The sequence below is a fragment of the Nerophis lumbriciformis genome, linkage group LG23 (assembly GCF_033978685.3).
Source record: "Nerophis lumbriciformis linkage group LG23, RoL_Nlum_v2.1, whole genome shotgun sequence".
Classification (NCBI taxonomy): domain Eukaryota; kingdom Metazoa; phylum Chordata; class Actinopteri; order Syngnathiformes; family Syngnathidae; genus Nerophis; species Nerophis lumbriciformis.
The window spans coordinates 13,034,092-13,105,000 of record NC_084570.2 but is presented as its reverse complement, the minus strand read 5'-3'; the positions used below and the strand labels follow the sequence as shown (position 1 = coordinate 13,105,000).

Below are 70,909 nucleotides of genomic sequence, written 5' to 3'. Positions count from 1 at the left end.
GTGATGGTGGAATGAACCATTTAGACACAAACGGCGCAAGAACATTGGTTTTGTCAATTAGGCTAAGAAAAGTAGGTGATAAAGATAAAGTGAGAAAGGCTTAGTGTGAGTGTTTGCTGGTGCAACTGAATGGCAAAGGAGCTGTTTTATTATGACTCTCCCAACAGTCAGTGACATTTTGAAGAAGGGGCTATTTGTATGACTGTGAGTGCTGTGGGAACACTTGCAAGTTGATTTACCTTGTCAGTCTCATCTGAGGTTAAACAAGAGGCCACGAGAGGTGAAAGCAAAAGCCATTATGATGCGGACAACAATGGCACGTGTTTCATAGTTCTGCACTTAAAAATCTACATCTAAAATTCCGCCCAAAATTTTAGGCTTGTTTTGTACTGAGTTTCCGCACATTTTGAAACTACTTTTAGCTCCAAAATGTGGGCGGGCCTGCATCAGCCTGCTGACGTCACCTACAGAAGACTGTAGGCAATTTCATATTGCATACTGCATAGTATGTGTTTTGGTCGCATCTTCATCTAGAATCATGTTATTTTCATGCAGAATACAAAGAACTAATCAAATATGTCTGCCAGGTGTGTTGTTGCAGGTTGTAGCAATACAACTAAAGCAGAGGTCAGCCTGCATACTAGAGGTGGGGATCTTTGGGCACCTCACGATACGTTCAGGGGCTACGATTTGATGAAACATTTATCATTTACGCATACATGATTATTGTATTGTATATTGTTAATATATCATATATTCTTAATATATATTCTAAACGTACAACCGTATTTTTCGGATGATAAGGCGCACTTAAAATCCTATCATTTTCTCAAAAATCGACAGTGCGCCTTATAACCCGCTGCGCCTAATGTACGGAATAATTCTGGTTGTGCTTACCGACCTCGAAGCAATTTTATTTGATACTTGGTGTAATGATAAGTGTGACCAGTAGGTGATAGCCACACATAAGAGATACGTGTAGACTGCAATATGACGCCAGTAAACAGTACCAAAACTTTAAATGTTCCATTGAAAATAAAGAATATTACACACGGCACTCAAAAATCTGTCAAAATGTTTTAGTATGACTTTGAAGCCGCACCGCTTGACGGATTGTTGGCGCATTACGGCTACCGTAGTCAGTATTCAATCAATCAATCAATGTTTATTTATATAGCCCTAAATCACAAGTGTTTTAAAGGGCTGCACAAGCCACAACGACATCCGCGGTACATAGCCCACATAAGGGCAAGGAAAAACTCACAACCCCAATGGGGTTACTGTGGTGTGTGTATAAGGATCGCAAAATGGCACCCATTAGCAGACATATTGCAGACATATTGCGCTCACAATATTATGCAAAACCAACTTTTCTTACCTTCTGGTACCTGCTGATGTGTATTTGAGATCTGCATAAGTCCTGAAAATTTGCGCACGTCTGCCACTGGAGTGCGTGACGATGCCATAGTCGATAAGCTTCTTCTTTTTCACTATCTTCTTGTCATTGGGCATTCACCCTATGCTGTTGCCATTTCTAATATGAATTAGCGTAAAGTTCTAACTTATACAGTATCTCGCTATGGAAGTGCTAAAAACTACCAGTGTAGTGAGTTTACATAATTCACCCACGGAACTTTAGTTATTAGAGAGTTCCGGTCGGACCGTTTTTCACAGGACACATTTCCGGCGTTGTTGCACTAATGAGCCATGGATGAGATGCTGCTCCATTGTTGATTTAAGTAAAGTTTGAATGTCGTTAAAACAGTTAGCTCAATCTTTTGACACTTCTTCGACTCCCATCCTTTCAAAGATGACGGAGAAAAGACGCTGTCGAAGGTGAGCCACGTAAATAAGACTGCCCACAAAACAGCGCATCCTGAAGCGACTGTCAGAAAGCGACTTGAAGATGGTCTGTAAAACATCATCTATGCAACATTTTGACCAGGGAACCACCATTACATGTTAGGTAGACCACAAGGAAATGTTTTAAATAAAAAATTAAAAAAGTCATAATGTGACCCCTTTAATGCGCCTTATAATCCGGTGCGCCCTTTGTATGAAAAAAGACCTGACGAGACCCGCTCATCGCCAGTGCGCTTTTTAATCCGGTGCGCCCTGTGGTCCACAAAATACGGTACATTTAATTATCAATAATATGTTTGCAAGACTCCTCCTTTGGCTACTGATGTAGTGTATTCATTATTGCGTCATTTCCGTTGTTTAGATTTAAAAAAAAAAAATATATATATATATATATATATATATATATATATATATATATATATATATGTGTGTGTGTATATATATGTATATATATATATATATGTATATATATATATATATATATATATATATATATATGTATGTATGTATATGTGTATATATATGTATGTATGTATATGTGTGTGTGTGTGTATATATATATATATACTGTGTATGTATATATATGTGTGTATGTATATAGGTATATGTATCTATTGTTCTCATTCTATACATTCCTCCATCAATTAATTAATCGCCCACTTCTAATCGTGATGCATTGGAGAATTTAGGACATTTCCCACCTCTACTACATACATTTCCAAACGATGGGAAAATGAAGAGTGTTTGGACCTCTCCAGTCAAATTGACACACGCAAAATGGGACGCACCAAGCATGAGAGGAATGTCGTTTACAGAAATCTTTTTAATACGATTCTGACCTTGACGAAAAAATGTTTTGGTCGGAGTTCAGATGGAAAACAATTTAAAAGACTTAAGCCAAATGCGATTCCGGAAAAACAGGAGCACACTTGAGGGGAGAAAAACGTTGTGGGAAAACAGGGAAAAAAGAGTGTATCCTGCGCTGAAAAACGAGATTAAAAGACAATAAGCCGCTAGTATTCCATTTTGCGTCCTCTTCTACTGATGTTTTCGTCTAGATGCTTGAGAAAATGCTGGAAGAGCATGAGCAAACACAGGCTTGGTGTCTATGAAAGACGAGATAAAAAAGCAGAAAAGTACAGAAATGGCGATTTTTATTTTTTTATTTATTTTTTGTTCTTAATGTTAACCATATCAGTTTTGAAGTAAACATGGACCAGGGCGACCAAAACACGCAATTAAGTGATGAAAATAATAAACTAATGACTATATCATAGACTAATGACGATATAATGACTTGTCCTTTTGTGTGCATAACTTTTTACTCTCATTATGGTGGTAAAATATTTTATAGCCAACTGCAACCACTGCTTTTTTTTGTTTGTTTCCCAAAGGGGCTGAACGCTTCAGTTCAAACATCAAGGACATGACGGGCCACAACCCCTTGTTTGTCTTCAAGCTGTGCTGGAAATACCTGACACCAGCCGTGTGCACTGTAAGTCCTTTGGTATTAATTATACATATACATTAATATATAATTATACATTTAATATAAGTATGTGTGTATTTGTAAAATATGTCTTCCTGTCGCCTGTAGGCTACCTTCCTCTTCTCCCTGGTGTGTTGGTCTCCGTTGAGCCTCGGGAAAGGCCTTGTTGCTCCGGGTTGGGCCACAGGACTCGGCTGGCTCCTCACCTTCTCCTCCGTGTCTCTGCTCCCCATCTGGGCCATCTATGCATTCGCCATGACGCCCGGCACCATCACACAGGTTCTTTATTGGGCTGTTTGATAGCGATGATTACAATTCTTGTCTCATGTATTTAACTATCGTGTTTTTACCACTTTGTAGCGCTTTCACCGCCTGTGCAACCCCACCATAAACTCGCCACAGGCATTCCAACATTTCGCCAACAGCGCAACCGCCTACCAGCCTGCGCTTTACCTTGCAGAGACGCCAAAGGAACCGATCAGCGACATCGTCCAGGATAAAAGAGGGTAGATCCTTCAGCACTGTGTCCAAAGAGCTTGACAATTAGTTTTGGTTGGAATTATTCAATCATTACTGTTTGCATTCCCGTTGTTACTAATTAGGGTACCAAAATAACCAGTACTTGAGGGTATGCTCTTGTTAATGTGCAAGACACACTGCTGTCTGTTAATTTAACCACAGACAATCATTACTTCTGTGGGAAACAACAACAAAAAATTTACCTTTTAACAAATATCATGGATAAGATAAGAGCAGGGGTCCCCAAACTACAGCCCGTATCCGACCCACCAGCGTCCACAATCTGGCCCATTTGATGTCCCTAATTAAAAAAATGAAAAAAAAAAGTATATACATATATGTACTTATATATATACATATATATATATATATATATATATATATATATATATAAATATATATATATATATATATATATATATATATATATATATATATATATATATATATATATATATATATATATATATATATATATATACATATATACATATATATATATATATCTGTTCATTTAGATGCCCAAGTATGCTGTACAGATTTACTTTAGACAAGTGTGGGATACTTCTCTTGTTGCCTTAATTGTATTTGACTTTAAAGAATGTTAAAACTATTTAGTGTTTAATGTAGCGGGACCAGAGCAGGATGGGATAGAAAGAAGAAAAAATAAGACAGAGGTGGAAATTGTCGGGAACAAAAAGTGTGTCTGTGTGTGTGTGTGTGTGTGTGTGTGTGTCTTTTCCGGACTATATAGCGCACTGGATATTACCCGCACCCCGAAATTTTAGAAGAAAAACATACATTAGATATATAAGTTGTGAAATTAGGTATTTACACAGAAATATTTTTTTAATGTTTATTTACATACCTTAATTGTATCCAAACAGTGCCTGTTAAACGGCTGATCAAACACAACAGAAGTTATTGTCATGGACCATCTCCAATCAGCTAAACAGATTTAATAACTCTACGGTGACGTCTTGGTGAATTTCCTGAGGAGTTTGTGAAATTGAAACAATACAAAAAGAAGGCCGTTGTAAGTTAATAATACTAACACAGACGTGTTAGCATATTAGCTAATGCTAACTACGCTAGCTGCATTACATTATGATAGGGAAAACACTCCTACAGACATCACACATGGGATGTTTTAGTAAGGATGATTTGTTTTAGTTAAATTGTGAAACTTTGCAAACGTTGCTTCGAATGATAAATTAAGAATCGTTTTTAAGAATCATTTTGAGCAGAAACGCTATTGACGGTTTTACTTTCGGTTCAAGGCAAACCAGTAAGTGCATTTTCAGAACGCAGCACATGCAGTGAGCGAACTCGTCCAAAAGATGGCAAAAATACAAAATACAAACACACCATTTCAGTCCTCTGCTTGGGTTTAATGAAAACCATTGAACACAAAACATTATGACAATTAGCGAAATAAAATTCCATAAATTAGCCGCACCGTTTTATTAGCCGCAGGGTTCAAAGTGTTAGAAAAAAGAAGCGGCTTACAGTCCGGAATTTATAGTGTATACACACATATAGATAGACCAGCAAATTATTTTAACCATTGTGGCACCTGAGTCAAAAGGTTTGAGGATCCCTGAGATAGCAAGAGAGCACTCAGTTTTTCTTTTGTGGGGATAATAGGCGCATGCATATCGTCGTCTTCTTCTACATGCGGGTTGGTCAACGGAACTGTAGCGCGTGAAGGCTTGACTAAAGACTTGCCGCAAACACCTGTCATTTTTAAGGGTGTAAGACACACTTAGTGCCTTTATATGATAAAAACAACAAAACAGGCCATTAGAATATGAGGATTTAATTAACGAAAATGTGAAGACATGCGTCGGTTTATTAGTTATGTGTGAAAGACGTCATTACACTGCCAACAAATGAATGTGCCGCTACTACGTCCTTCTATGAGGTCTCTGCATTATCCTGAAGGACAGAAGGGAACGCCTTGATTTGGGACTCCTTAAAGGGGAACTGCACTTTTATTGGAATTTTGTCTATCATTCACAATCTTTATGTGAGACGAGAACACATATGTCTTTCTTTTTTTTAACTCGTAAATAAAAATTGCTCTCTTGTGCCTATAAAAAACATCCACACACCTCTATCAAGGTTTAATCTACAGACTGTAATATATGTGTAATTTAACAACAGGCACATTCATAATAATATGTAATATTTACGTATATTGCTCATTTCAAACATACGGTGGCGCTTTAATTGCACAGACGTTTGCTTTTTCCTACAACAACTACCGTATTTTTCGGAGTATAAGTCGCACCGGCCGAAAATGCACAATAAAGAAGGAAAAAAACATATATAAGTCGCACTGGAGTATAAGTCGCATTTTTTGGGGAAATTTATTTGATAAAACCCAACACCAAAAATAGACATTTGAAAGGCAATTTAAAATAAATAAAGAATAGTGAACAACAGGCTGAATAAGTGTACGTTATATGAGGCATAAATAACCAACTGAGAACGTGCCTGGTATGTTAACGTAACATATTATGGTAAGAGTCATTCAAATAACTATAACATATAGAACATACTATACGTTTACCAAACAATCTGTCACTCCTAATCGCCAAATCCCATGAAATTTTGTACATCTAGTTTCTTATGTGAATGAGCTAAATAATATTATTTGATATTTTACAATAATGCGTTAATAATTTCACACATAAGTCGCTCCTGAGTATAAGTCGCACCCCCGGCCAAACTATGAAAAAAACTGCGACTTATAGTCCGAAAAATACGGTATTAATAATCACGCAGACTTCATGAGAGACTACAAACATAAAAATTAAAAAAATCACTTACTGTACAATGTCTGCTCTCACTGGGATGCCGACTGATGGGATGTTTATATCTTCCCGTTTAGATGAAGAATGAATCATAATCCCCACAAAGGGTTAAAACCAGCGTCTTTTCGTATCTTTTTCGCCATCTCCGGTTCTAAGTTAAATGTCACAGGTGACCAAGTTCTCGGTTTATGGCCGCATCCTTCTACTATCCAGGTGAGAGGCATGATTCATCATGTCGAATAAACTTTCACCAACTCAGAAGGGACCATGATGCAGCAGCTCAGTACGTCAGCGCTCTGTGATCACGGTGCGGCTAAAAATATTTTGTCTGCCTAAATGCTTATATTAACAATAACGCTAATACTTGTCTAATATTCAGGTCATGTAAATGCAGTATTATTTCCGTTTTTTTGGATGTTTTTAGATTGATTTAGAGGCAAAATGGATTACTTTTATTAGCATCAATGCGAGCCACGTGGAACGTGTCGATTATTATAAAAAAGAATGGAGAAAGAAAATGCATATTTGTTCTTATCTCTCACAAAGATTGTGAATGACAGGCAAAATCCCCCCCCCCCAAAAAAGTGCAGTTCCCCTTTAAAGTACCCACCCCCCATGTGAGCAGCTAACACTCCTTTTCCATGCATTGCCACAAACTGCTCTTTTTAGCTCAGTACTGCGGTTAGCATTTTTATCTCTATGAGAAATCTGGCTTGCGTTGCTCAGCTCTTTTGGTCCTTTTTGACACAGCTTGTTTTATTAGATTTATTTCAGGGGTTGGGCTCAAGTTTTACATTAAGAACAGTCAATTAATGAATGGCAAGGCGCTTCAAATGAATTTTTTTTCCGCAAACGTACTCAACTATCTTTGAAACAACGTTGCAAAATAGTTGTATTTGTAAATTGGGCCAACGTTGATGTCTAACGTTGGATCCACACGTTGGTTGGGAAATGACCAAATTTCAATGTCACAAACCGACATTGAATAAACGTCGTCAATAAGCATGTTGTTTCAACGTTATATTTGTGTTGGAAAATATTGGTTGGAAAATGACCAAAATTCAATGGTCAAATCAACGTCAGAACCATGTTGTTTCAACGTTATGTTTGAGTTGCTCAACGTCAGGACCTAATTCAACAAGTTCTCAGCGTTGTTTTAAAGGGGAACATTATCACAATTTCAGAAGGGTTAAAACCATTAAAAATCAGTTCCCAGTGGCTTATTTTATTTTTCGAAGTTTTTTTTCAAAATTTTACCCATCACGCAATATCCCTAAAAAAAGCTTCAAAGTGCCTGATTTTAACCATCGTTATAAACACCCGTCCATTTTCCTGTGACGTCACACAGTGATGCCAACACAAACAAACATGGCGCATAGAACAGCAAGCTATAGCGACATTAGCTCGGATTCAGACTCGGATTTCAGCGGCTTAAGCGATTCAACAGATTACGCATGTATTGAAACGGATGGTTGTAGTGTGGAGGCAGGTAGCGAAAACGAAATTGAAGAAGAAACTGAAGCTATTGAGCCATATCGGTTTGAACCGTATGCAAGCGAAACCGACGAAAACGACACGACAGCCAGCGACACGGGAGAAAGCGAGGACGAATTCGGCGATCGCCTTCTAACCAACGATTGGTATGTGTTTGTTTGGCATTAAAGGAAACTAATAACTATGAACTAGGTTTACAGCATATGAAATACATTTGGCAATAACATGCACATTGAGAGTGCAGACAGCCCATTTCAGGCGCGCTAAGAACATATATTTTTCCATGATTTCAGCACTCAGGTTAACCATACCTAAATAGACACAAAATACTGCATTACACAAGACTACCCGAATGTACTCGAATGATTGAAAAAAATAAATGTTTTTAAGCTAAATTATTGGTAAACACAGTTTATGTATAATAATTTACGTAAAACCGCGAGTAATGAATAAAGTTTTCATCAATTAATATATTCTGTAGACATACCCTCATCCACTCTCTTTTCCTGAAAGCTGATCTGTCCAGTTTTGGAGTTGATGTCAGCATCTGCTTTGAGTGTCGCAGGATATCCACACATTCTTGCCATCTCTGTCGTAGCATAGCTTTCGTCGGTAAAGTGTGCGGAACAAACGACTGACCATTTCGTCGGCTTTCCCCACAGCCTCGTATTTTGAACAAATTTCGTCCAATTTCTTGCCACTTTCACATCTTTGGGCCACTGGTGCAACTTGAATCCGTCCCTATTCGTGTTGTTACACCCTCCGACAACACACCGACGAAAGTGAGAAAATGGCGGATTGCTTCCCGATGTCGAGAGCGAATAATAGAAAGGCGTTTAATTCGCCAAAATTCACCCATTTAGAGTTTGGAAATCGGTTAAAAAAATATATGGTCTTTTTTCTGTAACATCAAGGTATATATTGATGCTTACATAGGTCTGGTGATAATGTTCCCCTTTAATGTCTTGTGCCTGCTGGGTTCCTGCTCTTGTTAGTGATAAGAACGTCATGGAAAATGTCCCCCACGTGTTGACATTGTCGCCGGTGGCTCACAGCGTCAGTGCTGGGCTGGCAGCGGGTCGGTAATATGATTTCATTTATATTTACATAATGTGTCAGGAAGGTATGTTAACTTATGTTTAAAAATGTCGTAGTTTGCACTAAAAAAAAAAGATTTTGCAGCAATTCATTTCAATTCATAAATTCATGTTTGATTAAAAAAGTATAAAAGTGTTTAATTTAAATAAAATAAAAAAAGTTTGAAAAATGTTTGTAATGGGGGTCCCTACTAGTTTAGGACCCCAATTTAGCCCTGGTGCTTTACTTGCCTTAAACGGTAAAAAAGATAATATTTTTAAAATCCAAATTTCTGTTACAGACTCCACACATAAAGATAAAACATGTTTATGTAATCAAGGCTGTCAAATTATTACATTATTTAATCAGATCAATCATGACTAATCACAGGTTATTACTCACTTGCATAATTTATGCAAGGTTATTTGGATGCAAATTGATTTTTTTTTTTGTCAATTGTCATTCAGGAACCTTTTTGAAATGTTTTGCATGAATGTACGTCATTTATTTGCTCACAACTTGCTTACAGGTTCACCCAAAGTGCCGTCTGATTTATATTTTGAAGCGAAATTTGCCAGCGAGTATACACCAGACACCAGTCCGAATGAATGTATTTACAGTAGGGTAGGGATTCATATGGCCCCATTCCTGCGTGGATCTCGCGTGAGAGGACGATGGGGGGGGTTTAATAATTTGAAATGCAGTCTGCTGAAAATGATGGAAAGCGCCACTCTACATAGCAACTGACGCTGCGGTCAACGTTGGAATTGCCACAAAACACATTTTAAGATATTCAACACTCTACTGCCATCTGGGGGCTAAAGTGGATAGTACACCCTTCTAACCCGTCACGTTTCATATGTCGGGTAAACCGCGACGAATGGGGCCGTATTAAATCCCCTTCCTACTACAATTACAGCCGTTGTTATATGCTTTAATTGTCGTTGAAACATGTTTGTGCGTCTACGAGGCAAAAGAAAACCTTTTACACTGGAAAGAAAATGTATATCATCTTTTTAACTCATCCTCAACAGATCTCTGTATTTCTGTTCTGTATTTGGCAAGAAGGTTCTCAATCATCCGAGTTATATATTACTGTTTTCCGATAGTTTACATGATGGTGCTGCAAAATGTGACTTAGAATCTCAAAATGTGAATCTTTGTAAGCGGGCAATATTTCATCAATCATTGTGATTTAAGACTACTGCACCCAAATTTTACAACCCAAATCAGGGTTTATTTTTTGTAAAGTCCATCAAAATAATGTGTTCTTCTGGTGTGTTATAACATGCTTATTCATACCTCAAATTACATCCGTCAAAAATTGCTGTCTGTGTTTTATTTTTGTCATGAGCCTTTTTTTCTAGCGTTTGTCTACTTTTTTGAATAAATGTACACAATGTGGACAAGAGAGTATTTGCTGTGTTCCATATTTGAGGATATTGGTCACCCAGCAGGCACAAAACATTGATACAACGTGTCAATGTCTTGATTATACATACATGTATAGTTGATTACACATACATGTCCTTTAAAACTGACTTTGAAACAACGTTGCAAAATAGTTGTGTTTGTAAATTGAGACAACGTTGGTGTCTAACGTTGGATCCACGTTTGTTGACCAAATTTCAATGGTCAAATCAACGTCACAACCTGACATTGATTAAACATTGTCAAAAAGCATGTTGTTTCAACATTGTATTTGTGTTGTAAAATATTGGTTGGAAAATGGCCAAAATTCAATGGTCAAGGCAACGTCAGAACCCAACATTGATTCAACCTCGTCAAAAAGCATGTTGTTTCAACGTTAGGTTTGAGTTACTCAACATCAGGACCTAATTCAACAAGTTCTCAACATTGTTTTAATGTCTTGTGCCTGCTGGGAGCATTCCGAGACCGCCTGCAAATTGCAAAAAAAAAAAGCAAATATAAGACGCATCTATAAAAATGCGTACTTTGACAAGTCCTATAATTTGCCTCACACACTTAATAAACATTCTGAAAAATGACTAGCAGAATCACCTGGCGGTCAGTAGGGACGGTCAACGTTTACATTTCAACCAAAAGTATATGATTCCTTTAAAAACAATGCTTGTACTGAATTTTGTGACATTGAAGTTGAACAAACTGGTCATTTGAATACTTCAATAGCATAATTAAAATGATAAATTAGGAGTATAATAAACAATAAGAAATATGGTTCACAATAAATTGTCAAAATAACTGCAGCAATACAGAGCACACATAATATATATTGTAATATATACTGCAGTGTCCTGTGATGATGACGTACACGATATTGCCAAAAGTATTTGACCACCTGCCTTGACTCACATATGAACTTGAAGTGCCATCCCATTCCTAACCCATAGGGTTCAATATGATGTGGGTCCACCTTTTGCAGCTATTACAGCTTCAACTCTTCTGGGAAGGCTGTCCACAAGGTTGCGGAGTGTCTTTATAGGGATTTTCCACCATTCTTCCAAAAGCGCATTGGTGAGGTCACACACTGATGTTGGTCGAGAAGGCCTGGCTCTCAGTCTCTATTCTAATTCATCTCAAATGTGTTCTATGGGGTTCAGGTCAGGACTCTGTGCAGGCCAGTCAAGTTCATCCACACCAGACTCTGTCATGCTTGTCTTTATGGACCTTGCTTTGTTCACTGGTGCACAGTCATGTTGGAAGAGGAAGAGGGTCGCTCCAAACTGTTCCCACAAGGTTGGGAGCATGGAATTGTCCAAAAGGTTTTGGTATCCTGGAGCATTCAAAGTTCCTTTCACTGGAACTAAGGAGCCAAGCCCAACTCCTGAAAAACAACCCCACGCCATAATTCCTCCTCCAAACCCAGACTCGTCCATCAGATTGCCAGATGATAATGAGTGATTCATCACTCCAGAGAAGGCGTCTCCACTGCTCTAGAGTCCAGTGGTGACGTGCTTTGCACCACTGCATCCAACGTGATGTATGGCTTAGAGACTGCCGATATTATCGCCCGATAAATGCTTTAAAATGTAATATCAGAAATGATCGGTATGGGTTTCAAAAAGTAAAATTTATGACTTTTTAAAACGCCGCTGTGTACACGGACGTAGGGAGAAGTACAGAGCGCCAATAAACCTTAAAGGCACTGCCTTTGCGTGCCGGCCCAGTCACATAATATCTACGGCTTTTCACACACACAAGTGAATGCGGGCCACACTTGGTCAACAGCCATACAGGTCACACTGAGGGTGGCCGTATAAACAACTTTAACACTGTTGCGAATATGCGCCACACTGTGAACCCACACCAAGCAAGAATGACAAACACATTTCGGGACAACATCCGCACCGCAACACAACATAAACACAACAGAACAAATACCCAGAACCTTTTGCAGCACTAACTCTTCCGGGACGCCCACCTCAACCTCCTCATGCTCTCTCAGGGAGAGCATGTCCCGAATTCCAAGCTGCTGTTTGGAGGCATGTTAAAAAAAAATAATAATGCGCTTTGTGACTTCAATAATAAATATGGCAGTGCCATGTTGGCATTTTTTTTCCATAACTTGAGTTGATGTATTTTGGAAAATCTTGTTACATTGTTTAATGCATCCAGCAGGGCATCACAACAAAATTAGGCATAATAATGTGTTAATTCCACGACTGTATATATCCGTATCGGTTGATATCGGAATCGGTCATTAAGAGTTGGACAATATCGGAATATCGGATATCTCTAGTAGCAATGACTGCTATAAAAACAGCCTGCATGGCAGTTTTGTGTCAACATTGCAACCATTTTTTGTTACATTCCACCTCTTTGCTCTTTTATTCCATTCGTTTCTTATTTAATAGTATATAGAAAAAAAACACCCCCGGGGCTACCCTGTCCAAACTCCCCACTAACGACTTAGGATCATTCAGTATATTCACCCGCATGTTTTAAGAAGAGAGAGAGAGACCACTGACGAACTGCTGCAAGGGCCACGTGGGGCGAGATGACAGCCAGAGATGCATGATGCACAAAAAAACTCCCATCACGCCTTAGAAGCACTTAGACTGCAATTCCCCTCATTTGAGTCTCATCCTGATGGGAATTACTGGGTTTTGCCAAGCATGAAAGGAGGACGGTGTGTGTGTGTGTGTGTATGTGTGTGTGTGTGTGTGTGTGTGTGTGTGTGTGTGTGTGCGTGCGTGCGTGCGTGCGTGCGTGCGTGCGTGCGTGCGTGCGTGCGTGCGTGTGCGTGCGTGCGTGCAGAGGAGGGGAGGGGATCCAGACACCGCCACTTACAGGCCCAGCTCGCTGGTTATGTAACGGGATTGGCTTGTCAATGAGCCGTATTGGATTCTCTCTTTTCCCAGCCACCGTAGGAAGTGGGCTGGTGGCACACACACACACACACACGTGGCCTGGCACGCGCGGGCTCTTTTGTTTTGGTGTCGTGCAATGCTGTTTGCAGCCTGCGGGTTATACCGTGTGTGTGTGTGTGTGTGTGTGTGTAACGCGGATGGTTTATGTCCATATGGTTGCTTTGGCAAACACGGTCTCAGATGATAGGGATTAAAAACCATCCAATGAGTGAGTGTGACGGATTCAAAGAGGAGAACATTGTGGGGATGCCAGCCAAAGTGTGTGTGTGTGTGTGTGTGTGTGTGTGTGTGCGTAGACAAGCAGCCGACGTCTGCCCGACATCACAGCGACCTGACCAAACATCCTCTGTCACACACACACAGCTCGTATTTGCTCGGCCCTTACAGGCGTCTTCCAGCGCGGCGAATACACTTGACAGTTTGGCGTGAGGCTGAAACAGCCGGAGACCAGACTGGAGGACAGACAGAAAAGTAAAGATGCTGGAGGATGTATTGCGTAACGGCACGGGGAATCGGACGCGCGGTTTACCTCGACACCGGAGCCACCGCAGTGGCCCCTCGGCTCGGTGAAGTTAGCGAGTCCGGCGACCTGGGTGTCCTGGTTTGTCCCGCGCGTGTCGAAAAAGGTCACGGAGAGTGCCGGTAAAAATTGTGGTATCGATCCGATTGCCGGCGGCCAAATGACTGCAGAACGAGCCACCATTAGGGCGAGTGTCAGCACTTTGATAAAGAAGGTGAGAAGCACTATTGAATTCTTGAAAGACCTTGTAACAACAGAAAGAGATTTTTTAAACAGTAAAAGTTGTGTTCCTTATGTGAGACAAAATGTGTTCTAAATCTGTGGTCCCCAACCACCGGGCCACAACCCGGATCGATTAGTACTGGGCCGCACAAGAAATATATATATATTTTTTTTATTTTTATTATTATTAAATCAACATAAAAAAACACAAGATACACTTACAATTAGTGCACCAACCCAAAAAACCTCCCTCCCTCATTCATACTCATTCGAAAAAAAGGGTTGTTTCTTTCTGTTATTAATATTCTGGTTCCTACATTATATATCAATATAGATCAATACAGTCTGCAGGGCTACAGTCCGTAAGCACACATGATTATTTTTTTATGACCAAAAATTATTTTTTTATGACCAAAAAAATAAATAAATAAATAAATACCATTTGCTCACTCAATGTGGTTTCAAAAAAGCCAACAAACCAGCCTGAAACAAAGGCGGCACTCGCTGTGGACTTAGACATACTTACCCTCCTCCATGCACCCTCCTCTCTCTGCCTGCCCTCCTTTCCCCACCTCAGCTGCATTCAGGCGGAAGGCAGGGTACAGCCAGGTAAAAATTCTTTAATTTTTTATTATTGTAGCAACATGGTTGTTAACGTTTTTAAAAAAAGCAAAGGGACCTGTGTGTGTGTGTGCGTGCGTGCGTGCGTGCGTGTGTGTGTGTGTGTGTGTGTGTGTGTGTGTGTGTGTGTGTGTGTGTGTGTGTGTGTGTGTGTGTGTGTGTGTGTGTTGACAGTTAAGCTTACTGTTGTGGTATTTTGGTAATGAATATATTGTTGATCCATTACCCCCTTGTTATGTTTGTTTGTGTGTATATATATATATATATATATATATATATATATATATATATATATATATATATATATATATACACTATCAAACCAACATATGTTTGATAGTATATATCCAACTATCAAACAAATATATGTTTGATAGTATATATATATATAAATATACATATATATGTATATATACATATATATATATATATATATATATACATATATATATATATATATATATGTGTGTGTGTGTGTGTATATATATATATATGTTTGTGTGTGTGTGTATATATATATATATATATATATATATATATATATATATATATATATATATATATATATATATATATATATATATATATGTCTTAATAAGGTTATCCAAAAAATAGTGCTCGATACCGTAGTAGAGCGCAATATATGTATGTGTGGGGAAAAAAATCACAAGACTACTTCATCTCTACAGGCCTGTTTCATGAGGGGTTCCCTCAATCATCAGGAGATTTTAATGGGAGCATTCACATACCATGGTTTATATAGGGCACAGAGTGGGTGGGTACAGGCTGGCGTAGGGGCGTGGTGATTGGCTCATGTGTTACCTAGGAGGTGTTTCCGTCTATGGCGGCATGCTGATACAATTTCGGTTCCTGAAAGAAGCCTTGTGATTGTGATTGTTCCATCTGGTTTTAAACTCTCCCTCGGTTAATCCTACATATGTGTCGGATGTGTTAATGTCCTTGCGTACAGTTGTTTACCAATCTAAGGTAACACGCAAGGACATTAACATTAATATCCGACACATATGTAGGATTAACCGAGGGAGAGTTTAAAACCAGATGGAACAATCACAAGGCTTCTTTCAGGAACCAAAACCTGCGGAATACCACAGAACTCAGCAAACACATTTGGGACCTCAAAGACAATAATGTTGAATATTCAATAACATGGCAAATTCTTGCATCCAGCACACCTTACAATAGTGGTAATAAAAGATGCAACCTATGCTTGAAAGAGAAACTGTTTATTATATACCGTCCAGACCTGTCATCCCTCAACAAGCGCAGCGAAATTGTATCAGCATGCCGCCATAGACGGAAACACCTCCTAGGTAACACATGAGCCAATCACCACGCCCCTACGCCAGCCTGTACCCACCCACTCTGTGCCCTATATAAACCATGGTATGTGAATGCTCCCATTAAAATCTCCTGATGATTGAGGGAACCCCTCATGAAACAGGCCTGTAGAGATGAAGTACCGGTAGTCTTGTTATTTTTTTTTCCACACATACATATATATATATATATATATATATATATATATATATATATATATATATATATATATATATGTGTGTATATATATATATATATATATATATATATATATATATATATATATATATATATATGTATATATATATCTTGGGGTTAACGATTCGATTCAGAATCGATTCTTGATTCCGAATCAATACTTTTGGATGCCAGTTCTATGACTACTACATTCCTCCATAAAATAAATAAACAGCTCTGATCAATTTCTATATAACTTTAAAAAAAACGGGTTTTGTTTAATAGAATGCCAAATACAAGTCAAATACAAATAAGGCAACAAGAGAAGTATCCAACACTTCTCTTTTGTAAAGTAAATATGTCAGATATAGATCATCTACATCAACAATATGATTTGCCTGAGTGGCTAAAAAAAAGGATTTAATTTTTTTGAATGATTAAGATTTGTTACAAATAAGAATCGCGATTAATCTGAAAATCGATTTTTTTTTTCTTGACACCCCTAATACTCATCATGGTGTCTTCAAAGTGTGCATTCCTTTACTAAAATAGGGACTATTGTCCAGGCTAGAAACAATTACTTATGTTTACATTGTTTCTTACTGGGAAATTCACTATACAAACTTTTCGATTCACAAAGCAGGTTCAATATCCAGTTAAGGTGGTAAATCGAGGTTCCACTGTGTGGAGGTTGCCCTCCAGGGGGTTATTTGGACCAACAAACACCGACATGAGAGCCCGGTTCGGGTTCACAATACAGTTTTATTTTTCCACTGAAGTCTCTGTGTTGCTTTTCAGCAATTGTCTTTATGTGGCTGTCCGTCTTGCTCTCGCTCTCCCCCAACTCCAACACCGTCTCTCTTCCCGGTTGCTGCTTATACAGAGCGACAGGTGATTAGATGACAAAGGTCCACCTGGGCCATCTACGCACCGGTCCTGGCACACCCCATTCCGCTGCAGGCCCGCAGGCCACGCCCCCCTCCACACACTGTATTTTTGCATCCAGACTATTTATATTTGGAGTGACTATTGCACCAACGTAAAGATTGAGGTTGATGATTTTTGTAAGAGCCAGAGAATCCACGTTCGGCTGCGTCCTCCCCAGCGTTCTCACGCCCACACCCTGCACCTCGCAGTCGGGCCTGCACCGGGGGGGGGCTTCGGATTAGAGCGCTGACCTGCGCTCTCGCCACTTGACTTGCGACAAAGTGCTAACGCAACATGAGCCCCGGCTGTAATGGCGTCTTATGGGTGACTCAGCAAATGAGCAGCGCCGCGGAACTCTTAAGACTCTTAAGAAAAGCCACTCTGGAGCTCTTGCGACTCCCAGACATCGGCGCCAGCGAGGCGTGCACAGCTGAAACCCTCTCGGAACACACAAATGCACATTTACATAATCCGGGCCATTTCCAGGCGTCGCCACACACCTGTTTTGTAACCACGTATGCACACTCACAGATTGCCTCCATCTCTGACGTGCAACATCAACATTTCCCACGGGAACTTCGAAGTCAGGGAACAACCATAAATTATCAATCCATGCCTAGTTTTCTCCTCGGCGAAATCCTGTTGGAACAACGTCAATTATTTACATCAGCAATACTTTGCATGTGCGTGGGAAAGACTGCAAATATTCCAAAAGTGCTCGGAAGTTTGAAATTTAGGAGTCCAAAACCTTGTACCTTTGGTAGGATAGGTGTGGCAACATGACGATCCCTTTCAAGACCTTAAATTGTGTTTTCTCATTGTGTCTGAATGTCATTCTTATATGGTGTCACCTTCCCGTTCATCAGTCGAAGCACTAGAAGCCCTTTGGTTGCAGGAGAGGGGAACTGACTTCACCATGCTTTTAGAATTCCACACTTCATAGACTGTTTGATTATTTGGTGAAGGCGAGGCTGATAAAACGATATCAATATATAGCACCCTACATCCCAGCAGGCACAAGACAATAAAACAACGTTGAGAACTTGTTGAATTAGGTCCTGGCATTGAGCAACTCAAACCTAACGTTGAAACAACATGCTTTTTGACAACGTTTATTCGATGTTGGGTTCTGACATTGATTTGACCATTGAATTTTGGTCATTTCCCAACCAATATTCTACAACATAAATATAACGTTGAAACAAAATGCTTTTTGACAACGTTTATTAAATGTTGGGTTCTGACGTTGATTTGACCATTGAATTTTGGTCATTTTCCAACCAATATTCTACAACACAAATATAACGTTGAAACAAAATGGTTTTTGATAACATTTAATCAATGTCGGGTTCTGACGTTGATTTGACCATTGAATTTTGGTCATTTTCCAACAAATATTCTACTTCAACAGAAATATAACGTTGAAGCAAAATGCTTTTTGATAACGTTTAATCAATGTCGGGTTCTGACGTTGATTTGACCATTGAATTTTGGTCATTTTCCAACCAATATTTTACAACACAAATATAACGTTGAAACAACATGCTTTTTGACGACGTTTATTCAATGTTGGGTTCTGACATTGATTTGACCATTGAATTTTGGTCATTTTCCAACCAATATTCTACAAGACAAATATAACATTAAAACAACATGCTTTTTGATAACGTTTAATCAATGTCGGGTTCTGACGTTGATTTGACCATTGAATTTTGGTCATTTTCTAACAAATATTCTACTACAACACAAATATAACGTTGAAACAACATGCTTTTTGATAACGTTTAATCAATGTTGGATTCTGACGTTGATTTGACCATTGAATTTTGGTCATTTCCCAACCAATATTCTACTACAACACAAATAGAACGTTGAAACAAAATGCTTTTTGATAACGTTTAATCAATGTTGGGTTCTGACGTTGATTTGACCATTGAATTTTGGTCATTTTCCAACAAATATTCTACTACAACACAAATATAACGTTGAAACAAAATGCTTTTTGATAACGTTTAATCAATGTCGGGTTCTGACTTTGATTTGACCATTGAATTTAGGTCATTTTCCAACCAATATTCTACAACATAAATATAACGTTGAAACAAAATGCTTTTTGACAACGTTTATTAAATGTTGGGTTCTGACGTTGATTTGACCATTGAATTTTGGTCATTTTACAACCAATATTCTACAACACAAATATAACGTTGAAACAAAATGGTTTTTGATAACATTTAATCAATGTCGGGTTCTGACGTTGATTTGACCATTGAATTTTGGTCATTTTCCAACAAATATTCTACTTCAACAGAAATATAACGTTGAAGCAAAATGCTTTTTGATAACGTTTAATCAATGTCGGGTTCTGACGTTGATTTGACCATTGAATTTTGGTCATTTTCCAACCAATATTTTACAACACAAATATAACGTTGAAACAACATGCTTTTTGACGACGTTTATTCAATGTTGGGTTCTGACGTTGATTTGACCATTGAATTTTGGTCATTTTCCAACCAATATTCTACAACACAAATATAACATTAAAACAAAATGCTTTTTGATAACGTTTAATCAATGTCGGGTTCTGACGTTGATTTGACCATTGAATTTTGGTCATTTTCTAACAAATATTCTACTACAACACAAATATAACGTTGAAACAACATGCTTTTTGATAACGTTTAATGAATGTCGGGTTCTGACGTTGATTTGACCATTGAATTTTGGTCATTTCCCAACCAATATTTTACAACACAAATACAACGTTGAAACAAAATGCTTTTTGACAACGTTTATTAAATGTTGGGTTCTGACGTTGATTTGACCATTGAATTTTGGTCATTTTCCAACAAATATTCTACTACAACACAAACATAACGTTGAAACAAAATGCTTTTTGATAATGTTTAATCAATGTCGGGTTCTGACGTTGATTTGACCATTGAATTTTGGTCATTTTCCAACAAATATTCTACAACACAAATATAACGCTGAAACAAAATGCTTTTTGATAACGTTTAATCAATGTCGGGTTCTGACGTTGATTTGACCATTGAATTTTGGTCATTTTCCAACCAATATTTTACAAAACAAATACAACGTTGAAACAACATGCTTTTTGATAACGTTTAATCAATGTCGGGTTCTGACGTTGATTTGACCATTGAATTTTGGTCATTTTCCAACCAATATTTTACAAAACAAATACAACGTTGAAACAACATGCTTTTTGATAACGTTTAATCAATGTCGGGTTCTGACGTTGATTTGACCATTGAATTTTGGTCATTTTACAACCAATATTTTACAAAACAAATACAACGTTGAAACAACATGCTTTTTGATAACGTTTAATCAATGTCGGGTTCTGACGTTGATTTGACCATTGAATTTGGGTAATTTCCCAACCAATATTTTACAACACAAATACAACGTTGAAACAACATGCTTTTTGATGACGTTTATTAAATGTTGGGTTCTGACGTTGATTTGACCATTGAATTTTGGTCATTTTCCAACCAATATTCTACAACACAAATATAACGTTGAAACAAAATGCTTTTTGACAACGTTTAATCAATGTCGGGTTCTGACGTTGATTCGACCATTGAATTTGGGTAACTTTCCAACCGATATTCTACAACACAAATATAACGTTGAAACAAAATGCATTTTGACAACGTTTATTCAATGTTGGGTTCTGACGTTGATTTGACCATTGAATTTTGGTCATTTTCCAACAAATATTCTACAACACAAATATAACGTTGAAACAAAATGCTTTTTGATAACGTTTAATCAATGTCGGGTTCTGACGTTGATTTGACCATTGAATTTTGGTCATTTTCCAACCAATATTCTACAACACAAATATAACGCTGAAATAACATGCTTTTTGATGACATTTAATCAATGTTGGGTTCTGACGTTGATTTGACCATTGAATTTTGGTCATTTTCCAACTAATATTCTACAACACAAATATAACGTTGAAACAACATGCTTTTTGATGACGTTTAATCAATGTCGGGTTTTGTCGTTGATTTGACCATTGAATTTGGGTCATTTTCCTAATATATGGGTATATACGGAAACAACAGGTAGGAACTAAAGTGCAGAACTGTATAAATAAAATATATAAGCTATAACAAATGTGCTACTTTAAAATAATAATAATTTAGTCCATCCATCCATCCATCCATTTTCTACCGCTTATTCCCTTCGGGGTCGCGGGGGGTGCTGGGGCCTATCTCAGCTACAATCGGGCGGAAGGCGGGGTACACCCTGGACAAGTCGCCACCTCATCACAGGGCTAACACAGATAGACAGTCCAATAATATTTAAATAATAAATACTTCATAACATAAATTCCTTTCCATACATAAAAAAGAATAACAAACCAAATGTTAGAAAGCTGTAGCTTCCTGGCACTGAACCTGCAAAAAATAGTTATTCTCAGGTTTCTTTTTAACACTTTTGCACCATTTTCTTACACTTCATTATTTGTTGTTTATTATCATTGTGATTTTATCATTTTTGTTTAAATTGTTTGTGTTTTCTATGCCTATGTTGACATTTTCTTTCCTTTCTGCCTTGATAATAATAATAATTCACCCCTATACAATATCCTACCCTAATATCCTACTGTGCAATATTACCCTTCGAGTGCAATACGTCCGACACTGATTGTTATTTATTACTCCGATACTCTTATCTTGTTCTGCATATTGTACAGTATTTTGTATTTCTATAGTGTTTTGTATATTGTACAGGATTGCTTATTATTTTTATTGGATAGTAGTCTGTTTATTTCATTTGTTAGTTTTTTTCTTTATTGCCTGTTGTGTAATGTTTTTTAAAATTATTATTTATTTATTTTTACCCCATATTTGTTTCCACTACCGCACCTTAAATTGGAGTCCTTAATCTCGTTATATGCAAATATAACGACAATAAAGTCCATTCTATTCTATTCTTCTATTCTATTCTTGATAGCTGAGGGGATTATATAATCATAGGTTACATTTGAAACAAAATTGTTTACATTTAATATATTTTTCAGCTGGTCCTCATATTTGATAGGTCATTCAAAAATACTCAAATGTATCAATATCGACCGATATAAAACACTTATATTATGATATTTTCCATCCATAGCGCCCAGTCCTAATTTTGTGTGTACATAATTATTCAATTGTACCTTTGCCTTGTAGGTAAATCATTATTAATCATTTCACTACATTGAACTTCCTTCTATGATGAGTCATTGAACTATGGATTTACATTCTCAGTCTCAAGAAGAGTTCAGGAGTTTAGTATCGTAAAGTTACAAAAAAAATCTAAAAGTTTACTACTTTAGCATGACTTTGGATTGGGAATGTGCCGGTCGATCGGCCACTGATCCGTATCGACCGATTTCTGTGAAAAAGTATATCAGCCTCCAATGCAGTTAAATGCCTTTCAATGGCGATCACAAAAGCCGATTGTTTCTGGCTGATATTTAATTTTGGTCCCTTGATTGACAGAGGTGGCTAACAGTGTGAAGCCGCTCCCGTAAGTTGATAAACATCACCTCTATTGCAGTAAATAACACCTTAAAAGGATGTGGCGAGCCACAATAAAATTACTTGTCGGACCACATAAAACGATATGGTCGACCACGATAAAATGATGTGACGGTCCACTTCAAAATTATATGGCGAAGCACATTAAAATGACATTGAGGGCCACTTTAAAATGATGTAGTGGACCACAATAAAATGAAAAGGTGGGCCACTTTTAAATAATAAGGGACCCCACATAAAATTATATGGCGGACCACATTGAAATGATGTGGTGTGGTACATTAGAAAGATGTGGCGGGCCACCTTAAAATTATGGAGTAGGCCAATTTAAAATGATGTAGCGGGTCACGATAAAATTAAATGTCGAACCACAATAAAAGTACATGGCAGACCACAATAAAATGATGTGGCAGGCCAAATTAAAATGAGGTGGCGAACCACATTAAAATTAAATTGAGGGCGCCTTTAAAATGATGTAGTGGACCACATTAAATGATGTGGCGTGCCATTTTAAAATTATGAGATGGGACACTTTAAAATTAAGTGGCAAACCACAATAAAATTAAAAAGTGGGACACTATTAAATAATATGGCGCTCCACATACAATTATATTGCGGACCGCATTAAAATTATGTGGTGTGGCACATTAGAAAGATGTGGCTGGCCACATTAAAATTATAGAGTGGGTCAATTTAAAATGATGTAGCGGGTCACGATAAGATTAAATGACAAACCACAATAAAATTAGATGGCAGACCACAATAAAAGGATGTGGCAGGCCAATTTAAAATGAGGTGGCGAACCACAGTAAAATTAAATTGAGCGCACCTTTAAAATTATGTAGTGGACCACATTACAATGATGTGGTGTGCCATTTTAAAATTATGAGATGGGACACTTTAAAATGACGTAGCAGGCCACAATAAAATGTTAAATTATATGGCGCCCCACATAAAATGATATGGCGTACCACGTTAAAATGACGTGGTCTGGCACAATAAAAATGTGGTGAGGCACATTAGAAAGACGTGGCGGCAGGTAGTTCATTGCTTTGTAGAAGTCGGAATGCGTCGAGGATGGTTTGTCGTGATCCCAATATGCAGAGCACAGTGGGAGGTAAGTGCAGGTAAAATGGTATGTATTGATTACATCAAAAATTAACAAAAGGGAAAGGAAAAGGCACTGAAGATTAGGGATGGCTATGCAAAACGAAGGTAATACTGAACTTGCTACAAGGTAAACAAAAACAGAATGCTGGACAACAGCAAAGACTTACTGCGTGTGGAGCAGAGATGGCGTCCACAAAGTACATCCGTACATGACATGACAATCAACAACAGACGACGTGGGCAAATTAAGGCCCGGGGGCCACATGCGGCCCGTTAAGCTTTTCAATCTGGCCCGCCGGACATTCCAAAATATATTTTTTAGATCTTTAAGATGGAAAGTGTAGTTGCCATTATGATGTGCAGTGATGTTTTCAAATTACCATAAGTCTTGAACTATACAACGTATTTCAATGGTTGGAATCTGCGCTACCGCGTGATATTTTAGCGACTTGTCCTGATACCAATATTATTTCGATACTTTTCAGTACTTTTCGATACTTTTCTAAATAAAGGGGACCAGAAAAAATTGCATTATTGGCTTTATTTTAACCAAAAAATCTTAGGGTGTGGCGGACCAGTACTTTTCAAAGGCGATATGGTACCGAATATGATTCATTAGTATCACGGTACTATGCTAATACCCGTATACCGTACAATCCTACTAGTTACTGTGGTAATCTACGTCACAGCAGGTCAGACGAGTCACCAAGCAGTGTGGGTGGGGAGCGTTTCCAGAGTGGCCAGCCTGAAATGTGGGTGTCAGGGACAGACGCGGAAGGAGATTTTTACAAGAAAGTTCGAAAGCTTAGTGATATATCAGATGTATCAGATTGTAGGTGGGGGGTTTTACCCTTTGCGTTCGTATTTCGCCGTGTTTGTTGCATTTGGCTTGATTGTAAATAGGGATGTCCGATAATGGCTTTTTGCCGATATCCGATATTCCGATATTGTCCAACTCTTTAATTACCGATATCAACCGATACCGATATCAACCGATATATACAGTCGTGGAATTAACACATTATTATGCCTAATTTGGTGAAGATAAGGTACTTTAAAAAAATAATAATAATAATAAAATAAGATAAATAAATTAAAAACATTTTCTTGAAAAAAAAAGAAAGTAAAACAATATAAAAACAGTTACATAGAAACTAGTAATTAATGAAAATGAGTCAAATTAATTGTTAAAGGTTAGTACTATTAGTGGACCAGCAGCACGCGCAATCATGTGTGCTTACGGACTGTATCCCTTGCAGACTGTATTGATATATATTGATATATAATGTAGGAACCAGAATATTAATAACAGAAAGAAACAACCCTTTTGTGTGAATGAGTGTGAATGGGGGAGGAAGGTTTTTTGGGTTGGTGCACTAATTGTAAGTGTATCTTGTGTTTTTTATGTTGATTTAATTTTTTTAAAAAACAACAAAAAAATGATACCGATAATAAAACAAACGATACCGATAATTTCCGATATTACATTTTAACGCATTTATCTTTAATTGTAAACTATGTCGATTGAGAGTGGGTGTGACCAGGGGCGCCGCTAGGGATTTTGGGCCCCATGAAAATAATCTTTACAGGGCCCCCAACACAGTGTCATTATTTTTTCTGTATTATAATTTCATCATCATTAGGGGCCTCTCTGGGCCCCCCTCCATCATGGGCCCCTAGAATCCGTCTCCTTTACACCCCCCCCCCCCCTTTTTCGGCGCCCCTGGGTATGACATTCATATGTTGTCAATATTCAGGGTTTTATTCTTCATAGAAACATTTAAAATTCCATGCCGTTTTTAAGGCGGTCTGTCATAACATTTTTACCATTCAATCAGACTTTATTGTGAGGTTTTGTATTAGTGTTCCTAAAATTAGATATACCGGCCCCCAGACACATTTTTTGCTCTAAATTTGGCCCCCGAGTCAAAATAATTGCCCAGGCCTGATCAACAATGTCCTCACAAAGAAGGATAGCGTACCACAACTTAAATAGTCTTGAATGCTAACACAATGCAGGTCAGGCAATAGCACTCAAAGGAAGTCGTGAAGCGACTACAGGAGAACACCAACAAAACAGGAAGAGTCACCAAAATAAGAGCGCAAGACAGGAACTAAAGCACTACACACAGGAAAACAACAACAAACTCAAAATAAGGCACGACAACCTGGTGGCGTTTCATTTTTTAACCTTTCTGCTGGTGGCGTGCCTCCATATTTTCTTTATTCAAAAAATGTGCTTTGGCTCAAAAAAAAGGTTGAAAAACACTGAATTAGAGAACATTTGTCGAGTTTCCTCTAAATTCTCTCCTCCAGCACTTGCCTGCTTCGAGGAGAGAAAGCGCGCCCGAGCGAAGGGGGATGGAGGAGTGGGGATGGAGCGCCAAGGGGGCAGGACTTGTCCTCTCCTGGTCCTATTAAGAGCAAACTTTCTCATTTAGTTCTGCAAGTTCAGCCCGGACTGCGCACTGTTTGCTACTTTTTCTTGCTGCTCTCCGCTGTTTTTTGTTTTGTTTTGAAAGAGGAAAAAGAGCAGGATGCGCTTTTCGAACTTGTCTCCTCGGCTCGCCCAGGCTGGATTGAGTTGATCCGGACGTGTAGATGCTGGACCGCGTGGAATGAACAATGGTGCCGCTCCTTGGTGCTCCGGCCGGGGGCTTCCTGCTCCGGTTGCTGTGCGTGCTGCTGGACTTGGAGCTCGGCGGCGGGGTGTCGCTTTTCCAGGGGTTCTATCTTCCACCTGCGAACGGCTCGCTGCGCACACCTGCCCGGAGGACGGACGGGGTGGTGCGGACTATTGATCGGATCTACAACGGGGGCGGCCGGGCGGGGTACTTGCTCTACCTGGACGGGAGTCGCTTCCAGCTGGACATGGAGCGCGATGAGTCGATGAGCCCCCGGGACGTGCTGGCGGTGACGGGGGGCAGCGCGGAGCCTTTGCAACGGGGGTGCGTGTACCGCGGGACGGTGGACTCTCAAGCCGAGTCCCTGGCCGTCTTCAACCTCTGCGGCGGCGGCCTGGAGGGCTTCTTCGCCGTGCGCAACTTGCGCTACGCGGTCACGCCGATCGTCCGCGCCAGGGGACGCGAGCACGACTCGCGCGCGCTCCAGGACAGGGACGCGGAGCGCGCGCTCCACGCGTTCACGCGCGAGAGCTTCACGTTCGAGGCCGAGCGCGAGGGGCGCGAGAGCTGCGGCACGCGCGACGCGCGCAGGCACGCGGCGCGGAAGCCCCGGGTCAGACTCAGGGGTCACGGCAGGACCAGGCCCGCCCCGACCGGCGCCGACACGCGGCGTAGGAGGTCCGTCTCCCGTGCCAGACAGGTGGAGCTTCTCCTGGTGGCGGACGAGACCATGAGCAAGAAGTACGGGAAGGACCTAAACCACTATCTGCTCACCCTGGCCGCCATCGCGTCCAAGCTGTACGGCCACGCCAGCATCGAGAACCCCATCCGGCTGTCGGTGGTGAAAGTAACCACGGTCGGCGAAAAGGACAAAGGGCTGGACGTGTCCAAGAACGCGGCGGCGACGCTGAAGAGTTTCTGCAAGTGGCAGAACCAGCAAAACCCGCTGGACGACGACCACCTGCACCACCACGACGCCGCCATCCTCTTCACTAGGCAGGTAAACGAGTGACGTCACGCCTTGTTTTGCTTTCTAATGATGGCGGGCAGCTGCTTGGCTGTGTGGTCTCGGCCTAGTGGGTGGCTTATTTAGCATTTCGACGTAAAAGTTGCTGACACTTAAGTTTCCCCCTGACTCATATGGAGATGAAGGTAAGTGGTCATTTTTTTCTAGAAGCTGAACCTGCTCCCCACATGTCTCTCCGCTGTCTTCCTCTGGTTTCTCAATCCTCTTTCAAACAGCCATAAAAACTGTATTTTTGGCAGACTCCTCCCAGCAGGCACAATACATTGATACAACGTTGATTATACATACATGTCCTTTTAAAACTATTAGTTGTATTTAACGTTGCATCCACGTTGTTGGTTGGGAATTGACCAAATTTCAATGGTCAAATCAACGTCAGGACCTGACATTGTATAAACGTTGTCAAAAAGCATGTTGTTTCAACGTTGTATTTGTGTTGTAGAATATTTGCTCGGAAATGACGAACATTCAATGGTCAAATAACATTTATTAAATGTCGTCAAAAAGCATGTTGTTTCAACGGTAGGTTTGAGTTGTAAAATATTGGTTAGGAAATGACCAAAATGTAATGGTCAAATAACATTGATTAAACGTTGTCAAAAAGCGTGTTGTTTCAACGTTGTATTTGAGTTGTAGAATATTGGCTCAAAAATGACCGAAATTCAGTGGTCAAATCAATGTCAGAACCCAACATTGATTAAACGTTGTCAAAAAGCATGTTGTTTCAACATTAGGTTTGAGTTGTAAAATATTGGTTAGGAAATTACCAAAATGTAATGGTCAAATAACATTGATTAAACATTGTCAAATAGTGTGTTGTTTCAACGTTGTATTTGTGTTGTAGAATATTGGCTCGGAAATGACCAAAATTCAATGGTCAAATCAACGTCAGAACCCAACATTGATTAAATGTTATCAAAAAGCATGTTGTTTCAATGTTGTATTTGTGTTGTAGAATATTGGCTAGGGAATGACCAAAATTCAATGGTCAAATAACATTGATTAAACGTCGTCAAAAAGCATGTTGTTTCAACGGTAGGTTTGAGTTGTAAAATATTGGTTAGGAAATGACCAAAATGTAATGGTCAAATAACATTGATTAAACGTCAAAAAGCGCGTTGGTTCAGCGTTGTATTTGTGTTGTAGAATATTGGCTCGGAAATGACCAAAATTCAATGGTCAAATAACATTGATTAAACGTCATCATGAAGCAGGTTATTTCAACGATGTATTTGTGTTGTAGAATATTGGCGAGGAAATTACCTAAATTCAATGGTCAAATCAATGTCAGAACCCGACATTGATTAAACGTTGTCAAAAAGCATGTTGTTTCAATGTTGTATTTGAGTTGTAAAATATTGGTTAGGAAATGACCAAAATTCAGTGGTCAAATAACATTGATTAAACGTCGTCAAAAAGCATGTTGTTTCAACGTTGTATTTGTGTTGTAGAATTTTGGCTAGGAAATCACCAAAAATTCAATGCTCAAAGAACATTGATTAAATGTCGTCAAAAAGCATGTTGTTTCACATTGTATTTGTGTTGTACAATATTGCCTAGGAAATGACCAACATTCAATGGTCAAATAACATTGATCAAACGTCGTCAAAAAGCATGTTTCAACGTTAGGTTTGAGTAGTAAAATATTGGTTAGGAAATGACCAAAATTCAATGGTCAAATAACATTGATTAAACATTGTCAAAAAGCGTGTTGTTTCAACGTTGTATTTGTGTTGTAGAATATTGGCTCGGAAATTACCAAAATTCAATGGTCAAATAACATTGATTAAACGTCATCAAAAAGCAGGTTGTTTCAACGTTAGGTTTGTGTTGTAGAATATTGGCTACGAAATGACCAAAATTCAATGGTCAAATCAACGTCAGAACCCAACATTGATTAAACGTTGTCAAAAAGCATGTTGTTTCAACGTTATATTTGAGTTGCTCAACGTCAGGGCCTAATTCAACAAGTTCCCAACGTTGTTTTGATGTCGTCTTGTGTTGTAGAATATTGGCTAAGACATCACCAAAAATTAAATGCTCAAATAACATTGATTAAATGTCGTCAAAAAGCATGTTGTTTCAACATTGTATTTATGTTGTACAATATTGCCTAGGAAATGACCAACATTCATTCAATGGTCAAATAACATTGATTAAACGTCGTCAAAAAGCATGTTGTTTCAACGTTAGGTTTGATTTGTAAAATATTGGTTAGGAAATGACCAAAATTCAATGGTCAGATAACATTGTTTAAACGTTGTCAAAAAGCACGTTGTTTCAACGTTGTATTTGTGTTGTAGATTATTGGCGAGCAAATGACCAAAAATTCAGTGGTCAAATGACATTGATTAAATGTCGTCAAAAAGCACGTTGTTTCAACGTTGTATTTTAGTTGTAGAATATTGCCTAGGAAATTACCCAAATTCAATGGTCAGATAACATTGATTAAACGTCGCCAAAAAGCATGTTGTTTCAATGTTGTATTTGTGTTGTAGAATATTGGCTAGGAAATGACCAAAATTCAATGGTCAAATTAACGTCAGAACCCAACATTGATTAAACGTCGTCAAAAAGCATGTTGTTTCAACGTTGTATTTGAGTTGCTCAACGTCATGTCTTGTGCCTGCTGAGCTGTGTCTCCAGCCTCGCCCCTCCCAGTCCCACGGCGCCGAATTTGAGCCCGTACGACCTGAGGGCGCATGCTGGCTAGCCTCGCACGCAAATGCTCCCCAGGAATTTCAAAATTAGCAGCATCAAACGCAAACTCCAGGGCGACATAATAGCTTTGTGTTATCCGCTCCCTTTCATCGCTCCACCCCCCCCACCCCCAGTTTCTTTTACAGCATCTGTCAGAAAAACAAACACAGGCCGTATGGAAACCGCACCAATTCCGCCCTTCTCTTACTTTAGCCTGCGTCTGCACCACAGCCGCGCCTCTATGCTCCCGATGCAAGCATCCGGGTTTTTTTTTTTTTTAACTTTGTCTCCGCCCCGCGCACGTGCCAGGTCCGTGCCGTCATTTGTTGGCCCGTGGTGTCAAAAGTAGTTGGCAGAGAGTTCCGGGCGCCGCGTGCCAACCGCCTACGAACCCTGTTGACACTACACCTGCTCGGGCAAGCCCGCAGAGGCGAGCACCGTCCGCAGGTGGCTGGTTTTGGCAGAGTGTCTGTGGAAAAAAGATGCAAAGATACCACTACGGCATCCACTCAGAGTGGATAGAATATGTATGTGCGTTTACATTCGTGCGAAAGGTGTTCTGTTAGCTTGCCTGCTTGCTTAGAACCATTCAACCCTCGTGTGTTCAGTACCTTCCTGGGAACTTTGACATTTGTTCAATTCCGGTTCCCAACGATTCTCTATTCCGATTCTTTTAAGAAGCAAGGTCAACATTTTTCAACCAATGTTTTAGGGTTGTACGGTACACCGCTACCAGGGCTGTCCCCATACCAATATTTAGGTATTTCGATACTTTTCAAAATAAAGGCGACCACAAAAAATGTCATTATTGGCTTTATTTTAACAGACAATCTAATGATACATTACCGGTAAACATAAGTTTCTTATTGCAATCCGTGAACTATATTGGCATTAAATAAAATAACACATCTCTTTAAGTACAGTAGTAAATAAGCAAACAAAGGCTCCTAATTTGTCTGCTGATGTATGCAGTAACATATTGTGTCATTTCTCATTTTATTATTTTGTCAAAATTATGAGGGATAAGTGGTAGAAAATTTATTTTTAATCTACTTGTTCATTTATTGTTAATATCTGGTTGTTTACCGTTCTAAATATGTTCCGTCGACACTTCTGTTAAAATGTAATAATCACTTATTCTTCTGTTGTTTGGATACTTTACATTAGTTTTGGGTGATACTACAAATTAGGGTATGGATCCAATACCAAATAGGTACAGGGTCATACATTGGTCGTACGTAAAGTCCAGGGACTTACTTTCTGAGTGTATAAACAATAAAAAAAAAGAAATATATATTTTGTGGTAATAAATATTGTAGTATCGACTAGATACGACTCTTGTACTTGTTGCCATCGATATTTGTGTGTATCAATTGTTCTGTTTACATTCAGGATAGCTAGCTTCATGTTAGCAGTTAGCTATTGTATCCTCCTACGGTGTGTAGTAAAGCATGTTCAACTATTCCAGGGATGATACTTGTAAAAAACGTACCTTATTTGTCGCCATGGAAGCAGGAATGAGTGATTTAGAAGTAGCTAAAACACTACTGAGTGACGTTAGCCGCTAGTAACTAGTAGCTGATAACTAGCTAGCTACTAGCTACCTAGTGTTTATAGCCCCACATACTGTACTTTATCTTTAGGTTTAAAGCCAAAATACGTTCATTCTCCCTCTCCTGTCTTCACATTGTTTCTGCTTGCAAGTGACTAACATGCGTCGCATCTTGTATGCCAACACAATGTCATAACAGCGCGCCTCACATCGAAAAAAGTAAACTTTTTTTTTCAATGGCAGGATAGTACCTTTTTTTTTATTCATTAGTACCGCGGTACTTTATTTATATTGGTATATCAAACAAAGCACTGTAATACTAATGAATTAAGAAAGGTACTAAACTGCCTTTGAAAAATATTGGTACTTTTGTTTTCAAGGACGTTGCTGGTCAAATATGAGCCGAGGCACATGTAAGTCAACACATGGCGGAAACAGCGTGGAGACAGAGGAGGGGAAAACGGACATATTTTGGCTCAAAAGCTAACATTAAAGGTGAAGCTATAAAACACTGAAGCGGCGCTCTGCAAGCGGTAATTTAAAACATCGCTAGCTAGCGGCTAGCATCCATACACAGTGTTTTCGCTACATCCCTAACTCTCGTCTCCATGGCAACAAATAAACTTTGTTTCTTACAAATCGGCCTTGCAGGAAATAGCTAAACGTGCTTCACTACACACCGTAGGACAGGCCTGGGCAATTATTTTGACTCAGAAGCCAAATTTATAGAAAAAAATGTGTCTGGGGGCCGGTATATCTACAAAACCTCACAATAATGTCTGATTGAATGCTAAAAACATTATGACAGACCACCTTAAAAAACAGAATGGATTTTTTTTTTTTTTTTTTACTGAATAAGACATCCAGAATGTACAAACCCCGTTTCCATATGAGTTGGGAAATTGTGTTAGATGTAAATATAAACGGAATACAAAGATTTGCAAATCCTTTTCAACCCATATTCAATTGAATGCACTACAAAGACAAGATATTTGAAGTTCAAACTCATAAACTTTTTTTTTTTTTTTCAAATAATATTTAACTTAGAAGTTCATGGCTGCAACACGTGCCAAAGTAGTTGGGAAAGGGCATGTTCACCACTGTGTTACATGGCCTTTCCTTTTAACAACACTCAGTAAACGTTTGGGAACTGAGGAGACACATTTTTTAAGCTGCTCAGGTGGAATTCTTTCCCATTCTTGCTTGATGTACAGCTTAAGTTGTTCAACAGTCCGGGGGTCTCCGTTGTGGTATTTTAGGCTTCATAATGCGCCACACATTTTCAATGGGAGACAGTTCTGGACTACAGGCAGGCCAGTCTAGTATCCGCACTCTTTTACTATGAAGCCACGTTGATCTAACATGTGGCTTGGCATTGTCTTGCTGAAATAAGCAGGGGCGTCCATTGTAACGTTGCTTGGATGGCATTCATATGTTGCTCCAAAACCTGTATGTACCTTTCAGCATTAATGGCGCCTTCACAGATGTGTAAGTTACCCATGTCTTGGGCACTAATACACCCCCATACCATCACAGATGCTGGCTTTTCAACTTTGCGCCTATAACAATCCAGATGTTTCTTTTCCTCTTTGGTCCGGAGGACACGACGTCCACAGTTTCCAAAAACTATTTGAAATGTGGACTCGTCAGACCACAGAACACTTTTCCACTTTGTATCAGTCCATCTTAGATGAGCTCAGGCCCAGCGAAGCCGACGGCGTTTCTGGGTGTTGTTGATAAACGGTTTTCGCCTTGCATAGGAGAGTTTTAACTTGCACTTACAGATGTAGCGACCAACTGTAGTTACTGACAGTGAATTTCTGAAGTGTTCCTGAGCCCATGTGGTGATATCCTTTACACACTGATGTCGCTTGTTGATGCAGTACAGCCTGAGGGATCGAAGGTCACGGGCTTAGCTGCTTACGTGCAGTGATTTCTCCAGATTCTCTGAACCCTTTGATGATATTATGGACCGTAGATGGTGAAATCCCTAAATTCCTTGCAATAGCTGGTTGAGAAAGGTTTTTCTTGAACTGTTCAACAATTTGCTCACGCATTTGTTGACAAAGTGGTGACCCTCGCCCCATCCTTGTTTGTGAATGACCGAGCATTTCATGGAATCTACTTTTATACCCATTCATGGCACCCACCTGTTCCCAATTAGCCTGCACACCTGTGGGATGTTCCAAATAAGTGTTTGATGAGCATTCCTCAACTTTATCAGTATTTATTGCCACCTTTCCCAACGTCTTTGTCACGTATTGCTGGCATCAAGTTCTAAAGTTAATGATTATTTGCAAAAAAAAAAAAAAATTATCAGTTTGAACATCAAATATGTTGTCTTCGTAGCATATTCAACTGAATATGGGTTGAAAAGGATTTGCAAATCATTGTTTTCCGTTTATATTTACATCTAAAACAATTTCCCAACTCATATGGAAACGGGGTTTGTACAAGAAAATAGAGAATGTGGGATTTACAATATTAACTATGACCGATAAAACACTGAATATTGACAACATATGAACGTCACACCCCCTCTCCATCGACATATTTTACAACCAAGCAAAACACAACAAAAATGTAACAAACTCAGCAAAACAAACAAAAAAAACCCACTTACAATCTGATATATCTGAGATATCACTAAGCTTTAGAACTTTGTTGTGAAAATCTTCACACTGCTTGGTGCCTCGTCTGAGCTGCTGTGACTTAGATTGCCATAGTAACTAATTAGATTACCATATTAACTAATTAGATGACCATAGTAACTAGTATATAATGCAAAAGCGCAGATTCCAACCATTGAAATACTTTGTATAGTTCAAGACTTACAGTCATTTGAAAACATCACTGCACATCATAATGGCAGCTACAGTTTCCATCTTGAAGATCTAAAAAAAATATTTGGGAATGTCCGGCGGGCCAGATTGAAAAGCTTAACGGGCCGCATGTGGCCCCCGGGCCTTAATTTGCCTAGATCTGCCGTAGGAGTATACAATAGCTAACCGCTACCAGCAACCTAGCGCTCCTCAATGTAAACAAATGGGTGAATCTATACAAACATCCACTGTAACGATACCATGTACAAGAGCCGTATATAGTCAACACTACAATATATTACATCGATATTTTTTATTATTACAAAATCTTTTGTCAGTTTTGTTATTGTTTATAAACTCAAGAAACACATCCCTGGACACACAAGGACTTTAATTATGACCAATGTATGACGCTCTAATCACTTGGTATCGAATTGAAAAATTGTAGTATCACCCAATACTAATGTAAAGTATGCAAACAACAGAATAATAAGTGATTATTACATTTTAACAGAAGTGTAGATAGAACATGTTAAAACAGAAAGTAAGCAGATATTATCAATAAATGAACAAGTAGATTAATAATCCATTTCCTACTGCTTGTCCCTCATAATTTTGACAAAAAATGGGAAATGACACAATATGTTACTGCATACATCAGCAGACAAATTAGGAATCTTTGTAACCCATTTGCTTACTTCTAAAAAAATGTTTCTCTAATATATCTTATTTTATGACAAAACTACTCCTCTCTGAGCTGCCACCTTAACGTGGTAGAGGAGTTTGCGTGTCCCAATGATCCTAGGAGCTATGTTGTCCGGGGGCTTTATGCCCCCTGGTAGGGTCTCCCAAGGCAAACTGGTCCTAGGTGAGGGATCAGACAAAGAGCAGCTCGAAGATCTCTATGAGGAACACTGACAAGGAACCCAGATTTCCCTCGCCCGGACGCGGGTCACCGGGGCCCCCCTCTGGAGCCAGGCCCGGAGGTGGGGCACGATGGCGAGCGCCTGGTGGCCGGGCCTGCCCCCATGGGGCCCGGCCGGGCACAGCCCGAAGAGGCAACGTGGGTCCCCCCTCCAATGGGCTCACCACCCATAGCAGGGGTCATAGAGGTCGGGTGCGATGTGAGCTGGGCGGCAGCCGAAGGCAGGGCACTTGGCGGTCCGATCCTCGGCTACAGAAGCTAGCTCTTGGGACGTGGAACGTCACCTCGCTGGGGGGGAAGGAGCCTGAGCTAGTGCGCGAGGTGGAGAAGTTCCGGCTAGATATAGTCGGACTCACTTCGACGCACAGCAAGGGCTCTGGAACCAGTTCTCTCGAGAGGGGCTGGACTCTCTTCCACTCTGGCGTTGCCGGCAGTGAGAGGCGACGGGCTGGGGTGGCAATTCTTGTTTCCCCCCGGCTCAGAGCCTGCACATTGGAGTTCAACCCGGTGGACGAGAGGGTAGCTTCCCTCCGCCTTCGGGTGGGGGAACGGGTCCTGACTGTGGTTTGCGCTTATGCGCCAAACCGCAGCTCAGAGTACCCACCCTTTTTGGATTCACTCGAGGGAGTACTTGAGAGTGCGCCCCCGGGTGATTCCCTCGTTCTACTGGGAGACTTCAATGCTCATGTTGGCAGCGACAGTGAAACCTGGAGAGGCGTGATTGGGAAGAATGGCCGCCCGGATCTGAATCCGAGTGGTGTTTTGTTATTGGACTTTTGTGCTCGTCACAGATTGTCAATAACAAACACCATGTTCAAACATAAGGGTGTCCATATGTGCACTTGGCACCAGGACACCCTAGGCCGCAGTTCCATGATCGACTTTGTAGTTGTGTCATCGGATTTGCGGCCTCATGTTTTGGACACTCGGGTGAAGAGAGGGGCGGAGCTTTCTATCGATCACCACCTGGTGGTGAGTTGGCTGCGATGGTGGGGGAGGATGCCGGACAGACCTGGCAGGCCCAAACGCATTGTGAGGGTTTGCTGGGAACGTCTGGCAGAGTCTCCTGTCAGAGAGAGTTTCAATTCCCACCTCCGGAAGAACTTTGAACATGTCACGAGGGAGGTGCTGGACATTGAGTCCAAATGGACCATGTTCCGCGCCTCTATTGTCGAGGCGGCTGATTGGAGCTGTGGCCGCAAGGTAGTTGGTGCTTGTCGTGGCGGTTATCCTAGAACCCGTTGGTGGACACCGGCGGTGAGGGATGCCGTCAAGCTGAAGAAGGAGTCCTATCGGGTTCTTTTGGCTCATAGGACTCCTGAGGCAGCGGACAAGTACCGACAGGCCAAGCGGTGTGCGGCTTCAGCGGTCGCAGAGACATGGGAGGAGTTCGGTGAGGCCATGGAAAACGACTTCCGGACGGCTTCGAAGCAATTCTGGTCCACCATCCGCCGCCTCAGGAAGGGGAAGCAGTGCACTATCAGCACCGTGTATGGTGAGGATGGTGTTCTGCTGACCTCGACTGCGGATGTTGTGGATCGGTGGAGGGAATACTTCGAAGACCTCCTCAATCCCACCAACACGTCTTCCTATGAGGAAGCAGTGCCTGGGGAGTCTGTGGTGGGCTCTCCTATTTCTGGGGCTGAGGTTGCTGAGGTAGTTAAAAAGCTCCTCGGTGGCAAGGCCCCGGGGGTAGATGAGATCCGCCCGGAGTTCCTTAAGGCTCTGGATGCTGTGGGGCTGTCTTGGTTGACAAGACTCTGCAGCATCGCGTGGACATCGGGGGCGGTACCTCTGGATTAACAGACCGGGGTGGTGGTTCCTCTCTTTAAGAAGGGGAACCGGAGGGTGTGTTCTAACTATCGTGGGATCACACTCCTCAGCCTTCCCGGTAAGGTCTATTCAGGTGTACTGGAGAGGAGGCTACGCCGGATAGTCGAACCTCGGATTCAGGAGGAACAGTGTGGTTTTCGTCCTGGTCGTGGAACTGTGGACCAGCTCTATACTCTCGGCAGGGTCCTTGAGGGTGCATGGGAGTTTGCCCAACCAGTCTACATGTGTTTTGTGGACTTGGAGAAGGCATTCGACCGTGTCCCTCGGGAAGTCCTGTGGGGAGTGCTCAGAGAGTACGGGGTATCGGACTGTCTGATTGTGGCAGTCCGCTCCCTGTATGATCAGTGCCAGAGCTTGGTCCGCATTGCCGGTAGTAAGTCGGACACGTTTCCAGTGAGGGTTGGACTCCGCCAAGGCTGCCCTTTGTCACCGATTCTGTTCATAACTTTTATGGACAGAATTTCTAGGCGCAGTCAAGGCGTTGAGGGGATCTGGTTTGGTGGCTGCAGGATTAGGTCTCTGCTTTTTGCAGATGATGTGGTCCTGATGGCTTCATCTGGCCAGGATCTTCAGCTCTCACTGGATCGGTTCGCAGCTGAGTGTGAAGCGACTGGGATGAGAATCAGCACCTCCAAGTCCGAGTCCATGGTTCTCGCCCGGAAAAGGGTGGAGTGCCATCTCCGGGTTGGGGAGGAGATCTTGCCCCAAGTGGAGGAGTTCAAGTACCTCGGAGTCTTGTTCACGAGTGGGGGAAGAGTGGATCGTGAGATCGACAGGCGGATCGGTGCGGCGTCTTCAGTAATGCGGACGCTGTATCGATCCGTTGTGGTGAAGAAGGAGCTGAGCCGGAAGGCAAAGCTCTCAATTTACCGGTCGATCTACGTTCCCATCCTCACCTATGGTCATGAGCTTTGGGTTATGACCGAAAGGCCAAGATCACGGGTACAAGCGGCCGAAATGAGTTTCCTCCGCCGAGTGGCGGGGCTCTCCCTTAGAGATAGGGTGAGAAGCTCTGCCATCCGGGAGGAGCTCAAAGTAAAGCCGCTGCTCCTCCACATCGAGAGGAGCCAGATGAGGTGGTTCGGGCATCTGGTCAGGATGCCACCCGAACGCCTCCCTAGGGAGGTGTTTAGGGCACGTCCCACCGGTAGGAGGCCGCGGGGAAGACCCAGGACACGTTGGGAAGACTATGTCTCCCGGCTGGCCTGGGAACGCCTCGGGGTCCCACAGGAAGAGCTGGACGAAGTGGCTGGGGAGAGGGAAGTCTGGGCTTCCCTGCTTAAGCTGCTGCCCCCGCGACCCGACCTCGGATAAGCGGAGGAAGATGGATGGATGGATGACAAAACTATTATTTGTTTGCAATAAGAAACATATGTTTATTATATCATAAGATTTTCTGTTAAAATAAAGCCAATAATGACTTTTTTGCGGTCCCCTTTATTTTGAAAAGTATTGAAATACATTTTGGTACCAGTATCGATACCAAAATATTAGACTTAGACTTAGACTTAGACAAACTTTAATGATCCACAAGGGAAATTGTTCAACATATTACAACATATTGGTATCGGGACAACACTGCAGTGTATAATAATACATCTTTTGAACTTGAATACCAATTTTAAGAAGAATCCTTCCACAGGAGCACACGTTCACAAAAGTTTCACATTATTTTTGACAACCTCCTAAAAGAAATCCACTTACATATTGCCTGTTGTTTATGTGTTGGACATGCTGCCGATTCCGACAACTATAACTGAAATCGACCGATACCAATCACGCGTATAGCTGAATTGTTTTATTTATTTACAGTAAGTGCCATTAACAGTGTAACAATATCAGCACTGTATTTAAACCAGTTCCTTATTTTCATCTGTTGCATACAATTGTTTGAGCAACACAAAGTCAATGGTACTCATTAACTAAACAAAAGCAAAAACTACTATCTACTTCTCATTGAAATCCTTTGGTTTTTACGCTCAAAGTCCTCCTGTGCGCATGGAATCGAGCCCTGAGTTTGTAAACATTAACAAGAACGACAGCAAAAAATATTGACAAAAGTAAAAATATCTATTTAATCACTCGAGGCCTCCGTATGACTGGCAGTCGCCTCCAAACAGCAACAGAGGAGACCAACAGTTTTTACATACCTTCTCTCTGGACTCTTACTAATACTTGGTCATTTCCTGTTAATTACTTCCTACTGTGTGTTTACTAAGCACTTATTTCTTTGTTTTTATGTCTGTTTTTGCGCTAGTTTAGCAGTTAGCTCGCCTCAGTGTGTAACATGTTTAGCCTCGTCCTTCAGTCCTCCATTTATTATAATACTTGTAAATGGGAAAACTGATTATACTTACTCTACTATACTATGTAAGAAATGAACAAAATCCAAAACCAGTGAAGTTGGCACGTTGTGTAAATCGTAAATAACAACTAAGTTCAATGATTTGCAAATCCTTTTCAACCTATATTCAATTGAATAGACTGCAGAGACAAGATACTTAACGTTTGAACTGGAAAACTTTGTTATTTTTTGCAAATATTAGCTCATTTGGATCTTGATGCCTGCAACATGTTTCAAAAAAGCTGGCACAAGTTAGAAAAAGACTGAGAAAGTTGAGGAATGCTCATCAAACACTTATGTATTTGGAACATCCCACAGGTGAATAGGCTAATTGGGAACAGGTGGGTGCCATGATTGGGTATAAAAGCAGCTTCCATGAAATGCTCAGTCATTCACAAACAAGGATGGGGCGAGGGTCACCACTTTGTGAACAAATGCGTGAGCAAATTGTCTAACAGTTTAAGAACAACATTTCTCAATGAGCTATTGCAAGGAATTTAGGGATTTCACCATCTACAGTCCGTAATATCATCAAAAGGTTCAGAGAATTTGGAGAAATCACTGCACGTAAGCGATGATATTACGGACCTTCGATCCCTCAGGCGGTACTGCATCAAAAATCGACATCAGTGTGGAAAAGGATATCGCCACATGGGCTCAGGAACACTTCAGAAAACCACTGTCAGTAACTACATTTGGTCGCTACATCTGTAAGTGAAAGTTAAAACTCCACTATGCAAAGCGAAAGCCATTTATCAACAACACCCAGAAACGCCGCCGGCTTCGCTGGGCCCGAGCTCATCTAAGATGGACTGATGCAAAGTGGAAAAGTGTTCGGTGGTCTGACGAGTCCACGTTTCAAATTGTTTTTGGAAACTGTGGACGTCGTGTCCACCGGACCAAAGAGGAAAAGAACCATCCGGACTGTTATAGGTGCAAAGTTCAAAAGCCAGCATCTGTGATGGTATGGTATTAGTGCCCAAGGCATGGCTAACTTACACATCTGTGAAGGCACCATTAATGCTGAAAGGTACATACCGGTTTTTGTAGCGACATGTTGCCATCCAAGCAACGTTATCATGGACGCCCCTGCTTATTTCAGCAGGACAATGCCAAGCCACGTGTTACAACAGCGTGGCTTCATAGTAAAAGAGTGCGGGTACTAGACTGGTCTACCTGTAGTCCAGACCTGTCTTCCATTGAAAATGTGTGGGGCATTATGAAGCGTAAAATACCACAACAGAGACCCCGCACTGCAAAAAGTCAGTGTTCAAAAACAAGAAAAAAAAATACAAAAATTAGGGGTATTTTATTTGAACTGAGCAAAATTATCTGCCAATAGAACAAGAAAATTCGGCTTGTCAAGACTTTCCAAAACAAGTAAAATTAGCTAACCTCAATGAACCCAAAAATACCTTAAAATAAGTATATTCTCACTAATAACAAGTGCACTTTTCTTGGTAGAAAAAAAATTAGAACTTTTTGCTCAATATGTTGAAAAATATTCTTAAATTAAGTAAATGCTAGTGCCATTATCTTGACATAATGATATGCGCTCGGCATCATGATTTTTTTTTCATGCTTGAAGTAAGAAATTATTACTTTAAAAAAGTAGTTTTATACTTGTGAGTGTTGATGACACAGCTTTGCATCAGTTGATATTCTAGTTTCCAGCATGTTTTACTCAATATAGGTCATCAAATCTCAGCAACAAGCTGTAATATCTCACTGAGATAATTTAGGACCAAAAACCCTTAAAACAAGTAAAACACTAACATAAAATCTGCTTAGTGAGAAGAATTATCTTATCAGACAGAAAATAAGCAAATATCACCCTTATTTGAGATATTTAATCTTACTTAGATTTCAGTTTTTGCAGTGCGGACTGTTGAACAACTTAAGCTGTACATCAAGCAAGAATGGGAAATAATTCCACCTGAAAAGCTTAAAAAATTGGTCTCGTCAGTTCCCAAACGTTTACTGAGTGTTGTTAAAAGGAAAGGCCATGTAACACAGTGGTAAAAATGCCCGTATGCCAACTTTTTTGCAATGGGTTGCTGCCATTAAATTCTAAGTTAAAGATTAAGTTTCTCAGTTTGAACATTAAATATCTTGTCTTTGCAGTCTATTCAATTGCATATAAGTTGAAAAATGTATTTGCAAATCATTGTATTCTGTTTTTATTTCCGAATTACACAACGTGCCAACTTAAGAGCTGGTTCTCATTGATACCTGGTACCTAACACTATACCTGAATCTGAGGAAGCAGTTCAACTAGTAACACAGAAAACTAAGCTATAAAGTCATCTGCTGCATGTCTTTCAGACAAATTAGTCTAATTGCTGCTCCTCCATGACCCCACTTTTGGGTCTTGACCTTAAAAAGTTCACAAAATGGTCTTTATTTTTGACCCTCTGACTTATGTGTCTCTGAGCCCCATCATCTGGGCCACGCAAATAGCCGTCACTTTGACCTGTCAGTCAATATGATGGGCAGACGTGCTCAACCAAACACTGCAGGGAAACTTTCAGGGAAACAGGAATGCACAAGCCACATATTTGTGCGGAATCCAGTCACGTGACGGCTAAGGTTACGGTTTCCCTTGAAATAACGCTGCCTGGAAATAACTGCATTTGGCTCAGGTGTCTGTTATCCAGCTGCATTGTGGGTGAAAAACAAAAGACAACATGAGCTATTTCTCATTGAACTCCCTCTTGGCATTTTGAGCTGGTATTAGGTTGATATGCAAGGACTGTCATACATTTTCAACCAAGGGATTTACCTATATACTCTATTTTCCGAACTATAAATAAAGTTGATTTGATTTGATTTGATATAGAGCGTATGTAAGCCCCACCCACAAAGTCTTAGAAGAAAAAAATGTGTTTCCATATATTAGCCGCACTGGACTACAAGCCGCAGATATACTTTATATGTTGTGAAATTAGTTATGTATTTATTTTCATACCTTAATAGTTTCCAAACAATCAATGATCAAACCAAACAGAAGTCATCATCATGGACCCACTCGCCGCGCAAGCTCCCTCTCCAATCAGCTAAACAGACTCAATAACTCCACCGTGACGTATTGGTGAATTTACGAAACTGAAACAATACAAAAAGAATGCCATTTGTAGGTTGATAATACTAACACAGACACTCGTAAACGTGTTAGCATATTCGCTCATGCTGATGACGCTAGCTTGATTACATTGCGATACCACGTGCAAATATGCGTGAAAACACTCGTGCAGGCATCAAACATGGGATGGTTTAGTAAGTGTGAGTAGTTTTGGTTATATTGTAAAAGTTATAAATGTTGCGAGTGATGAATGAAGAAGCCATATGAGTAGGAACGCTATGGACAGCTAGAAGACGGAACAGCATTTGTGCTTCCGGTTGAAAGCTCTAAACAGAAGGGTACTGCAGCACCTGCAGTGAGCGACCTCGTCCAAAGGATGGCGCCATAGCATAAACTATAACCCACCTTTTCAGTGTCTTTGATTGTTAGTATTTTTTTAAAACTATTTGCATTATTAGCTGCGATGAGGTGGCGACTTGTCCAGGGTATGTACCCCGCCTTCCGCCCGATTGTAGCTGAGATAGGCTCCAGCGCCCCCCGCGACCCCAAAGGGAATAAGCGGTAGAAAATGGATGGATGGATGGATGGATGGATATTTGCATTATGGCTGTCAGCAAAGAAAAATCCATAAATTAGCCGCACCGTTTTATAAGATGCAGGGTTTAAAGCATAGGAAAAAAGTAATTTACGGTACACACACATTTGAAACACAACCTTATTGAATATGTGACTGGGAAGTCCATTCAGTCCACAGTTGCGTGGTAGGATGCAGTGTTTCCCACACGTTGCTTTATTTTTGGCGCTTCCTGTTAAGCCCTCGCTCATAAACACATTATAATAGGACCGCGTGGGGAAGTAGCTTGTCATTCCAACTCCGTATAGGAGAAGATGTCCTAACGTTGCGTCCTAACTAACCTCATACGCACCTAGGGCCTCAGGTATTAAGTTAATGATTAGGGCGCTAGTGGCCAGCCAGCCATTAACTCGCCAGTTGCTTACTAGCGTTTAGCGTGCTAGTTGTCAGCTAGCAATTAGCGTAGCAGTTGCCAGCTAATGATCAAGGCGCTATTTGCCAGCCGGCCATTAACTCACCAGTTGCTTGCCAGCGATTATTGTGCTATTTGTCAGCTAGCGATTAGCGTGCCAGTTGCCAGCTGGCAATTAGTGGGCTAGTTTTCAACTAGCAATTAGCGTGGCAGTTGCCAGCTGATGATTAGGGCGCTAGTTGTCAGCCATCTATTAACTCTCCAGCTGCTTGCTAGTGTTTAGCATTGTAGTTGTCAGCTAGTGGTTAGCATGCCAGTTGCCAGCTAGCAATTAGTGGGCTAGTTTTCAGCTAGCAATTAGGGTGCCAGTTTCCAGCGAATGATTAGGGCACTAGTTGCCAGCCATCCATTAACTCACCAGTTACTTGCTAGTGTTTAGCATGCTAGTTGTCAGCTAGCAATTAGCGTGCCAGTTGCTAGCTAGCGGTTAGTAGGCCAGTTGTCAACTAGCGATTAGCGGGCCAGTTGCTAGCTAACGATTAGGGTGCTAGTTGCCAGCCTTCCATTAACTCACCAGTTGCTTGCTAGCGTTTAGTGTGCTAGTTGTCGGCTAGCGATTAGCGTGCCAGTTGGCGATTAGTGGGCTAGTTTTCAACTCGCGATTAGCTTGCTAGTTGCCAGCTAATGATTAGGGCACTAGTGGCAAGGCAGCCATTAACTCAGCAGTTGCTTGCTTGCGTTTAGCGTGCTAGTTATCAGCTAGCGATTAGCTACTACTACTAGCTACTGTGTCATTTGAATATGTTAGTACATAATTGCACATTAACAAGTTATATTCAGGACAGTTTCAGTGGGCGGTTCCTGCTCCTTCTCTGGATCATTTTGGTGGTCCCTGGCCTGGAAAACGTGGATATATGCACAATATACAGAATGTGTTGCGATAACAAAGGAAAAAGACCAAAAACAAATGTTCATTGCAAAGGATGCAGGTTCTGAAAATAAGAAAATGGTGAATAGAGAAGACCTTAGGTCCCTGGAAATATAGCGCCTAGAAAAATGTAGTTGTATAGCCCCGATCTAAACACAGAGTCCTTAGCAATTATGCAAATGAGCAGATGATGTAATCTCGCCCCCTTCCTTGACCTGTAACCCACTGCCACAGTTAGATTGATGGATGCAGTAAGGGGAACCGGTAGACGTCTTTGGGAGTCACAGAAAACAGTTTCACTGTAAAGCCACCCGTACAAACGTGTGAGTGCGTGTGTGCGTGTGTGTGTGTGTGTGTGTGTGTGTGTGTGTGTGTGTGTGTGTGTGTGTGTGTGTGTGTGTGTGTGTGTGTGTGTGTGTGTGTGTGTCAGACTGTTGACAGACATATATATTGTGTGCGCTCCTGTTTTCCTTCACATCTCACTCAAATATTTGCATGGACATTCCCAGCAGGGGTCTGCAGCGCTGCTGATGCAGAGGCGGGTCGACGTCTGGGATGCTCAACGTCGAGCTCCTTGAACGCTAACCGATGGGATGTCGAAGTCCACACAGTTATGTCACCTAACCCCTGACATGGAATTTGCACGTGTGTGGCGCCGACTCCTCCCTTTCCTGTGCACTCGACAAACCACCGCCACCTCCGCGGGCATTCTGTGTGCATCGCAGTGTACATTTCCCAGCGCTCGCCGCCACCGCGGTCGGCCCCTCTGTTTGTTTTAGCTGTTCCTGATATTTCACACATGTTCTACCCTGTCTGGCATCTGGGGATGACCTGCAGACGCCCCCCCCGGAGCCCCGAAGCCTGGATGGTGGCTATAGAGGCCATGGGGGCCTCGGCTTACAGTGACTCCGGTGAATTTGAACCGCTTCTTCTTCGCGTTTGTTGACGCAACACTTTCAAAGTTCGATTCCCGGCGAAATCCATCAGATGTGCGTATTTTGTGGCGACGTCAGGTGTGTGGAGGGTTTTCAGTGCGAGCCCAATCAGCTTAGTCAGACATTTAACATGTGTGTTTGTTTTACTCAAACCTTGGCTCAGACACAACCCTCCCCCGATCGTCACCTGGCCTTCGCACCTGTTCCCGTGTTGTTTCTGCCAATACCCCTGTAACTCCACCCCATCCCTTTAATATCCGGCATCTCTCCGTCCCCCAACCATATCCCTGGATTTGTTTTCTTTCTCCCCCCATAGTTGTCTATGAGAGGCATAACAATGTTGGGAGTAAAAACATTAGCTTTCACCTTGAATGGGTCTGGTAAAGAAATAAATAGTTTTGGGGCGAAAGACTGTGGGAAACTTTCTATAGACTGGATGGAAGACAAACGTTGTGCTTGTGGAGAGGGCACTCAGCGGGTCTGAGAGTATTCATCGGTTAATTGGCACTTTTGTTGTATTGTGCATGTGCATCCTGTATATTTTCTGTAAGTGCATGTATTTATTTGCAAGTTTAGTACGTATATGTGTGTGTGTGTGTGGGCACTCTTTCCACCCAGTTAGTCAAGTGTGAGTCCAGAACACAAGGCGGTTTGTTCCTAACTGGTCCGCCCGGGACGGGTAAACACCCTGCCCCGCCACCCAGCAGGCCTGTCAGCACCACTTACCGTGACGATTCATCGTCACTGTTGAGTATTAAACTCTGAGACCGGTTCATTAGGATATTGACCATGTTGGGTTCCGCTCAGAGAACACACGGTCATCATTTGGACTCGTCAACTTTAAAGGGGAACATTATCACAATTTCAGAAGGGTTAAAACCATTAAAAATCAGTTTCCAGTGGCTTATTTAATTTTTCAAAGTTTTTTTCAAAATTTTACCCATCACGCAATATCCCTAAAAAAAGCTTCAAAGTGCCTGATTTTAACCATCGTTATATACACCCGTCCATTTTCCTGTGACATCACACAGTGATGCCAACACAAACAAACATGGCGCATAGAACAGCAAGCTATAGCGACATTAGCTCGGATTCAGACTCGGATTTCAGCGGTTTAAGCGATTCAACAGATTACGCATGTATTGAAACGGATGGTTGTAGTTTGGAGGCAGGTAGCGAAAACGAAATTGAAGAAGAAACTGAAGTGATCGGTTTGAACCGTATGCAAGCGAAACCGACGGACACGACAGCCAGCGACACGGGAGAAAGCGAGGACGAATTCGGCGATCGCCTTCTAACCAACGATTGGTATGTGTTTGTTTGGCATTAAAGGAAACTAACAACTATGAACTAGGTTTACAGCATATGAAATACATTTGGCAACAACATGCACTTTGAGAGTGCAGACAGCCCAATTTTCATCAATTAATATATTCTTTAGACATACCCTCATCCGCTCTCTTTTCCTGAAAGCTGATCTGTCCAGTTTTGGAGTTGATGTCAGCAGGCCAGGGAAGCTAGGGTTGATATTCTTCTCTTGATCATCTTCGGTGGCATAAGGGACGGTGTGAGCCAAGACATCCAGGGGGTTTAGCTCGCTCGTCTGCAGGAACAAACTGCCGCCATTTCTTGCCGTGCTACCGAGGCCCTTTGTCCCTGAATTGCTCACACACTCCGGCAGATTCAATGGGGGTCTGGCGGCAGATTTCTTTGACTTTATCGTTGGAAATGCATCTGCTTTGAGTGTCGCAGGATATCCACACATTCTTGCCATCTCTGTCGTAGCATAGCTTTCGTCAGTAAAGTGTGCGGAACAAACATCCAATTTCTTGCTACTTTCGCATCTTTGGGCCACTGGTGCAACTTGAATCCGTCCCTGTTCGTGTTGTTACACCCTCCGACAACATACCGACGAGGCATGATGTCTCCAAGGTACGGAAAATCGTCGAAAAAACGGAAAATAACAGAGCTGATTCGACTCGGTGTTTGAGAAAATGGCGGATTGCTTCCCGATGTGACGTCACAACGTGACGTCACATCGCCACAAACGCCTTTCTATTATTCGCTCCGAGAGCGAATAATAGAAAGGCGTTTAATTCGCCAAAATTCACCCATTTGAGTTCGGAAATCGGTTAAAAAAATATATGCTCTTTTTTTCTGCAACATCAAGGTATATATTGACGCTTACATAGGTCTGGTGATAATGTTCCCCTTTAATGGTGCATATTGGAGTATACACAGCGGTACCGTAATTTTCTGGACCATAGGGTGCACCGGATTATAAGGCGCACTGCCAATGAGCGGGTCTATTCAGGTCTTTTTTTCATACAAAAGGCGAATTAAAGGTGTCATATTATGATTTTTTTCACAATTTAAAACACTTCCTTGTGGTCTACATAACTTGAAATGGTGGTTCCTTGGTCAAAATGTTGCGTAGATGACCATCTTCAATTCGCTTTCTGACAGTCGCTTCCGGATGCGCCTTTTTGTGGGCGGTCTTATTTACGTGGCTCACCTTCGACCGCGTCTTCTCCCCGTCTTCTTTGTTGTAGTGGTGTAGCATGCAAGGATGGGTGTGGAAGAAGTGTCAAAAGATGGAGCTAACTGTTTTAATGACATTCAGATTTTTACTTAACCTCTAAAGGTCTTAGTGGCCACATGCGTGAACAGCACCTTTTAGCTCTTATTTCCAAAATTGTGTACACCAGTGTTTTTCAACCACTGTGCCGCGGCACATTAGTGTGCCGTGAGATAAAGTCTGGTGTGCCGTGGGAGATGATCTAATTTCACCTATTTGGGTTAAAAATATTTTTTGCAAACCAGTAATTATAGTCTGCAAATTATGTGTTGTTGTTGAGTGTCGGTGCTGTCTAGAGCTCGGTAGTGTAATACTCTTCCATATCAGTAGGTGGCAGCAGGTAGCTAATTGCTTCATAGATGTTGGAAACAGTGGGAGGCAGGGTGCAGGTAAAAAGGTATCTAATGCTTAAACCAAAAATAAACAAAAGGCGAGTGTCCCTAAGAAAAGGCATTGAAGCTTAGGGAAGGCTATGCAGAACAAAACTAAAACTGAACTGGCTACAAAGTAAACAAAAACAGAATGCTGGACGACAGCAAAGACTTACTGTGGAGCAAAGACGGCGTCCACAAAGTACATCCGAACATGACAATCAACAATGTCCCCAAAAAGAAGGATAAAAACAACTGAAATATTCTTGATTGCTAAAACAAAGAAGAACCGGGACATATCGCTCAGAGGAAGACATGAAACTGCTACAGGAAAATACCAAAAAAAGAGAAAAAGCCACCAAAATAGGAGCGCAAGACAAGAACTAAAACACTAGAAAACACAAAATAAGTCAGGGTGTGATGTGACAGGTGGTGACAGTACACCTACTTTGAGACAAGAGCTATATTGATGCATGCTTGGTTATGCTTTAATGTCATATCCAACAATTGCGACGACGACTTTTTATCGTCAATATCTGCTGCTGAGTTTCAGTTATTAATGATTTCTGCTGGTGGTGTGCGTCCGCATTTTTTCTATGAAAAAAATGTGCCTTGGCTCAAAAAAGGTTGAAAAACACTGGTGAACTCTACTGAATTGGGGTCTTATGCCGACATATGGACACTTATACTGCTATCTGGTGGTGTCAGAAGAGTATAACATATATATACCAACAGAGCTGTACCTATGAGGGGCCGTTAGGGACATTATTCAGAATTACCTCTTACATACACTACTGAAATGCTCTCACACAAACAACTGAAATCTTTTTCTTTTATACACACTACTGAAACACTCTTATAAACACTACTGAAATGCTCTTACATACACTACTGAAATGCTCTCACATAAACAACTGAAATGTTTTTCTTTTATACACACTATTGAAACACTCTTACAAACACTACTGACATGCTCTTACATACACTACTGAAATGCTCTTATAAATACTACTGAAACACTTATAAACACTACTGAAACACTCTTACATACACTACTGAAACACTCTTATAAACACTACTGAAACATTCTTACATACACTACTGAAACACTCTTATAAACACTACTGAAACATTCTTACATACACTACTGAAACACTTATAAACACTACTGAAACATTCTTACATACACTACTGAAACACTCTTATAAACACTACTGAAATGCTCTTACATACACTACTGAAACACTCTTATAAACACTACTGAAATGCTCTTACATACACTACTGAAACACTCTTATAAACACTACTGAAACACTCTTATAAACACTACTGAAACATTCTTACATACACTACTGAAACACTCTTATAAACACTACTGAAACATTCTTACATACACTACTGAAACACTCTTATAAACACTACTGAAATGTTTTTGTCTCACGCACACACACACACGCACACACACCTGGAATTATTTTTCACTAGTATGTATAAACGGATTTCACCTGTGTGTGTGTGTGTGCTTTTTACACGTCCGTGTGAGAGACAACAATTTCAGTAATATGTGTGCAAAATTTCAGTTATGTGTATGAGCGCATCTTACCAGTGTGTATACAAGCATTTTACCAGTGTGTGTAAGAGCATCTTACTAGTGTGTGTGAGCGATGTTGCATTCCGGTTCCGGTCACCAACAAGTTTCTTTTTTTTTTTCTTTTTTTTTTTTTTTTTAAAGCCAAGTTGTTGACAAAATGTCTGCCGACAAGTAGCTCAACCGAGGCGGGAGCTCCACTTCATAATTCGAGGGCTTCAGCGGAGAATATAAGAACACTTTCAATGCAACAAGGGTCGGGCTGCCGCCATTTGTCGCCCCTGCAGGACGCGTCACCTGAGCGGCCACACAGGTGCAGCCTTTCTCCTCCCGACAGCCAAGCAGCCTGGAGCAAATGTTACCTTGCGAGTTTACACTGCAGCATCATCAAGTGCAACGTTTCAGTTCATGGACATCGAAGCAAGAGGAGGAAAAGGTAATTAGACATTATTTATTTCTAAATGATTGTTGAATCCCTCGAAATGTAAGGCGACATGGCATTGTAGTGCGCTACAATGGTAACATGTCGAAATGTGAGTCACGTCGTGGTACGTCAGTAGCTGATCAAATACTAATGATAATGGATTACAATTATTTAGCGTTTTTCTATCGACTTGTTAAGGGGTCCCCAAACTACGGCCCGCGGGCCGGTTACGGTCCACCAAAGTCCACATCTGGTCCGCTGGGGGGGGAAAAGTTGTATTATTATTTTCAATCTGTCTTTTCTAATCCATTTTTTGGTGTCCCCTAGCCGCTCAGGCAAATCATATTGTCTAAAAATGCATTTCCCTGTATGACTTATATTGTCTTGGCTGTTTTCATGTGATCTGATTGTTACATTCTTATTCCAGAGTCACCACACAGCTGCGTGACCATTTCAACAAGGACAGAATAAACAACCTCTGGATTCATGGAACTTCTCTGCACACAAATATATTAATTGGAATATTCAATCAATTTCACATAGAAATATTGTGATTATTATTTTCAACAGTGTGTTGAAAACAACCTTTTTTGGCTCAGAAAGGTTCCTTATGTCTTATTATTCATATGCTTTCAATACTTGTCGGTGTGTAATTCCAGACATAGATGTAAACATTAATGAGACAACAATGAAAATTTTTCAACAAGTGAACCCACTTAAAAATGATGGCAACTATGGAATAGACATTTTCACTTCAATTCTGCACTTTATTCAGTGAACAATATGTGATATATAAGGTTTGTTAAAATGTTTTCTTCTCTTGTGCAGTGTATTCTGCAAATTAACATTTTGTAAAAAATAAATAAAGGAACCTGTTATACAGACATATATGAAGTTGCCCACTTTATTATTGCAAATATCAAAATAACACTGCAATATGTTTGTGCTGTAAACATTTATGTTTCTACCATTGAGGTTTTTAAGTTATTTTATGTTCTGACGAGTAATGTCATCCAGCCCCCACCATCACACACACTTTGTCAAAATCTCCCCAAACTTGTCCCAAATGTTTGTGCTACACAATTTTTTTGTCTTATGATTATTGTATTTAGGCTAGGTGTAAATATTAACACATTAACTTAAACTATAATTTTAGACAAACAATATATATTGTCTGACTACAAGAAGCATTGAAAAGTATATAAATAATAAGGCATAACAGGGGCGTCACTAGCTTTTAAGGACAGGGGGGGCTTAGCCCCCAGGAGATGCACAGGATGCGAGCGAACGTAGCGCACGAGCACAACACTTCACAAACGGCTAACAAAGACTTATAAATAATTCATTGTTATTATTATTATTTCAGTCGGTTTATTTTCAATCTGTGTTCAGTACAACAACAAACATGGCTTTGCACAGTGATATTTTGTTTACAGCATCAACAAGAAACAATTACTTGTATGATCCTTCAAGATACACTGAAACACAATGAAAGTGGTGGCATTAGCCTTTATGTTATTAATTCACAACATAGAGGCTAATGCCACCACTTTAGCTCACAATACAATAATTGTTTGTTCCCAAATATTTTGAAGTTGCACAGATTACATTTTGGGCACATATGTGACTAAAATGGTTGTAAATTAAAGCCCTGGAAATATTACTTAGTAACTTGAATTAAAATAATATCTGGATCGGGATAATTTGGCTTATATATAATATATATATATATATATGTATATATATATATATTATGGCAAACCGATAAGGAAATTAAATATATATGGAAGTCTGAATAGAAATGAGAAAGGTTTATATATACTGTAAATAAGAAAGACTTAGAGTCCGTCTGCTGATCTGAAAAAGAGCCAAAGCTGTCAAAGAGTTGAGGGATCATCTTCAAAGTGCAATGCTGAAACAAATAATGCAAACAATAAAATGTAACTTCCAGGGTTTGAGATTAACGTAGTCCCGGGGACGGTAAAAAAAATGCATGTGACGAAATGAAATGCTCCCCGGGACAATGGCTTTTAACCATTGTTTTTCTTTTTCTTTTTATGTATTTATTAATTTTACATTTGATATTAAATGTCTTTGGTTTTTCCTCCCTCTGAAAATACAGTACAATAAAACAAATATATTTAATGATGTTTTTTTCATTATTTTAACAATAGGATAATGTATATTACTTTATATAGACTCTACCAGAAACACAAAACTTAAAAACTAAATTATTTACAATTGCAGACACAAGGTTTCGTGCAGCTTCACTCATTGTAAAGGAAGACGGAAGTCCACGCAGGAGAAAAAGGACTACAAAGATGGTGTCTGGGTTTTTCTTATATATATATATATATATATATATATATATATATATATATATATATATATATATATATATATATATATATATATATATATATATATATATATATATATGCAAGGTCGCAAAGAAAATGCGGACTGGATTTTGAGTGATGTGGGCATTTTCTATATGCACAAGTGGAATGGATTGGATACCGACGCACTAAAGGGGCTCTCTACCTTACGCTATGAAGTGAGGGGAAACTGAGTGAATAATGACAGGTTATATAATTATTTATTTAAACTCATATTCGGGCCACTTTATAATGAATATGTCGGCATGTATTTGTAAAAAAAAAAAAAAAATTGTCCCCAAATTATTTAGGGGGGCTTAAGAATATTTTAGGGGGGCTTTAGCCCCCCTAAAACAGGCCTAACAACGCCAATGAGGCATAAGGAACCTTTTTTGAGCAAAAAAAAAGGATATATAATATGTTTATGTGAAATTGATTGAATATTCCAATTAATATATTTGTGTGCAGAGAAGTTCCATGAATCCAGAGGTTGTTTATTCTGTCCTTGTTGAAATGGTCATGCAGCTGTGTGGTGACTCTGGAATAAGAATGTAACAATCAGATCACATGAAAACAGCCAAGACAATATAAGTCATACAGGGAAATGCATTTTTAGACAATATGATTTGTCTGAGCGGCTAGGGGACACCAAAAAATGGATTAGAAAAGACAGATTGAAAATAATAATACAACTTTTTTTTTCTTCAGCGGACCAGATGTTGGACTTTGGTGGACCGTAACCGGCCCGCGGGCCGTAGTTTGGGGACCCCTTATCAAGTCGATAGAAAAACGCTAAATAATTGTAATCCATTATCATTAGTATTTGATTAGCTACTGACTTACCACGACGTGACTCACATTTCGACATGTTACCATTGTAGCGCACTACAATGCCATGTCGCCTTACATTTCGAGGGATTCAACAATCATTTAGAAATAAATAATGTCTAATTACCTTTTCCTCCTCTTGCTTCGATGTCCATGAACTGAAACGTTGCACTTGATGATGCTGCAGTGTAAACTCGCAAGGTAACATTTGCTCCAGGCTGCTTGGCTGTCGGGAGGAGAAAGGCTGCACCTGTGTGGCCGCTCAGGTGCCGCGTCCTGCAGGGGCGACAAACGGCGGCAGCCCGACCCTTGTTGCATTGAAAGTGTTCTTATATTCTCCGCTGAAGGCCTCAAATTATGAAATGGAGCTCCCGCCTCGGTTAAGCTACTTGTCGGCAGACATTTTGTCAACAACTTGGCTTTAAAAAAAAAAAAAAAAAACTTGTCTGAAAAGGGGCGGGGATTATTGGTGACCGGAACCGGAATGCAACATCATTCACACACTCTAGTAAGATGCTCTTACACACACTGGTAAAATGCTTGCATACACACTGGTAAGATGCGCTCATACACATAACTGAAATCTTTGCACACATATTACTGAAATTGTTGTCTCTCACACGGACGTGTAAAAAGCACACACACACACACAGGTGAAATCCGTTTATACATACTAGTGAAAAATAATTCCAGGTGTGTGTGCGTGTGTGTGTGTGCGTGAGACAAAAACATTTCAGTAGTGTTTATAAGAGTGTTTCAGTAGTGTATGTAAGAATGTTTCAGTAGTGTTTATAAGAGTGTTTCAGTAGTGTATGTAAGAATGTTTCAGTAGTGTTTATAAGAGTGTTTCAGTAGTGTATGTAAGAATGTTTCAGTAGTGTTTATAACAGTGTTTCAGTAGTGTATGTAAGAGCATTTCAGTAGTGTTTATAAGAGTGTTTCAGTAGTGTATGTAAGAGCATTTCAGTAGTGTTTATAAGAGTGTTTCAGTAGTGTATGTAAGAGTGTTTCAGTAGTGTTTATAAGAGTGTTTCAGTAGTATTTATAAGAGCATTTCAGTAGTGTATGTAAGAGTTTTTCAGTAGTGTTTATAAGAGTGTTTCAGTAGTATTTATAAGAGCATTTCAGTAGTGTATGTAAGAGCATTTCAGTAGTGTTTATAAGAGTGTTTCAGTAGTGTGTATAAAAGAAAAACATTTCAGTTGTTTATGTGAGAGCATTTCAGTAGTGTATGTAAGAGCATTTTAGTAGTGTTTATAAGAGTGTTTCAGTAGTGTGTATAAAAGAAAAAGATTTCAGTTGTTTGTGTGAGAGCATTTCAGTAGTGTATGTAAGAGGTAATTCTGAATAATGTCCCTAACGGCCCCTCATATATACCATCATGTTTGTCCTCAAACAAAAAAAACATACTAAAACAAAAAAATAGTTTTTCACCCATTTTTTTCCATTTTCAATCCTTTTTTTAAAAATGCTCCAGGGAGCCACTAGGGCGGCACTAAAGAGCCGCATGCAGCTCGAGAGCCGCGGGTTGCTCACCACTCGGACTATACAATCATATTTTTTTTCCCCTGTAAGTTTTTTTACTTTGCGGAAGTTCCTACCGGCGAGCAGGCTGTCTGTATTTCCTGTGCAAAGCTGACGCCCTGCGAGACCAAGACTGTGAATGATTGAAAAGAGGGCTCACTGTGTTCAGTTTACTCTATTGTTAAATAATCGAGCGATGCCTCTTTCTCCCTGTTTGACGCCCGAGACGAACAACGCGAGGCTCAACAATTTTGATTGGCGAACACGTCTGTCACTCAAATGGCGGTGACAGTGGAGAAAAAAAATAATAATGATAGCACTTTACTATGGGGCACATATTCACTTTGCCGATATCCGATATTCCGATATTGTCCAACTCTTAATTACCGATTCCGATACCGATATATACAGTCGTGGAATGAACACATTATTATGCCTAATTTTGTTGTGATGCCCCGCTGGATGCATTAAACAATGTAACAAGGTTTTCTAAAATAAATCAACTCAAGTTATGGAAAAAAAATGCCAACAAGGCACTGCCATATTTATTATTGAAGTCACAAAGTGCATTATTTTTTTTAACATGCCTCAAAACAGCAGCTTGGAATTTGGGACATGCTCTCCCTGAGAGAGCATGAGGAGGTTGAGGTGGGCGGGGTTGGGGGGGCGGGGTTGAGATGGGGGGTAGGGGGTAGCGGGGGTGTATATTGTAGCGTCCCGGAAGAGTTAGTGCTGCAAGGGGTTCTGGGTATTTGTTCTGTTGTGTTTATGTTGTGTTACGGTGCGGATGTTCTCCCGAAATGTGTTTGTCATTCTTGTTTGGTGTGGGTTCACAGTGTGGCGCATATTTGTAACAGTGTTAAAGTTGTTTATACGGCCACCCTCAGTGTGACCTGTATGACTGTTGACCAAGTATGTTTTGCATTCACTCGTGTGTGTGTGTGGAAAGCCTAAGATGCTATGTGATCGGGCCGGCATGCAAATGCAGTGCCTTTTAGGCACGCCCCCAATATTGTTGTCTGGGGGGAAATCGGGAGAATGTTTGCCCCGGGAGATTTTCGGGAGTCTCCCGGGAAAATCGGGAGGGGTTGGCAAGTATGACTGGGAGACGCAACTGCTCTGTACTTCTCCCTACGTCCGTGTACCACTCCGTACAGCGGCGTTTTAAAGTCATAAATGTTACTTTTTGAAACCGATACCGATAATTTCCGATATTGCATTTTAAAGCATTTATCGGCCGATAATATCGGCAGTCCGATATTATCGGACATCTCTAATATTCACCATTAATTAGTTGCTTATTAACATGCAAATTAGATACCTATTGGCTCTTAATTAGTCATTAAAAGTACTTATTAATGCCTTATTCTACATGGCCTTATTATACAACCAGTAAGCCATTAACTAAGAGTCTTCGATCAATAACCTCAGAATTATTGCTTATAAGTAACCTTAACCCTAAACCTTATATGTTCCCCTATTGTCCAAATAACTCAAAATCAAGTCTTTGTTACTTAGAATATGTTCCCCATACTAATGTGTTACCAGAATTATTTATGGCCCTAATCAAAACCTTGATGTCGATTCGATGTTGATTAACCGTGTGGCCCTACTGTGTGCGTGCACGACCTTCTGTGCCTGAGATTAACCGATTGAGTTTGCAGGACGCCCCAAGGCCATCATCTGCGTGAATGTGTGCGGATAGAAACGACAATCGATACTAACACAAACAGTGTGCTCAACATGAAGCGTATGTGCTGGTTTGAACTAAATGTTCTGCGCAGGACCTCTGCGGCCATCACTCCTGTGACACCCTGGGAATGGCGGACGTCGGCACCATCTGCTCTCCGGAGAGAAGCTGCGCTGTCATCGAGGATGACGGGCTTCACGCCGCGTTCACCGTTGCCCACGAGATAGGTAAGCACGGATACACACGCACGACATAAACAGAGACACGGACGGGTCCGGACTTGCTCACCTGTCAGCACCTCTGCGGTCGCTGATGCTGGCGAGAATATCGCACGGTCGCTATGTTTGTCTTCGCTCACTCCCGCCGCGTGTGCAAGCCTGCGGCGTCGTTTCTCGTCGCCATAACGCTTGGGTTCTTCTCTCCCTCCGCCGCCTCAGGCCATTTGCTGGGTTTGTCCCACGACGACTCCAAATTCTGCGAGGAGCGCTTCGGCGTGAACAGCGACAAGAGGCTCATGTCCTCAATTCTCACCTCCATCGACGCCTCCAAACCCTGGAGCCGCTGCACCTCGGCCACCATCACCGACTTCTTTGACGACGGCAATGGTGAGTGTTTTTTTGCGCCGACAGAAGCAAACATCTGGAGTTATTTTAAAAGTGAGAGCTCTTAAGAGCCTGTTAAATATTTATGCTATTGCTGAAAATTGCAGCCATGTGAGCTTGACCTGTTTCTCTATCACTGAGCAAGGAATGTTACTAGGGGTGTTAAAAAAATTAGATTCTTATTTGTAACGATTCTTAATTACATTTTTTTTTTTTTTTTTTTTTTTATCTTTCCCTCAGGCAAATCATACTGTTGATGTACAAACCCTGTTTCCATATGAGTTGGGAAATTGTGTTAGATGTAAATATAAACGGAATACAATGATTTGCAAATCCTTTTCCACCCATATTCAATTGAATGCACGACAAAGACAAGATATTTGATGTTCAAACTCATAAACTTTATTTTTTTTTTGCAAATAATAATTAACTTAGAATTTCATGGCTGCAACACGTGTCAAAGTTGGGAAAGGGCATGTTCACCACTGTGTTACATGGCCTTTCCTTTTAACAACACTCAGTAAACGTTTGGGAACTGAGGAGACACATTTTTTAAGCTTCTCAGGTGGAATTCTTTCACATTCTTGCTTGATGTACAGCTTAAGTTGTTCAACAGTCCGGGGGTCTCCATTGTGGTATTTTAGGCTTCATAATGCGCCACACATTTTCAATGGGAGACAGTTCTGGACTACAGGCAGGCCAGTCTAGTACCCGCACTCTTTTACTATGAAGCCACGTTGATGTAACACGTGGCTTGGCATTGTCTTGCTGAAATAAGCAGGGGCGTCCACGGTAACGTTGCTTGGATGGCAACATATGTTGCTCCAAAACCTGTATGTACCTTTCAGCATTAATGGCGCCTTCACAGATGTGCAAGTTACCCATGTCTTGGGCACTAATACACCCCCATACCATCAGAGATGCTGGCTTTTCAACTTTGTGCCTATAACAATCCGGATGGTTCTTTTCCTCTTTGGTCCGGAGGACACGACGGCCACAGTTTCCAAAAACAATTTGAAATGAGGACTCGTCAGACCACAGAACACTTTTCCACTTTGTATCAGTTCATCTTAGATGAGCTCAGGCACAGCGGAGCCGACAGCGTTTCTGGGTGTTGTTGATAAACGGTTTTCGCCTTGCATAGGAGAGTTTTGCACTTACAGATGTAGCGACCAACTGTAGTTACTGACAGTGGGTTTCTGAAGTGTTCCTGAGCCCATGTGGTGATATCCTTTACACACTGATGTCGCTTGTTGATGCAGTACAGCCTGAGGGATCGGAGGTCACAGGCTTAGCTGCTTACGTGCAGTGATTTCTCCAGATTCTCTGAACCCTTTGATGATATTACGGACCGTAGATGGTGAAATCCCTAAATTCCTTGCAATAGCTGGTTGAGAAACGCTTTTTTTAAACTGTTCAAGAATATGCTCACGCATTTGTTGACAAAGTGGTGACCCTCGCCCCATCCTTGTTTGTGAATGACAAAGCATTTCATGGAATCTACTTTTATACCCAATCATGGCACCCACCTATTCCCAATTTGCCTGTTCACCTGTGGGATGTTCCAAATAAGTGTTTGATGAACTTTCCTCAACTTTATCAGTATTTATTGCCACCTTTCCCAACTTCTTTGTCACGTGTTGCTGGCATCAAATTTTAAAGTGAATGATTATTTGCAAAAAAAAAATGTTTATGAGTTTGAACATCAAATATCTTGTCTTTGTAGTGTATTCAATTGAATATGGGTTGAAAATGATTTGCCAATCATTGTATTCCGTTTATAGTTACATCTAACACAATTTCCCAACTCATATGGAAACGGGGTTTGTAGATGCCCACATCTGCTTATTTGTGTTTGACTTTATTAAATGTTTGGGTAGAATTTTATTAAACACAACCAGTTTTCTTTGAAGTAATTGGTTATATGTAGTTAATCATAGAATCATCAATCAATCAATCAAAGTTTATTTATATAGTCCTTAATCACAAGCGTCTCAAAGGGCTGCACAAGCCAAAACGACATCCTCGACTCAGATCCCACATCAGGGCAAGAAAAAACTCAACCCAATGGGCACAATGAGAAACCTTGGAGGGGACCGCAGATGTGGGGACCCCCCGACCCCCTGGGCGACCGGTGCAATGGGTGTCGAGTGGATCTAGTTAACAGTGTGAGAGTCCAGTCCATAGTGGGGCCAGCAGGGGATCATCTTGAGTTGAGACAAGTCAGCAGCGCAGAGACGTCCCCAACTGATGCACAGAGGAGTGGTCCACCCAGGGTCCTGACCTTGAACAGCTAGCAGTTCATCTGTGGTGCCCTGATAACCTCTCCACGCAGGAGAGGGGGGTAGAGGAGAAAAGAGATGGCAGATCAAGTGGTCTAAAAGGGGGGTCTAGTTAAAGGCTAGAGTATACAAATGACTTAGACTTAGACTTAGACTAACTTTAATGATCCACAAGGGAAATTGTTCCACACAGTAGCTCAGTTACAATGATGGAAAGTGTAAGGATGGAAAGGACAATGCAGGTATAAATAGACTAAATATAGCGATATAAAATATAACATACATACGTAATATTTACATAATATATGTACAGTATATTAAATATACTGATATATTATATTAGATTATGTCTATATCATATATACAATATATAACAATTACCATGTACAATATTACAGTATATGTGACAGCTGCAGCAGAAAATAGAAAATAGACATTAAAAACAAAGAGAAGTAACTAAAATAGAAGGAGTCAGGTAATAGACAGATATCTATTGCTGTATGGCGAGTGATTATACAGCTGGATGGAGTGCGGAATGAAGGAGTTCTTGAATCGAACACTGTGGGAACGAAGCTGAAGGAGCCTGTTGGAGTATGAACTCCGCTGTCCCTCAATTGTCTGGTGGAGTGGGTGGGCAGGATTGAAATTAGTTTTAAGATGGGACTTGAATACTTCTACTGGCACCCAATGTTATTAAAAAAGTATTGATTTTGAATGGAGAATCGATTCTGAATCCAATCGTTAACCCCAAGAATCCAATCGGATCGTGTGGGCCCAAAGATTCACAGCCCGAGATGTTATTGTACTCATCAAAGATCATGTATTTTAAGTAATTAGACGTTACGTCGAGAGAATGCCAAAATAGCATTTGTACAATACGTTATTGGATGGACTTAATCATCATACGCTGTTTTGTCCCCGCTGCAGCTGAGTGCCTCCTCGACTCTCCCCGCCAGCCTCTGCTGGGCCCCGAAGAGCTCCCAGGGCAGAGCTACGACGCCGTGCGCCAGTGCCGCCTGGCCTTCGGTCCGGAGTACACGGTGTGCCCCGGGATGGACGTGTGCTCTCGGCTCTGGTGCGCAGTGATCCGCCAGGGACAGATGGTGTGTTTGACCAAGAAGCTACCGGCGGTGGAGGGGACCCCCTGCGGCAAGGGCCGCATCTGCCTCCAGGGGAAGTGCGTGGATAAAACACGCAAAAGGCACTACTCGGTAAGAGGTGACAAATTCTTCCTTTATCGGCGAGCCGGACAATTAATTGAATTGTAATCGCTAATAAAATTTTGGCTTCTCACGATTTGAAAAATGTTATAATCGAAAAAAACCATTAGTGTGTGTGCATGCAAATTCCTGAGCTTGGAACAGATGAGTAGAAAAAAGACCACATCTACTAGAAGTTTGGGATCTCACCCTGGTTGCTACTTTTTATTTGACCCAGCGCTAGTATGCCTAGTCAACAATCACTAAACTCAACAATTAAATAAGGCCATAGGATTTCCGCGTTCACATAACCGCAGAAGGAGTCACAGAATTGCCAGGTAAAAAAGAATCCGCTATTGAATTGACACAAATGTAAGTGAAATGTTGTCATTGTGAGGAGAAGGAACATTTGTTTGGGAAATAACGTGTCCGGTAGCACTCATTCATCCCCTGAACTAAACAACTTCGAGACGGCCACTTTAAACACAAAGCTAAAGCGACCAAGCACAATTCATGCACTCACAACACACATCTCATCTGCTTGTGTTGTTGTGAATGACATCATCGACGTAAAACCAATGCACAAACAGGACAACAGTCGCAACTCGAGAGGCTCTTTCTTATTTTATTCAACAGCCTCAAGTCGTCTCCGAAACTCGTCAAGTTAAGAACAGCAGCACACTTCCTCCCTTCACAGTAAGAGTGGTCTGACTGCGCTTCCAAAATAAAGGTTTCAAAAAAGTACCTTGCACAAGCATAATGTACTTAAAACTCTTATTGATACATTTTCACAATTATTATGCTTGAATTTGAAATACTGGTCAAAATAGTCCAAATATGTATTTTACCAATAAATGTGAGGGTTTTTTTTTGTTTTAATAATTCATAAAATTGTATTTGTGACACACAAAAATTACATTCTGTGTTGGTAAAATATGAAGAAAAAAAAAAACAGAATTCAAAACGAAAAAATTAAATTTATTTTGTCATATTTTTATTTAAATGTATTGGTGTTACTATTATTATTATTATTATTTTACATGTTGTTATTTGTCACTAATTTATATCCAGTTGTTTTTCTAAATTATATTTAAAGTTAAGTTTTGATGGTACAGTACGTGTTATTAATCCTGATTTCAATATCAATCAACACACTCCTAATCATTATTTTTGCCATGATGGTCCAGATCGAGTGACAACCCTTTCCTCTGTGCCGCAGTCATCCAACCATGGCAGCTGGAGCTCCTGGGGTTCCTGGGGCGCCTGCACCAGAACTTGCGGCGGTGGAGTGCAGTTCGCCCAGCGGCTGTGCAACAACCCGCCACCGCGGAACAACGGCCGCTACTGCACGGGGAAGAGAGCCATCTACCGGTCTTGCAACGTTGCACCATGTTCACCATCCAGTGAGTGTTGCAATACCTACAGTATTTGTATCAAGGATTTGGTATCTAGAATAAAACAACTTTTTTTATTGTTGTTTAGATAAGAGTTTCCGTCAGGAGCAGTGTGAGGTGCGCAACGGCCCACAAACAGACCCCAAAGGGGTGAAGACTTTTGTCGAATGGGTGCCCAAATATGCAGGAGTTCTCCCTAAAGATGTGTGCAAACTAACCTGCCGAGCAAAAGGAACCGGCTACTATGTGGTGTTCTCACACAGGGTGAGCTGGGATCATTCTCATTCATTTCAAGGTTATTCTCAGGGCATTGAACCGAAGACGATAATCCAGACCTGGACAAATTCGGCTTTTCAATCTGGCCCGCTGGACATTCCCAAATCATTTTTTTAGATCTTTAAGATGGAAACTGTAGCTGCTATTATGATGTGCAGTGATGTTTTCAAATGAGTATTTCAATGGTTGGAATCTGCGCTTTTACATGATATACTAGTTACTATGGTAATCTAATTAGTTACTATGTGGGTGTGGGTGGGGAGCGTTTCCACAGACTGTTTCCAGAGCGGCCAGCCTGAAATGCGGGTGTCAGGGACAGACGCGGAAGGAGATTTTTACAACAAAGTTCTAAAGATGAGTGACATATCAGATTGTATATTTATTTTGCTGTGTTTCTTGCATTTTTGTTGCGTTTCGCTTGATTGTAAAATATGTCGACCGAGAGGGGGTGTGACATTCATATGTTGTCAATATTCAGTGTTTTATCGTTCATAGTTATATTGTAAATCCCACATTCTTTATTTTCATGTACATTCTGGGTGTCTCATTCAGTTAAAAATTTTTAAATTCCATTCCGTTTTTTAAGGCGGTCTGGCATAACATTTTTAACTTTCAATCCGACATTATTGTGAGGTTTTGTATTAGTGTTCCTAAAAATAGGACCCAAGCACACATACTGTACAGCAGATTTTCACAGCTTACATATATATGTATATATATATATATATATATATATATATATATATATATATATATATATATATATATATATATATATATATATATATATATATATATATATATATATATATATATATATATATATATATAGATAGATACAGATATAATTGCCCAGGCCTGCGATAATCTCTCATCCAAGCAGGCTTCATCACTTCATGCCCACAGATTTGGATATGACAGTTCTAGTCCAGGGGTGTCCAAACAGGCCCGCCGGCGTCTTTAATTTGGTCTCGGCGCCTGAGAGACAGTCAATCAATCAATCAAAGTTTATTTATAAATCCCTAAATCACGAGTGTCTCAAAGGGCTGCACAAGCCACAACGACATCCTCGGCTCAGATCCCACTTGGATATTTTTTGACAGCACAAGTTCAAAAATATTTTTTTGTTGGAGGTGGTGTTTTTTCATATTCTATGCTAATTGCTAACACACAGCTGCCGTTGCGACACCATTTGGTGGTCATTAATTGTAACCAACGTCAGTTAATTATACTTTCATGTAAATTCAGCACAGCTATGAAAAATATGTCACAATCCAAACAACCTTCCCTAGTCATGGTGCAGGAAAAAAATGCAACTAGCACAAGAATGTAACAAACATGGTCACACTTAACACAACCTGCTCACTGAACTTTGTGGCTATTATAGCACGGATTAAATTGATTTAATTTAATTACTGGATTTGGCACCATTTTCTTAGACTCAAGCTGTCCTATCTAAGTCTGTGAGCATGAACTGATGGAGCCTGCTCCGATGAGAGGCAAAATGTTCTATAAGACAATCCGAACATTCCAGTAGTGATCGATTCAATGCCTTTAGAATATTGGTCAGAAGGTTTCTGCAACGTTCGCGTAAAACAAAGCTGAGAGATGTTAAACTTGCACTTTGGTTTCAGGTGACAGACGGGACCGAGTGCCGTCCTTACAGCAGCTCGGTGTGCGTGAAAGGGAAGTGCGTTCGAACCGGCTGCGACGGCATCATAGGCTCCAAGCTTCAGTTTGACAAGTGCGGCAAATGTGGAGGCGACAGCACAGGGTGCATACGTGTTGTGGGCAACTTCACCAAGAAAAGGTAAGACAAAATACTGGACCTGCACCTTGTGAACGTGCTTTTAGAATGACGTATTAGTCGTGTTGACATATGGGTGCGACATGGCTCAGACTGTAGAATGGCTGTCTCCCAATCATGAACCTGTGGAAGTATCATAATACTTATCTTAATCTTAAGTTAAGTATTGGAATATAATTATAATGTGATAATATCTTGAAGGTTCTAATTGAATACCAATACCAATTCACCGTTCACATATGAGGACCATAGCATAACCCTTGACTACTGCCTGATCCCAACATGGTGGTCTACAAGAGGAGAAGAATGCAGATTTTATTTTAATTAACTTATTTTCAGCAGTGTCCCAATGTAGTTATTTTTAATTTTCGATAAGAAACAGATATTGCAGCCTATTGCGATAGGCTATCAACAGTGATCATATATACTTGTATTATTTTGTAGTGTAAAATGTTAGGAGCAGAGTCAAACAGAGAACAACAGGAGGTATGAACAACAATAACCTATTTATTATTAACCGTCTGAAATGGACTTATACTGTTTTAAGTTGAAGTGGAGTGGTAATTGGTTTTGGCGTCAATATTTCAATAAGGTCAGTAACTTGAATAATGCGGACACGTTTGTGACTGGATATTTTTTATTGCGCTTCTGCCCAGGAGACTAAAAGTGGGGGTTTCCCCACCCGATATTATTGTCATACATCGGTCCAATGTTAGCAAAAAAAAAACAAGTATCGTATTATATCGCCTTGCATCTAAAATCTCTGATACAAGCAGTCCTGCAGCATGTTTACTTGTGCAAAGCTGGACAGTCAGTTAACATCTAAATGTCCTCCAATAAGCACACAAGGTTGGTCTTTTCTTGTATTTTAGTCAAGTCATTTACAAAAGTTAAGCATGGTATAGGCTATAGGCTTTTAGGAGCTACACAACAGCTAAGCACACAATAGCACACAAGCTAGACGTACGTAATAAGTGTCTGTAACTGAACAGTATTGCAGTCTAAAACACATTTGTCAATATAAACCAGTATCAAATAGGGACAAGCGGTAGAAAATGGATGGATTGATGGATGGATGGATGGATGGATGGATGGATCAAATAATTATAGTTGCATATTACTTACAGACACAAAGTCGCAAAGGCAGAAGCGTTTTAGAAAGTATCAGTAACAATCATGTCCGCATTTTTTAACTGGTATTTATTTTTTATTTTTTTTTCGTCATAAAGAAATACAATCATGTGTGCTTACGGACTGTATCCCTGCAGACTGTATTGATCTATATTGATATATAATGTATATATTGTGTTTTTATGTTGATTTAATGAAAAAAAAAATTTATTTTTTTTATTTTTATTTTTCTATTTTTTTTTATTTCTTGTGCGGCCCGGTACCAATCGGTCCACGGACCGGTACCGGGCTGCGGACCGGTGGTTGGGGACCACTGGTGTACAGGACTCGCTCATCGGTTGTGCGCCTTATAAACCAGTGCACCCTATGATCCGAAAAATACGGTATCTATATATATATATATATATATATATATATATATATATACTGTATATATATATATATATATATATATATGTATTAGGGTTGTATGGTATACAGGTATTAGTATAGTATCCCGATACTAATTAATCATATCCGGTACTATACGGCCTCTAAAAACAAACGATAAAGGTGAAGTTATAACACTGAAACGCCCTCAGGAAGAGGTGCTTTAAGACATGGCTAGCTAGCTAGCGGCTAATGTCCATCCGCCGTTGGCAGTGTTTTAGCTACTTCTGAATCACTAATCCTCTCCTCCATCGCGACAAATAAAGTACGTTTCTTACAAGTATCATCCCTGCAGGACGAGGAATAGCTAAACATGCTTCACTACACACCGTAGCTCACCGGCGTCAAAATGTAAACAAACGCCATTGGTGGATCTACACCTGACATCCACTGTAATGATACCAAGTACAGTAGCGTATCTAGTCAATACTACTATGATTACGTCGATATTTTTAGGCATCACAACATCTTCTTTCGTTTTTTAAAATTTATATTATGTTTATAAACTCAGGAAATATGTCCCTGGACACATGAGGACTTTGAATATGACCAATGTATGATCCTGTAACGACTTGGTATCAGATCGATACCCAAATTTGTGGTATCATCCAAAACTAATGTAAAGCATCCAAACAACAGAAGAATAAGTGATTATTACATTTTAACACAAGTCTAGATGGAACATGTTAAAAGAGAAAGTAAGCAGATATTAACAATAAATGAACAAGTCGATTAATAATTCATTTTCTACCACTTGTCCTTAATAATGTTGACAAAATAATAGAATGGAAAATGACACAATATGTTACTGCATATGTCAGCAGACTAAATTAGGAGTCTTTGTTTGCTTACTTATTAATAAAAGACAAGTTGTCTTGTATGTTCACTATTTTATTCAAGAACAAAATTGCAATAAGAAACATATGTTTAATGTACCCTAAGAGTTTTTGTTAAAATAAAGCCAATAATGCCATTTTTTGTGGTCCCCTTTATTTAGAAAAGTACTGAAAAGTATCTAAATAATTTTGGTACCGGTACCAAAATATTGGTATCGGGACAACACTACTCGTGGTGCTGTTGCATGGTAAAAATGGCTATTTGGCCCGCGGACCATTGGCACATTTTCGGTATCGGAACAACACTAATATGTATATATATATTAGGGATGTCCCGATCCGATATTTGGATCGGATCGGCCGCCGATATTTGCCAAAAAATGCGTATCGGCAAGGCATGGGAAAATGCCGATCCAGATCCAGTTGAAAAAAAAAACTTCGGTCCGTGTTTTCCAACGCACCGATTTAAATAATACATTCCCCTTTTCTGCTGCTCCCTAATTTCCGTTGCGCATTTTCCAGCACACCTTCAACACATCCACACAGGTCTGTGGATTCTCACGCAGTTGCTTTTAGCTGCTGGCATTACACGACATGCTCTTCTCACTCTTTCCTGTCTCTCCTTCTCACAGACAGCAAGCGCACCTTCTTACACACGTCACATACTGTCACGTCATACGTCACATACGTATACGTCCTCTCCCAGCAGAGAGGTAGCAGCATGGCAAACGTTAGCTGTGATGCTAGCGCAGCCGTGTGACCAACGTTCCCTCTTAGGTGCGCGCCTGTGCAATTGCGCACTGCTCAAGCGTCCTCTGCGCATAGCAATTATATGCCACGCACAAAATCAAATAAAAAAATAAGCGCATAACAATTTTCGACACACGGACACCACAGAGAAAACAGTTTTCGTCATCATTGTTCAAATATTGTAACGTCTGTTGAGACGCTTATCTCCATCCGATGCCACACGTCCACACCATCAAAATGCAGAGGCAAACATTTCCAGATCAACACTGTATCAAAAAATTAGTGATTTTTTTAGTTGTGATTTCCTTCTCTGCATGAAAGTTTAAAAGTAGCATATATTAATGCAGTATGTAAGTAGCATATATTAATGCAGTATGTAATGTAGACACATAGAATCATCATACTGCTGTGATTATATGCATCAAGTGTTCATTCAAGGCTGAGGCAAAATATCGAGAGATATATTGTGTATCGCGATATGGCCTTAAAATATCGCAATATTAAAAAAAGGCCATATCGCCCAGCCCTAGTTCAATGATGCCATTTCTGTTTGTCATGTATAATTTTGTCTATTTTGTGTTTATCCTTGAATAAACGGGTCAGTTTCTTGTTACCAAACATTGTGTATTATTCAAACTCCCCTTATTCAGCTGGCTAGTTGTTATCAAGAGTACTAAAACCCTTTTCAACATGATTCTGACAACTAGGTAGGCTAAATAACTTTGAACTTTAATACATGCTCGGATAGGCCAGTATCGGTCAGTATCGCATCGGAAGTGCAAAAACAATTTCGGTATCGGATCGGAAGTGCAAAAACCTGGATCGGAACATCCCTAATATATATATATATATATATATATAAAGGTTTTTTTTTTACTTTTTTTTAAATTATGAATTTATTCGGAATTGAGGTGAATAAGTATCAATTCAGATGTGGATCGATTTTTTTTGTGGACCCCTAACAATCGTGCATGTTCAGATTGATTATTTAGACACACACTATGGTTTTCCTTGTTTACATGTTGTTGTTTTGCTTGCCTGTATACCACTTGCCACTTCCTACTTGGTCATCACCATCTTTCCCTCTGACAAACAGTAAGGGCTACACCGATGTCGTGAAGATACCTGCAGGCTCCACCCACGTCAAGGTCCGCCAGCACAAAGCGAAAGACCAGACCCGCTACACCGCCTACCTCGCCCTCCGACGACCCAGTGGGGATTACCTCCTCAATGGCAAGTTCATGATCTCCACCTCCGAGACCATCATTCCACTCAACGGCTCTGTGCTCAACTACAGCGGCTGGAGTCAAAAGGATGAGTGGCTTCACAGCATGGGCCCCGGAGCCCTCCGAGAAGCCCTGGTGGTCCAGATCCTTGCGACAGACGCCAAAAAGCCTCTGGATGTTCGCTACAGCTTCTTCGTGCCGCGCAGGACCACCGCTCAGCTTGTTCCTAACCTGAATGTAGCCCGTCCGCAGGGCACCACGACGGTCCCGACCAGAACCACCACCGGTAGCGCCGCTACGTCCCCCTCCACCCCGACTCCGGCCGCTGCTCGCTCCACCTCACTGCCAGGGCCGCAGTGGGCGACGGGAGGGTGGATGAGCTGCTCCAGGACTTGTGACACCGGTTGGCAGAGCAGGACGGTGCAGTGCAGGGACCAGGGCGGGAAACTGTCCAAGGGCTGCTTGCTGAGTTCCCGCCCCTCTGCCTTCAAACACTGTCTTGTGAAGAAATGCTAAAAAAAAAAACGGCAGGACGGGGCTGGGAGGACTATGGACCAATGAACTTGGGACATTCTGTAGACCGGGACTGAGAATGTTGTGAAGCAAGTCTCACTGAGAGCTGGCAGAACCCAAGCTCACCCAGGGACAATTTGGACTTTGCTTCCAAACGTCTCATCGTCCAGCCTCCAGCTGACTCCCGAGACACGACGACCAACAATGGACCGGTCATGCGGTGTTGTAAACGGTGCTTATCAGCGTGTCCGGGCAGCACAATAATAGTAGGAAAAGTCGGGGAAACAACTTTAGCGAGACGGAGAGAAATTCTCTCTGCATCAACTCAGGAAGAACGTTCTTCCTTACGACACAGACTTCATTTTCCTATTTCTCTGCGCAGAGTCCAGGAAAAAAAAAAAAAGAAATTTGACTGCTGGAGGGGTAAAGTAACCACAGCCCTCCTTAACGTTCATGGAGACAGATCACACGTTTGGTGCAGTGCTTCATTTTTGAAGTGTGTGTGTGCAATGCAAAGACATTCCACTGGCATATTAATATTTGGTATGCACTCCCTAGCATTCCAAAATATCTCGACTTAGAGCATACATGCTTAGACCATGAATGATATCAATGTGTGTTATCGTCCAGGCATCATCACAGAGCCCTGTGCACGTCTGCACACCTCACTGACACACACCATTAAGAAAAAAGCTACGAGGGTTCATTTGTGTCCTTATTACAAAAGTTTTTTTTTGGACAAATCGAATTTATATACCTGGATTTTTAGCAAAGAATCCCTACTGTAATCGCTCCGAGCATTATTTTTCTCCCATTTCTGAGCATGCACGAAAACTCACCAATTTTTGAAAAATGTTTTAAAGTTAAAGTACCACTGATAGTCACACACACACTAGGTGTGGTGAAATTACTCTCTGCATTTGACCCATCCCCTTGTTCCACCCCCTGGGAGGTGAGGGGAGCAGTGAGCAGCAGCGGTGGCCACGCTCGGGAATCATTTTGGTGTTTTAACCCCCAATTCCAACCCTTGATGCTGAGTGCCAAGCAGGGATGTTTTTATAATATTTGGTATGACTCGGGGCAGCACGGTGGAAGAGGGGTTAGTGCGTCTGCCTCACAATACGAAGGTCCTGAGTAGTCCTGGGTTCAATCCCCGGGCTCGGGATCTTTCTGTGTGGAGTTTGTATGTACTCCGGCTTCCTCCCACCTCCAAAAACATGCACCTGGGGA

At 40.7% G+C, this 70,909-nt stretch overlaps 2 protein-coding genes across 2 annotated transcripts in view; both read left to right on the top strand.

Annotated features, from left to right (window-relative positions):
• The window catches only part of LOC133622375 (sodium- and chloride-dependent GABA transporter 2-like), a 22,898-nt gene extending 18,677 nt beyond the window's left edge, over positions 1-4,221 (top strand). The window contains exons 13-15 of the mRNA XM_061985047.2: positions 3,258-3,358; positions 3,461-3,631; positions 3,713-4,221. Of these exons, the coding sequence (XP_061841031.1) occupies positions 3,258-3,358; positions 3,461-3,631; positions 3,713-3,862 (422 nt within the window). The 3' untranslated portion in view covers positions 3,863-4,221. The remainder of the gene's footprint in view (positions 1-3,257; positions 3,359-3,460; positions 3,632-3,712) is intronic.
• A 22,287-nt stretch (positions 4,222-26,508) lies between these two features.
• On the top strand, positions 26,509-70,383 carry adamts5 (ADAM metallopeptidase with thrombospondin type 1 motif, 5 (aggrecanase-2)). Its single transcript, XM_061985048.1, has 8 exons — positions 26,509-27,719; positions 57,329-57,461; positions 57,672-57,839; positions 61,046-61,329; positions 62,537-62,720; positions 62,800-62,975; positions 64,622-64,797; positions 69,037-70,383. Exons 1-8 carry the CDS (start codon positions 26,721-26,723, stop codon positions 69,680-69,682), a joined length of 2,766 nt encoding a protein of 921 aa, XP_061841032.1. The 5' UTR covers positions 26,509-26,720; the 3' UTR covers positions 69,683-70,383.
• The last annotated feature ends 526 nt before the right edge of the window (positions 70,384-70,909 follow it).

Excerpts from the sequence above, each read along its gene's own strand:
- adamts5 (XM_061985048.1), top strand. The coding sequence starts at position 26,721 with ATGGTGCCGCTCCTTGGTGCTCCGGCCGGGGGCTTCCTGCTCCGGTTG. Across the intron at positions 27,720-57,328 it reads CCATCCTCTTCACTAGGCAG|GACCTCTGCGGCCATCACTC; the intron begins GTAAACGAGTGA and ends TGTTCTGCGCAG. Across the intron at positions 61,330-62,536 it reads CACGCAAAAGGCACTACTCG|TCATCCAACCATGGCAGCTG; the intron begins GTAAGAGGTGAC and ends TCTGTGCCGCAG.